At 40.8% G+C, this 72,089-nt stretch overlaps 1 protein-coding gene across 1 annotated transcript; it reads left to right on the top strand.

The window, feature by feature from the left end:
• The first annotated feature begins 28,793 nt into the window (after positions 1–28,793).
• Positions 28,794–50,208, top strand: lrrc3b (leucine rich repeat containing 3B). Its single transcript, XM_051670993.1, has 2 exons — positions 28,794–28,936; positions 46,061–50,208. The coding sequence occupies exon 2, from the start codon at positions 46,204–46,206 to the stop codon at positions 46,987–46,989; it is 786 nt and encodes a 261-aa protein (XP_051526953.1). The 5' UTR covers positions 28,794–28,936; positions 46,061–46,203; the 3' UTR covers positions 46,990–50,208.
• Positions 50,209–72,089: the final 21,881 nt, after the last annotated feature.

Here is a 72,089-nt window from a genome sequence, read left to right as displayed (position 1 = left end):
GGCCGATACGGGGCCACGAGGGTGAACTGCTCCTTGTCCTCCCTGACCTTGCACAGGGTCTGTGCAAGTAGGCTCACTGGGGGGATCGCATACTTGTGCAGCCCCCGGGGCCAGCTGTGTGCCAGCGTGTCTGGGCCGAGGGGAGGCCCGCGAAACAATCTTGATGCCGGACACACACCAAAATGTGCTTTGGCATCAGCATCTTGAACAGGAGTATGTGCAAGGTCCGGTTCAGAACTCGGAGGTCCAAGATTGGCTGCAACCCACCGCCTTTCTTCAGTACGATGAAGTAATGGCTGTAAAACTCTTTCTTCATCTCGGTTGGAGGGACAGGCTCTATCGCGCCCTTGTGCAGAAGGGTCGCAATCTCTTCACGCAATCTCCGTACGCAAGCTCCGGGCGAGGGGCACTAAGGGGACAATCACGTTTAACGTACCTGTGGGTGGGGCCTCATGGCGGGAGGGAGCAGGGGATGCCATGTCGAGGAGCCTCGCTTCATCTCAAACTCATGGCTGCACTGAGGGGACCCTCGAAGCACTTACCTTGCTCCATGTACCCAGCATCGTGGGGATCGGCGACAGGGGAGGAGGGACTTTTTGACCGTCCTCGTAGTCCGTCACAACCACCTGGCCGTGGGTGTGAGTGTGGTGCGACCGGACGCGTGAAGGCGGGGGGCCCGCGTTCATGGCGTCTATGTCGCAGGTGCTCAGTGCCCAGTTGCTGTGATAACAGCGGTCGTAAACACTGGCTATGTGACCCAGGGAGTGAGGAAACTGCTCTTTTATTGAGAATGTGGGTACCGCAGCCCGGCGAACATAAAAGAAAAGGAAACCAAGGATTTACCTCCCGGCCCTCCACCGGGGGGTGGAGTGGTCTGGATATCAGCTCCGGGTTTGCAGCAGAAATCTCGCTCCCTGGGTCGTCCGTCTCAGGGGCGCTTAGGAGCCTTACGTGTCCTCGTGCTGGCCCATTCCTGCGGGGGGCTCTACGATGGGGCCGAGAACTGGGCTCGGGCTGAGGCAGAGCCGCCGGGTCTTTCGCCGCCGCAGGGGGATGCCCTCGGCGAGCAGACGGGTTACGGGATCTTGAGCCATGCCGGGGCAAGATGTGTTGTATAGCCACCGTCTGCTTCCTCACCACCGAAAACGGCTGGATGAAGTTGTCGATGGTGTCGCCAAATAGGCCGATCTGGGAGATGTGGGCGTTGAGAAATCGAACCTTGTCTGCGTCCCTCATCTCGACCAGATTCAGCCACAGGTGGCATTCCTGGACCACGAGGGTGGACATCGCCCGCCCGAGTGCTCGCGCCTTGAGCTTCGTCGCCTGGAGGGTGAGGTCGGTCACCGAGTGCAGCTCCTGCATCACATCGGGATCAGGACTACCCACGTGCAGTTCCTTTAGTGCCTTGGCCTGGTGTACTTGCAGGAGGGACATGGCATGCAGGGCAGAGGCAGCCTGACCAGCGGTGCTGTAGGCTTTGGCCGTCAGAGGTGACGTTGTCCTACAGGCCTTGGAAGGGAGTGCTGGGCGATCCCGCCAGGTGGCTGCACTTTGCGGGCACAGGTGCACCGCAACCGCCTTATCCACCTGAGGGACCTCCGTATACTCATGGGCCACCCTGCCATTGAGGGTAGTGAGAGCAGACGAGCTGGGAGGTCAGTTTCAGGCAGAAAAAGGTGCCCTCTACAACCTCGTCAGCTCATCGTGCACTTCCGGGAAGAAAGGGACCGGGTGGGGGGCATGGCTGTGAGTGGTTCCCCGAACCCAGGAACCAATCATCTAGCCGTGAGGGCTCAGGGGAGGGTGTAAGGTTCCACTCCAACCTGACACAGGCGGCGGCCCAGGCAAGCATGGCAGTCATCTCACCTTCAGCCTCAGACTGGGTGGGCTGACCCGAAGGTGGCAGCCCAGTCGAGTCCTCGGCATCTGATATCGCCAGTACGCTCTCCGATGCAGTGATCGAGCACTCATGCTGCTCTGGAGCTCCGAAAGGAACACTAAGCTGGCCCTGGGGTGAGCTGGTCTCCTCTCGGAACTCACTGGGGGAAAACGAGCATGCTGGGGAATGGGAGGTCCACGGGGATTTACCCGGCGGTACCCATTGAAGTCCCCAAATCGCCTCCAGCGCTAACCGGGCCAGCCTCGTACCCGGAGGTAGAAGGCACGGCATGGGGGGCGGCTAGAGTGGCTTTCCCTCGGAAGAAGGAAAGCCGCAACCGCAAAGTTGCCATGGTCATATTCTCGCAACGAGAACATGAACCATCCACGAACGCTGCCTCAGTTTGATTACGACCCAGACACGTGAGGCAGCGCCCGTGGCCGTCAGAAGCGGAGAGATAGCGACCGCATCCAGGAATCACAGAAAGACGGAAAGGCATCTTGAAAAAGACGCGTCTTTAAAAAGACGTTCACATCAGTGTGTTTGCTCTAATAGAGAAAATATACTTTTTGCAGGAATATAAACTCTCTTAGCACTGTCAAAGCGCCCAGGGGCATAAAGGAGAGAAAAGCCGCTGGAATGCGTCGTATATCCAACAGCAAATGCTTCTTGGGAGGTGAATGGACCGGTAGTGGAAGACAGCTTGCTGACACATGACTGCTTGGCTCCGAAGAAAAAATCTGAATGAGTGGTTGCGAGCCAGCTCCTTTTATACCCGTATGTCCGGTGGAGTGGCATGCAAATTCCACTCGGCAATTCTCATTGGCCTTTTCTCAAAGATCTGAGATGTTTGGGGCTCCCAAGGGCGACCCCTAGTGTCACTACATCGACACAACTTCGAGTGAGCGACAGAAGGGTAACCATCATTAAAATTGTATGTGACTTGTGTCACAGTAGACCTTCTGTCGTTTCAGACTAGACAGGATAGCCTTCATTGCCCTTGTGCAGCGATGAGCCTTGGGTGCCCAACACCCTGTTGCCAGTTTGTGGTTTGTCCCTCCTCGGACCACTGATGGTAGGTACTCACCACTGCTGACCGGGAGCACCCCACAAGCCTTGCCATTTCAGAGATGCTCTGACCCAGTCATCTGGCCATAACAATTTGGCCCTTGTCAAAGTCGCTCAGGTCTTTACTCCTGCCCACTTCTCCTGCATTCAACATGTTGACTACGAGAACTGATTGTTCACTTACCATCTCATCTACCCAGACCTTGACATGTGGCCTTGTTAGGAGATGATCAACATTACTTGCATCACCTGTGAGTGGTCATAATGTTTTGGCTCATCAGTGTATGCCAATATATGTGAAGCACATACATACAAAAATGTATATGAATTTTGAATATGTAGATATTTGCTGAATTATATGAACTATAATTTTATGCTTATGTTCATATATGGCCATTTATTATATTTCTGCATGTACCCCTTGCCACTTGTTTTTATGAATTTCAATCAAAACAACCTGTTATTATTTCTTTTCACACAAATTATGTTGCTGCAGCAATATTCAATAAAAAGAAATGTATGTTTTAAATATTGATACACTCTGAGACCACAGAAAAGGCAAATTTCCCTTGGCTGTTTGCCCCATTGTTCCCTATATATAAGCCATCCTCCACCCTGTTCTATAGACATCTGTATTAGGATGGTCCAGTTCACCCCTGCTGGTAGACACTGTAACTACATCATTCTGTGGGCAAAAAGCATCTTTCTCCATTGACGGCCATTCAAAAGTAGACTTTTTATTTTTTTATTTTTTTTATTTTTTTTGTGTTTCATTATATTAATAGTATGTTTAATAATAGTAAGAGTTCTTAAAATAAGTGATTTATTTAATCATTTACACACAGTTTGAATTCATATTTTATCATATTTGTTTTTATGTACTGTCAACTATTTTCTCATCCAAGTTTAAACACCTCCTAGGAGAAAACCCAGATATGAAATATCATCTTTTTCATTCATTCACTCATTATTCATTGCTATGAATGTATTTTCATTGTCCGTTGATTCTACATGAATCAGAGGTCACACATTTAACTCAAATTTGCACTCTGGCAGCTCAGAGTGGCTGTAAAAAAGAGAATTATCCTACATACACATTGCAAGATTTATTCCTCTTGATACATCAGTATGGCATTGGAATGGTCTGATGTGTGATTCCTGACAGTCATAACTATCCTGCATTTTCATATTTCCCCCTATATATCCCTGCTTTCCAATTAGGAGATATCCAAGCTGAATTATGCTTACCATGGTTACAGAGTCAGCATGTATTCCCTTTGATATCATCCTGTCCCACAGGGTAGCAAGGTTTGTCACTGCACGCTAAAATTAGCACTTTGTGTCTGTCACTCCCTCTCTCTCTTTCACTCTCTCTCTTGCTCACACACACACACACACCTTTTCCCATCTTCAATTCCCATTCTGTGACTTGTCTAGTATGCTAGAGACCAGAAGACGACAAGCAGGTCATTGAGTGTGAATGCTTGTGGAACTCTGTTTCTCAAGCCCTCATTAAATATTTACAATAAAAGCAAATATACCTCCTAAACAGAGCACACGACTTCAGAAATGTCACCAGATACAAATAGAAACTAGACTTTTACTAGACTAGAGACTATTTAGCCTTAACGGTAAAAGAACCAATCACCTTTTAGATACAGACATCGTCAAATTACTGAAGAGCGTGCATGTGCATAATCTGGAACAGCCTGAAAAATAGCGCTTTGTTAGCATTATCTAAGCTAAATAATCACAAATTATGATCCAATTGTTGTCAGGTTTTACTTCTGATTTGAAATATGTTTTTAAATAGGTTTTAATAAATAACAAATAATATATTCAAAGTGTAAAAATATACTCATTTTCCCGCAGCAATAAAAACGTGCACTTTTGATGCCTCCTGACATCAGGATTCGAAGGTCAGAGCTCACAAACTTAAACTTTCGTTTGCGGCGGAAAGCAAAATTTCTTTGCGCGAGAATGCATTTCCGGTCACATGCATTCAGATGCGTTTGAATGGGAGTGAATGGAGCATGAAGTGTAGTGTGACCGCACTTTTATGCATTTTGATGCATTGACAAAATAGAAAGACTGCCTACTTACCTTACACATTGTTATTTTTTTGTGATTAACATTTTTTTATTGATTCATATATTAAACAAATAAAAGCAAAACATATGCAAACAGAATCAATACTTAACTCCCTCTATATATAATATTGATTCTGTTTGTATATGTTTTGCTTTTATTAGTTTAATATATGAATCAATAAAAATAATGTTAATCACAAAAAAATAACTGTGTAAGGTAAGTAGGCAGTCTTTCTATTATATATATATATATATATATATACTGTATATATATATAATAATCACACACAGAACAACTACTCCTCTCTCTCCACTGTCCCTCCCCGAGAGCCCTCTAAAAACGCCAGATATTTGCCCCAATTTCCCACAAACAAGTCCAAATTTCCCAGTCTTCTAGATGACCCTTCTTCAAAAGCTGCCACCCTCCCCATCTCTGAGCACCACATCTGAAATGGGGGCACTCCAGCTGACTTCCATCCCATTAAAACTATTTGGATCTTAACACACCACCAAAAAACATGGGTTATGTCTCCATCTTCTGATTGGCATCGCCAGCAGGTGGGTGTGTCTTTAAGACCAAGCCAATACAATCTAGAGGGTGTCCAATAGAATCGATGTAAAATCTTAAATTGTATAAGGTGCACCCTTGCATCTCTAGCTGCAGACTTGACTTTTTTTTTAAATCCTACCCCACACTTCCTCCTCCAATACCAAATTTAAATCTTTCTCCCATAATCTTTTGAAAGAAGTTAAAGCTCCAACCCCCAGACTCTGAATTAACAGGGAGTAATACACTGATGCCTCATGACCTTTTCCAACAGCAGTAATCACCTTTCCCAGAGTGTCTGCCACTTTAGGGGTGTGTGTGCTACTCCCAAAAATAGTACAGAGCAGGTGGCGCAGCTGTAAATACCTAAAAAACTGAGATCTGGGAATCCCAAAATGTTGAACCAAATTTCCAAAGGATCTCAACACTCCACTCTCATATAGGATACTGAGTGTAGTAACCCCCCTCACAATCCACTCTGACCAGCAGAAAGGGGACTTATCGATACATAATTTTGGGTTCAGCCATATGCTTGAGGCAACATTTAAATAAATGTCAGAATTAAACACTCTGGACACTTTTGTCCATACCGCGTGCAAATGCAAGATAACGGGGTGTAACTTAACTTCTCGATTAGTTTGATAGAAAGGCTTTGCAATGGCAGAACAGGGGCAAGAACTTCCTGTTTAATACAAAACCAGGGAGGGGCTCTCTCAGGTGGAAGTGACCAATGAGCCAAATGTCTGAGACCGAATGCATAATAATAAAACAAAATCTTGGGTAGGCCTAGCACACCTTTGTCAATCGGCCTATGCAGCTTACTGAAATGTAATCTGGGACGTTTACCATTCCAAATTAAGGACTTTGCTATGCTATCAAATTGTTTGAAATAAGAGAGGGGTACATCTATAGGGAGAGACTGTAGCAGGTAGTTGAATTTTGGAATACAATTCATTTTAATAACATTAACCTTCCCAATCATAGATAAATGTAATGAAGCCCACTTGCCCACATCACTCGAAAACCTTTTTATTAAAGGGTCAAAATTAACTCTAACTAAATCAGACACATTTTCTGGGAATAAAATACCCAAATGCTTAATGCCCTGTTTGGGCCACTGGAAGGCACCCAGCTGAAAATCCGTTACCAGGCAATACGCTGTCAGAGCCAAAGCTTCAGATTTAGACCAATTGACTCTGTGTCCTGAGAAGTTATTAAAGGAATTAATAATTCTGTGGAGGCAAGGCATAGATCTAGTAGGGCCTGGAGACGAATAATAAAATATCATCTGCGTAAAGCAAAAGCTTATGTGCCATACAGTACCTCCTGCCACAACCCCTGGAAAATCATCTTCCTTTCTTATCACGGCTGCTAATGGTTCCAGGGCAAGTGGATCGATCAGTTGACATTTGTGACCTTTAATTAGTGGCTAACTGTTCATCTTATAGTTCGAGGCTTCCGATGAAATGGTATTGACCTCTGGGATGTGTAACACTCCTTTATAAACTGTGAGGTTTGTAAACATGAACCAATAACTGTGACATCTATTGCTAACGGAAGCCAAACTCAATCTGATGCTAATGAAGTTCACCCTGAACTTAAAGAGCACTGAAAGAGAGAGAAAGAGAGGTGTGAGAAAATCTTCTCGCTGTATTTCTTAAGATCTGTCCGTTAAAGGTTTTTTCAAAGGGGTGACATCTCTAGAGCAGCATCTATCTATCCATCCATCTATCTATACATACATACATACAGTACATACATCCATCTATCTATCTTTCGTTCTATCCATCCATCCATCTATCCATCCATCATCCATCCATCTATCTTTTGTTCTATCATCCATCATCCATCCATCTATCTTTAATTCTACCTATCTATCATCCATCCATTCATCCATCCTTCTATCTATTTATCTTTTGTTCTATCATCCATCCATCATCCATTCCTCTATCTTTTGTCCTATCCATTCATCCATCCATCTTTCGTTCTATCTATCTATCTATCTATCTATCTATCTATCTTTTGTTCTATCCATCCATCCATCCATCATCCATCCATCTGTCTGTCAGCCTGTCTGTCTCACCCATCCATCCATCTTTCTGTCTGTCTATTTCTTTGAATGCATCTATATACAGTATTTGTCTGTTCAGCAGTTTCAGTCCATATGAAGCTCATTGAGAGTAATATGTCTACCATGGGAGTGAATAACCTTTTCCATTTCGACTTCTCTGATGTCCACATTGTGCGGAGATGATCTCTTCCACCAAAAGAATATTAATGACTATTTCTCAGACTTAAGTACAGATAAAGCTAATAGCCAGACATGACAGAAGTGCAGGCAGAGCCAGTTTTATTCTCCTCCACAGCTCACAGATAAAGTTAAAGCTACTCTGAGCATTTAATTTAATTAGTTAATTAATAAGTTAAACTGCTGTGTTTTATGACACTTCATATGGCCTCGCTCCATGCAGCGCTCACATTTTCTTTAGACTCAAGACTGTACTTCACTTAAACTTTCTTAGAAATGTCACAAAATCACATTTGGACTTTTGCTTCTTTCTGGTTAATGTGCACATTTCTGTGAATTACCACATTATTCATTTGGACACATATAAGTCTGCTGCCTTAAGTTTTTACACCCAGAGCTTTTTAAGTTTCAATTATTTGCTGTGGTTACTAGTCCAGATACTAAATGTGTACACAGAAAATGTTCTATTGATAGATGATATTAGCTTTCAGTTGTTCAAGGTTTCTTCACAGAACTACTGCTTTAAGTAGCTACTGTACATTAAGTTTATTGCTGTATGAAATAAAGTATTGAAGCCTGACATACTGTAGACTGAAATAGACAATTCAGTCTTGGAAGAATTTGATGAAAAATGTTTGAGTTCAGATTGAGATCTCTGACATTTGATTGCAGACTTTGGGATCTTGGCGACATCTGAGCACAGTTTGAGACATTGAGATTCTCTTCTGATCTTTACTGGAGTCTTTTTCTCAGTAGAAACATCTGAGAAGCATGAGAACTTCAGCAATAGACTCTATTTAATCTCATTGCTACCTTTGAAAAACAATTGAGAAATTAAAGGGATCTCATTTGCTATTTTTCTTTCCTGTGGGCTGGTGAAAAGAACCAGGTCAAAATTTGCCAGATTTAATTGCAGAACCATTCAAAGTTTCCTAAAGACCTTTTTATTTTCTAGATTTCGAAAACCATCTGTGTGCTGATGCTTTGAAGAACACAGAAACAAAAATACTGATCTGAAGAACATATAATGTAATATCAAGAATGTTAGTAATCTCTAAACAGCCATCTTTCAACTTTCCTTTCAAAACAATCTTCACGTCTCCCCTCGAAACTTAAATAAAGTGATCGTAAATGATTCACCACAGGGCTCGATTAAACTCCAGGACAAAGAGGAAGAGGAAATATTATTCTACAGATAAAAGAAGAGGCGTACTTCACTGTAATTACATAATAACCCTCCTCCGCAGAGCACGAGACCTTGTTTGCTCTTGGAAGTTCTCCTGAAATCTCTTTTATTTCATTTAACTCCTTGATTTTTGAAATCATTTATTATATTCAAATATCAGAACAGATTTAACTAATTAAACGCTCAAAGAAAGGCCTATTTCATAGATATTTGGAAGGAGATCACCTTCATGTGGATTGATAGATTATGTGTGAAACTCAATCGTCAGTAGATTTCATATTCATCCCTGAATCTTTCAACTGTGAATGTTTCAAATGTTCTATGAATGAGAAAACCGCAGGGACCATATCTGACTATAATGAAGCTTGCATGAAAATGTCCACAAACTATTCTATTCCCTTTTCATTTTCTTGTCTCATCTGATTTCTCCTCTTTTATAAAAACTTTATATTTTTCTTTTCTAAATACAAACCAGTCAAGGACCAGTTGTCAGCAAACCCTGCTAACACCCAGAACAAACATATAAATCAATAAAATCACACACACAATCACAGATGCACAATCTTTGGGTTTTAAAATCAGTTCTGCTTCTTATAATTATAATTGAGGGACGAGAGTGAAACTCTGAAGTAGTTGTGCGACCAGCTTTCGCAATGTCTCATTCCCTTCATCTCAGGGAACCGAGTTTACATGTGTAACTGGAGACGTTCCCTTTCGATTCAGTTCACTCATCACTGCTGTAAGTACTATGGGGAACGATATTCCATCACGCTGTGCTACGTGACATCACACTCCCAGAGTTATAACACTAAATAGAGATATTCATAAGGAGTCACAGTCAAAGTCACTGTCTGAGAATGAAGTCTCCATTCCCCTGGTAATGCTCCCTGGCATGACAACAGATCCACTCGGTTGATGTGCCACGCCCGTTTCGCACCTGTCCAGGTGCCGAAAGTCGGACATCCATCGCACACCGCGCCCCAACCTGTGTTGGATGCATCTGTGGTCACCACTTTTCTTCAGAAAATTTGACCCAGCATAACACCCTGTTGGTAGAAGGCTGACACTGTCCATTGTGCTGGAGCTGCCAGGCAGTGGCGAGTCACTGCGATGTGCCCGTGGTTCCAGGCGTGATGTGGAACATGTCGCTTAAGCCAGTACTAGAGAGGTCTCATGTGTAACAGATCTAATGGTATGATGGTGGATGCTGCCATCATAAAACCCATCATTCTCTGAAAAGACTTCAGTGGCAATGTTTTCCCCAGTTTGAACTGAGACAGACACCAAAAAATGTTCTGTACACACTCGTTCGTGAAGTGCGCGCACATGATCATGGAGGCAAGACGAACTCCTAAAAAGGAGATTTACTGGCTAGGGAAAAGTGTGTTTTTCACCCAGTTGACATTCAGGCCCAGATTTTTCAGATGGCAAAGCAGCAAGTCTCTGTGTTCGCTCAGTAGTGCCTCTGATTGGGCTAATAATAACCAATCATCGAGGTAATTCAAAACACACTGTTCACTTTTAATGGGGCGAGTGCCGCATCGATACATTTCATGAACGTGCGGGTAGCCAGAGGCAGACCGAAAGGAAGGACTTTGAATTGATACACAGTTCTCTTGAACGCGAATCTCAAAAACTGCCTGTGACACGGTGCAGTTGGTGCATGAAAGTACGCGTCCTTCAGATCTATTGACGTAAACTAGTCCCGGAGACGGATGTGTGATAAGATCTGTTTCTGAGTTAACATTTTGAATGGGCCTTTTGCGAGCATGCGAATCAAGCGTCTCAGATCTAGAATGGGCTGAAGCCCGCCGTCTTTCTTCGGAATGAGAAAATAATGTCTGTAAACCCCGCTGTGTGTGACATAGTCTGGGACAGTCTCTATGGCATTTTTTGCGAGGAGATTGTAAATCTCTGCGCGTAACATCTGAGCATCCTGTGGTCGGACCACAGATTGCAAAACGCCAGTGAAGTGAGGTGGCTGGCATACAAACTAAATCATATAACCATGCTTGATCGTTTTTAATGTCCAGTCTGACATGGCCGTGAGGTCTCACCATGCATTTGCGCAGTGGGCTTATTGATTTGCTCGCTAAAGAGATAGAGTGCCGCTCACCATAGGGAAGTGGTTGAGCATAATGTGTGGGGTATATGATATGTGAAGAGGAAATGGCCCTTTTTCTGAGAATGTGTGAGTGTCCCGTGTTTGTGCAGTGGGTGCTTTTTTCTCTTTTGTGAGAACAATCTTTATTTAAAAAATACACACAGAAGCAACATTTTGAACAATGTCCCATTCCTGATGAACAGTATTGGGAAGAGGAGAGAAACACTGTGTGCCTCGAATCGAGCCTTCTTTGGCTCTGGGCCATGAATATCGGCGAGCTCTGGGCTCCTCTTTACGGGGCTGGGCATGTCAGGAACGTTTCTGCTGCCCGGCTGGGGTTTTTCCATCGGAGCGTTTTTCGCGCTGAGACGGCGGGTGCTTACACTTGGGCCACAGTTTGCGTGGCTTCACAGATGGCTCAGTAGTAGCTATCAGCTGCTCTGGGGCAGCGAGAGATGGATTCTTTGCCCGGTGCTGACCGGAATTAGATCAGGAGCGTGCCGGGAAAAGGGAAGTGCTACTTTTCTTTGGTAGAAAGTGTTTCATCGCTTGAGACTGCTTTTGCACCGCGATGAAGCCCTCTGAAAAGCCTTCCATGGCGTTGCCAAAGAGACCATCGGGCGACACCGGGGTTTTGAGGAGAGTGGCTCTCATCTCCGTGATAGTTAGCCAAATATGCAGGTCTAGAACCACCAGGTTGCTCATCGCTTTGCTGATGGCCTCAGCGGTAGCTTTCGTGGCTCGCAGCACCAAATCTGTAGTGGTGCGGAGCTTTTTGAACAGCTCTGGATTGGGGCCTTGCTCATCCATTTGTTTTAGGAGCTTAGCTTGAAAAATCTGGAGCACCGACATGCTGTGGAGTGCTGAACCAGCTTGGCCCGCTGTTGTATAAGCTCTTCCAGCCAGTGCGGACATCAGTCGACATGGCTTGGAGGGATGGGCAGGGCAGGATTTCAATCCCATGGCAGTATTTGTGACTGAGTTTAAAGAAATGTTCTTCCAGTACCAATACTTTTGCTGTTTTGCTTGTTGATGTTTTTCTCATGAAAAAAAGAAAGAAATGAAAAATACAAAACACTGAAAGCTTAATGTTAACTACTGGTAGCTTTTCACATTTTATTAAGAAAATGTGAGTGGTGTTCGCCAGTGCAAAACAAGCCACCTGTATCCTCGCATGTTGTGGGTGGTTATCAGAGTGTTGCTATGTGGTTGCTAGGGAGCTGCTATGTGGTTCCTAGGGTGTTCTGAATGGTTACCGGGGTGTTGCTATGAGATTGCTATTGTGTTCTCAGTGGTTGCTAGGGCATTGCTATGTGGTTCTTTGGGTGTTTTGAGTGGTTGCCAGGGCGTTGCTATGTAGTTACTAGGGTGTTCTGGGTGGTTGGCAGGGAGTTGTTTTGTGGTTGCCATGGTGTTGGTAAGCAATTGCAAAGGTGTTCAGAATGGTTGACACGGTTTTGCAATGTGGTTATGAGGGTGTTGTTTGTGGTTGCTAGTGTGTTCTGGGTGGTTGCCAGGGTATTTCTATGTGGTTGCAAGGGAGTTGCTATATGGTTGCCACAGTGTTGCTTTGTGGTTGCTAAGGTGTTCTGGGTGGTTGCCAGAGAATTGCTATGTGGTTGCTAGGGTGTTCTGGTTGGTATCCAGAATTGCTATGAGGTTGCTAGGGTGTTCTGAATGGTTTACAGGGTGTTGCTATGTGGTCGCTAGGGTGTTCTGAGTGGTTGCCAGGGCATTGATATGTGGTTGGCTCAGTGTTGCTATGCAGTTGTTAAGTTGTTCTGGGTTGTTGCCACAGTTTTGCTATGTGGTTGTGAGGGTGTTCTTGTTGGTTGCCAGGGCGTTGCTGTATGGTTGCTAAAGTGTTCTGAGTGGTTGCCACGGTTTTGAAATATGGTTAAGTGGGTGTTCTGGGTGGTTGCCAGGGCATTGCTATGATGTTGCTTGGTTGTTCTGGGTGGTTGACAGAGCATTGCTATGTGGTTGCCAGGGTGTTCTGGGTGGTTTCCCTAGTGTTGTTTGTGGTTGTTAAGGTGTTCTGGGTGGTTGCCAGAGCATTGCTATGTGGTTTCTAAGGTGTTCTGGGTGGTTGCCAAGGTATTTCTATGTGGTTGCTAGAGAGTTGCTATGTGGTTGCCACAGTGTTGCTTTGTGGTTTCTAGGGTGTTCTGGGTGGTTGCCAGAATTGCTTTGTAGTTGCTAGGGTGTTCTAAGTGGTTGCCAGGGTGTTTCTGTGTGGTTGCTAGAGTGTTCTGGGTGATTTCCAGGGGGTTGCTATGTGGTTGAGAGGGTGTTCTTGGTGGTTGCCAGAGTGTTTCTATGTTGTTGCTAGGGTGTTCAGGGTGGTTACCAGAGTGTTGCTATGTGGTTGCTAGGGTGTTCTGGGTGGTTTGCATGGTGTTGCTTGCCATTGCTATGGTGTTCTGGGTTGTTGCCAGAGCATTGCTATGTGGTTGCTAAGGTGTTCTGGTTGCTACACTGTTGCTAGGGTGTTATGAATGGTTGCCAGGGCATTGCTATGCGCTTTGTAGGGTGATCTGGGTGGTTGCTGTACATTGCTATGTGGTTGCTAGACTGTTCTATGTGATTGCCAGGGCATTGCTAAGCGGTTGCTAGGTTGTTCTGGGTGGTTGCTAGGTGGTTGCTTTCTGGCCCAATTTAAAAGAGTCAACCCTCAAGCCTCTATGATATTCTCGTCTCTAGATATGAATTGGCTCCCTCCTTCAATGCAAGTCAACAGGATTTTTTCACTTTATCATCCACCAGGCGAAAATGGCAAGTCAGATCATTTAAAAAATTTATTGCGCACCTTTCTTCAACAAGCCACATGAGTTAAGGTATAATTCATCTCTGTAACACAAATGGTACAATTTACACACTGAAGTTTAATAAATAGGGTCAAGGATTTGTTAAATTGGCCTACAAAGAAATTATACTAATTATGCATGCCTTATATTTTAGGGATCTGCTTGCCCCTGTTACATTAAATTATTATTTTCGGACTGAACAGACTTTTATTCTTCATTTTTCTTTTCATTTTTCCTGTCTGTTTAGATCTAAGCTGATGTTTGCTTTGTTGTTTTACACTTTACGTGTCTCTCTGTACTTTCAGAAGTATGAACTGCACACAGAACTCAGTCTGTATTGAACACCTGGGGCTCCTGCGGGCCTTAAACACAATCCAGAATCTGTCTGAAGCGTCTGGCTGGCACACACTAGGGATGGAGGCTCAGCTGCGGCAGAAAACTCAAGGACAACTTTATCAATGCAGAGACCATAATTTACCATATTTGCATTGTAATAGTGGCATCAATAAGAGATCCCTGCTACAAAGACCAAATTAACCAGCATGCAGTTCCCATGCTGGTTTAGGCTGGTTTATGCTGGTTTGGTGCCGGACTAGCTGGTGGAACAGCACAGCCATGCTTATCACCAACAAAACACAGGTGGATCAGCACCCAAAACACAACATAAGCTGATGACCAGCAATGCCGGTCTTTTCAGCAGGGATTCCCCATCATGCCCCAGCGAAACAGATAAGAGCGCTCTTCCGCCTAGAGTTCACAGACTCTCTCTGCCTGCTTTTGGCTGTAACCTTATTAATCTGGATTTGTAGAGGACAGACTCTCTACAGCTGGTGCCAGGAGCCATTTTTATTGCTGTAACACACATTAGTGAAGAAATAACCCACCTGAGGCAAGACAGTTAATCTAAGTTTAATGGCAAAACAATTACTGAAATGCAGAAATGCAGAGTGACTTATCTATTCTATCAACACAGCATTTTGTAACAAAAGTACTGGGAACAGGCCACCCAAAAATGAAAATTCTGTAATCATTTACTCACCCTCATGTCATTCTAAACGCGTTTGACTTTCTTTCTTCCAAGGAACACAAAGGATCATTTGGAAAATGTTGATGAAAATGACGTAATTGTGGCGACATTTTTTTTAAATGATATTACGTGGTTCATTACATGTATCGCTGCAGTTCTGAAGTGAAATGTCCACTGTGTGGTGCTAAAAGCGAGTAAAATGTTCTCTCAAACAGATGAGGTTTTTAAGGTTAATGCTCTATCGAGTTTTAAATCAATAAAACCAACCTCCCTACTTTAAACCTAAACCTAACCGATAGTGTCATAAAAGACAAATGTGAGATGAAAAACACAACCACATCATTTTGTGGTGTCGACTTGCATTCTCTTCAAGACTCATACCCTTTACATCACGAGTGCAACGCTCTATCTATTGAGCTACCGCGCAATTTGATCGCACTTAAATAAGCTTGTAAATGTAGTTGATCATGTAATGCAAACGTTAAAATGAGTCATGCGTTATGGTACAAGTGTTTATATGTCAGTAAGATAGCATTGTGTGAGGAACCGTGTGAAAAGTAAGTGTTTACGAACTGTCGTTTCACTTGCGATTTGTGTGAAAGTGAATAAAAGTCATTGTTGTAGCGCCTCTAGTGCTCATTTCAGCAGGAAACAGCCGCGATACGTACAACAAGCTACGTAAAAATCAGTTTGCATGTATTGTGTAGTAACGTGATTCTATGAGACCAAGTTGCAAACTCGTCTTGTCGCAATCTGTTATTTGAGAACCAATAGCGGTTGTCCTCAATGACGTCACATTTTTTGATGCATTTTTTTTAAACTGAATACGACTGCAAATTTAATTTCTGAGGGGAAGAGTTTTAGTTAGTAGTGATGCAAATTTCAGTCTGTTCCTCATACAAAGCTATCGTATGACTTTGATTTGATATTTACAGTTTGTGCGACTTTTATAGGGCTTTTATGGGATATTTTGTTCCTTTTTGGAGCTCAAAAGACAAGATGTTTATACAGCATATGTACAGCATGGAAAAGAGCAGCAAGATTCTTCAAAAAATTTCTCTTTTGTTCTATGGAAAAACCAGTAGCAAACAGATTGGACTGGACTGGATTGATCAATCATGCTGGGAAACTTCATGATCAATAACTATAACATCATCCAGACCAGCGGCGTCATCATGTGTTTCTCCTGTACAACAGCCCTGATGTCCAATGCACAACTGGATGGAGGTGATTGAATTTAAACAGGGCTGGAAAATAATGCATCAGCCTCATTTATCCTCCATTGTTTTCTCTCTCCATTCACCTCCCCTAAACATTTGTACACTTACATTTATGCATTTGGCAGACGCTTTTATCCAAAGCGACTTACAGTGCACTTATTACAGGGACAATCCCCCCAGAGCAACCTGGAGTTAAGTGCCTTGCTCAAGGACACAATGGTGGTGGCTGTGGGGATTGAAACGGCAACCTTCTGATTACCAATTATGTGCTTTAGTCCACTACGCACCACTACTCCTATACTCCTATTTGTACCACGTACAAATGACAGAATACTCCGTATGACGAATGAAAACAAACATCAGATGCTGAATTCAAAGATTAAAGGCCAAAACAATACCATACTCTACGCAAGTGCAATTTTGTGCATTTTGCAATTCATAAAGCAATGCAAGTGTGCGTTGCATTCTCAACATTGCCACAAGGGGCGCTATAGTAGACGTTAGGGTGAACTGTCCATTTGTACGAAAGTGTTCTCTTTCAAGTCAACAGTTTCAAGACAAAATTGCTAAGCAAGTTAAAGTCAATATATTTATAGCAACATATATACAGTAAATAAAAACGCATTCAGTTTAATTGCACAGACTTTTGAAGGAAACTCTTGAGTACTGAGGTTTGTTCCCGCCACATTAGCTCAAAAATGCATGTCAAGCTGGTTCAACCTGACCGCACGTTGGCCTAGCGCTCTTGTGTAAAGTATGTTTCTGGCCAAACAGTGAATAATTTATCATTCTTGAGCCGCTGGGTGCGTTTGGAATGATGCGCTACCACACTTTTCACACTACTTTTGCGGTACGTACAGTAGTGTACTGCGCACAGTATGAAGGATGAACAAAAAACTGATTTGATCAGACTTTATTTCAAATAAAATTATTTCTTTTCTCTACACAAAATTGGATTCAAATTGCAAAATAACCATTTTTATTTTCAAGTTGATAACTGGATTGCACTGATCATGAGACAACCATGTAATACTACTGTTTGAAAGTTTACGGTTGCATACTGTTGTACACTGTTTCGCATACTATAAAATAGTGTGCAGCATATGGTATGTATTGTAGTACACTAGTATTCCATTTCGAACCTAGCCTCTGTGGCTTAATCTTTGATGGTGTCTTAAACATCTCGTTATGTGTTCTGAAGTTGAGACAAAAGCATTAATTATTTGCACTCTGAGTTCCATTTAAAGCACAGTGGCGGCGGAGGACAATAAGCCCATGAGAGCAAGTGGAGACTGGAGCTTCCTGTAACTTCCTGCATTTGACAGTAGTGTTAAATATTCCATAGTTCTCCAGCGCAGAGTGAGAGGCAATTAAACCATGATGTGAAAAAGATGTGTAATTGTGCTATCCAGCCATCTAATTGCCACATGGGCACCTGACTATTTTTTTGCTCTTTATAATGAAGCATCTGATTATTTCAACATCTTTTTTAACCATAAGAGCATATATTTTGTGTATATTTTTGGTGAAATAAATTTAGTATGTCATTTGGGTACTTTATGCCTTTAAACTTGTATACTGTGCACAGTATACATGCAGCAGAAATAGTATGAGTAGCAGTGTTGGGTTACTCTAAAAAAGTAATTAATTACTAACTTCTAATTACATCTTCTACAGTGTAATTAGATTACTGTACTAATTACTCTGTCTCAAAAGTAATTGCATTACTTTTTTTCTATTTATTCTTTTAATTTTTTCAAATAAATAATAAAATCAAATAAATTATTCATGAGCTGGCCAAAGAATTTAAGGGGGCAGCGTTAAATTCGAAAACATATATTTTAACATTAGACGTTAAATTTCGATTTTAAATTCACTATTGTTTTATATTGAATTGTTCTAGAGTCTATACAGTATTTAACGCAATTACATCAGAAGTAACTAATTAAATTACTGAAAAATTAAGAGTAATCCCTTACTTTACTTTTTTCAAAGAAAAAGTAATTTCATTACAGTAATTAATTACTTTGTAATGCATTACACCCAACACTGATGAGTAGTATGCTAGTATGCTTTTCCAATTAGACAATTAAGAAAGAGATGTTAAAAACCACAGTTTTTTGTTTGTCATTCATTCGTCACACTGTGCACAGTATGCATACTACTCACTGCGAAAGTAGTATGGAAAGTATGGTAGTGCATCGTTATATTTTACTAAATATAGAATTTACTAAAGACAAGGACAAACACTGGAGGTGCGTCCCAAACCGCACCCTTTTCACAATTATATGCCATTTTGTAGTGTTAGTAGTGCGAGTTGTACGTTTACACTGAAAATGCAGCAAAAAGAAGTATACTTTAAGTACCCGGATGATGCACTATTTCAACCATCAAAACGGAGTGTGGAATGTTGGACACTTTATGCACTCAGCACTCACAGATTGCTGTACATAGCAGAAGGGGTGGAGTTACCTGGCTGCGCTACTGGTCTGACAAAACAGTAAATAACGAAGAATGTAGCAGCTAGCAAAACTTCAGTGCAGACAGCACTTTACAAATGTGAGTTGAATGCTTTATCGTCACTACAAGCTGTGTGAATTTGTTCATTGTTTAAGATACAAGTGTTGAACTGAGGTTGGCTAACGTGCTAAAGCTAGCGGCAACAGATCACGTGCGCTAGAAACGTCACTTCCATCAGCTATTAAATGGCGAACGCTTCCGTGTAGTAAAAAAATGCTGTGTTCCATTTGAGACGATACTACACTTTTCATACACTACATGGCTGAGTGCATAATATATTTTATAAGTGCATAGTGTATAGTGTGTCGTTTGGGACACAGCTTTGGTCTGTTCCAAAACCTAGTGAGCTTCCTTTGGAGGCAGCATTTTAAGGGATCACAGGCGCACTCTCGATGGGAAGGCTGTTCTAAAAGTGGTATCTTAATTATTCTGCCTCATAAGATACCTTGTTCTGGCCAAATTCTATGGTAGCATCATTATGTATTTTTCCCTGGGTAGATGATCCCAGTATGCACCGTGTGGAAATCCATTCAATACTGAAAAGTATCATTAAAAAATTGTTTCATATCAATTCATGTGTGTACTAAGAGTATTTATGCTCATTAGAGGATTGCGTTGTTCCTCTCGCATCACCTCTATTGAAATCAGTTGCGAGTCTTGTCTCGCATGCGCTAAGCTGCCGTCTATGTAGACCGTTCCAAATCGGTCTCTTATGAGGTGTAGTTTTAGTAAGGATACTGCCACAGAAGACAGCTGCCTATGTAGGCAGGAGATAGCGAGGCAGCTCACAACGTTTTGGAACAGACCCAGTGATTCAGGCAAACTTTAAAAATACTCCATGAAGGGGTCCTGGGTAGCTCAGCAAGTATTGACGCTGACTACCACCCCTGGAGTCATGAGTCTGAATCCAGGGCGTGCTGAGTGACTCCATCCAGGTCTCCTAAGCAACCAATTTGGCCCGGTTGCTAGGGAGGGTAAAGTCACATGGGGTAACCTTCTCGTGGTCGCTATAATGTGGTTCTCGCTCTTGGTGGGGCGCGTGGTGAGTTGAGTGTGGATTCCGCGGAGAATAGCGTGAAGCCTACACACTCACTATGTCTCCGCGGTAACGCGCTCAACATGCCACATGATAAGATATGTGGATTGACGGTCTCAGACGCAGAGGCAACTGAGATTCGTCCTCCGCCACCCAGATTGAGGCGAGTCACTACACCACCACGAGGACTTAGAGCGCACTGGGAATTGGGCATGCCAAATTGGGGAGAAAAAAAAATACTCCATGACTTTCACTCTCATATAGACATGATACAGGCAGAAGTTCAAGCATCATGAAAAAATATGCTGCTCTGATGCAATGGATTTGACGTGCTACGTGACACTTTTCTACGAGTTTTCTGCCCTTATGTAGCTTGCATAGACAATTTGTTGGCCCTTTTTGTTGATAACGGCGGATCAAAATAGATACAATTCACAGGAAGAGCTCTACAACAGCATCCATTAGTGAGAGAGCTGTTTCCTGAGAGCACTTTAAGTCTTAAAGTTTCTTCAGATCACCCATGTGGGACAAAAAGGAGTTTTTTGGAGCAATGGTGTATCCTGTTCCATTAAGACGATCCCTGAACGTATAAAGACCATAATAAGACCATAATAAATAATACAGAATTGTATTATTCATAACAAACACAATCATAACAACCTGAAGCAAAGAGATCATCCAGGAAGAATTATTAATCAGAATGACCTGAATTTGAAGAGAACTAGATTGTTTTTTTTTTGTTGTTTTTTTTGTGAGTCAGTTTTGTTTATTTATTAGTTTATTGAAAACACTAGTGCATAGCTTACAATTGCTTATTTCAAGTCATATATTTTGTTTAGGTTTAGGTATGTTGCCATGCTACCATACTATTTTTAGTAGTAGTATAGTATGCAGTATGTACAGGCTACTGTTGCACTCCTCATTTGTCAGAAGCTTAAAGCCTCTCCGAGTTGGAAAATGTTTCTGAGGTGGAAATTAATTGAACGTCACTGAATTAAACATGCAGCTTTACAAAAGTGTCAACATAAAGATGTCATGAGATAACAATGTAGCATATTACTGTTATGTTGCATATTGTTTATCATATAATTTTTTTTAAAGTGCATGCATTATATACTGTATACTGTGCAGTATGCATTAAGCACACTATATTATTCCATTCCAAACACATTGAGCACTTCTCGTCTTCTTCAATGTTTCATGAATGGCTGATGGCAGACTAAGCAACACTTTTATCAGCAAATCTATAGATATATTCCTGGAGGTCAGATCTGTGACACCACTCATGTTCTGCATTGATCAGTGTGACCTTTAGCTGAGTTTAAAGGTCACATCAGAGCCACAGAGGATTATTGTAAATGATCAGAATAATTCAGGGGTCGATAGTGGGTCAGGCAAAATCTGAAACATTTAAATCACTTTACCAGATGAAAATGCTCCGTTGGGGAGGTTGCAGGCGTCATCTGAAAATGGAGATGTAATGTGCAGAGCTATCAAACTCATCATTTACCATATCCATCAGAGGTGAGTGCACACCATCGGAAGGACGAGAAGCATGTATTGTATCTCAAGAGAAATATAGTAATCAGAAATTCAGCCATTAAACACTCAGAGCAAAGACGCAAGTCTGAGACATCAGGATCAAGGCTTGATGCAAACAATTTGATCCAAGATATCAAATTCAGACTGTATCGAGCCTTTTCGGCTGACATCACCAATCCCACTTTATTTATTTTTCTCATACCTCCCTAAATGGGTTGCGAAAGGCAGTTCATGTTGACTGCAGTTCAGTGTGCGGTGTTATAAATATGGTTATTTTGTATTTTTTTTTTTTTTTTTTTGGTAAGTGTCTTATCTTTTGGTTAAAGGCCCCCAATATAAAATGCATGTTTGATTTTCAGCCTAAACACTACAGTAAATAGCAACAAAATCTACCACAGCACTTTCCTTAACACCTTTTTGTCATAATGCACTGCAAAATTGTCCTGATCCATGAGATCATAATGTGCAGTCAATTAACATTTAATAAAGTAAAAATGTTGCAAATTTACTAATAAGAATCGCTGAAATTTTTGGGGGGTGAGTGAATCAAAAACATTTCAATAACTTTCCAATAAGTGAAAGAATAGAATTTGAGGTAAAAAAGAAAAGAAAAAGCCCCCTTGTTGCGGGGGCTAAAGCTCCCCAAGTGAAATAAAACACATAGTTTTTCTTAAAGGTGAAGTATGCAATTTTTTATGTCATAATACTTCCATCCCAGTTTATTGTTCATTGACAACTATATGTAAGCCATTCGTGGGTTTACCTCCCCCAAAAGTATAAACACTGAGCCTTCCAGGCACTATCAATCAAAACATTGACGTTTGTATTTTCAGCTCCACCCATCCCTTTCTAGCTCAACCTATAGCATGAGTTTGGGGCATGGCTAATTGTATTGCTGTTTAGCCAGTGGTAATATGAACAATCATGGTAGACGTATACAGAGGAAAATAAATGGAGCTTCGCCTACAGATATTAAAGCCACAATTCGAAGACTTGCTAAAAGACACAGAGACAGAGAACGGAGTAAAACCAGTGTGAACACTGGCATCACATTTACAAGGTGGAGAACTCTGCCACGCTTTCTGTCCGGTGTGGTCTTGTTTATTACGATGTTAAGCGTTTATCACCTTTTATTTAGTATGGCCTATTTGTTTACAGGGAATCTGAAAGTGTGAAAGGCCGTGATGAGTCTAAGAGGTGTCTGCAAAGGGTGTTTAATAACATAGGTTTATTTTTGTAAATCCGTTTGGTGCCACTAGTAGCACAGAAATGACATACTACACCTTTAAGTGGGCATTCTTGAGATGTTATGAAATGCCAAATGTGATTGAAATGAACAGAAAACGGTGCACCCTTTTCAGAAGTGGTTATTTTGAATAAGCATTATCTAAACATCCCAGATGTGTATGACTCTCTTTCTTCTGCAGAACACAAAGTTTTTTAGAAGGATACAATGCAAGTGAATGGTGACCAGACCTTTCAAGTTTAAAAAAATCACATAAAGGCAGCATAAAATAATCCATACTCCAGTGGTTAAATCTGTGTCTTCTGAAGCAATGCAATCTCTTTGGGTGAGAAATAGATCAATATTTAATTCCTTTTTTTACTATAAATGTCCACTTTCACTTTCACTTTTAGAATGTGAAAGTGAAAGTGGAGATTTATTGTATAAAAAAAATTAAAAAAGAATATTGATCTGTTTCTCTCTATTATATCGCTTCTTACTTTTATTTAATCAAAACAACCTTCCGTTATTAATTCTTTTCACACAAATTATGTTGCTTTTTCAGTATTCAATAAAAGAAATGTATTTTTCAATGCAAAAAAATCTTTAATGGTACCCTATACTGTATATGTGATTGGTCTATCAGATATTCATGATGGTGTGTTTATATTACATTTAGCATTTAGGCTAATTTATGCTCATTGAAAGCCAATTACTGACATGGACTATATGCAGTCTCTGACCCAGTTTCACCGCTGATTGTATTTGAGTGGCGTTAAAGACTGATGACGGGCCGCCCCTTACACACACGCCTGTACAGTCCCATCACAAACCTGCAAAATAATTATCCACTTAGTATGCAAATGAGCATTACAAAGCATGACCTTTCAAAAGCAGGAATGCAAATGTCTTGTTCCAAATCATTCCCTTTGCAAATAAACCAAGGAGTTTGTTTGCAATTCTTTTGTTTTATTTCCATGTGTTTGTCAATCAGATGCAATGTATCAGTGCCACACAGAATGGAGGGAAAAATTTGAAATTGCATGCTACACAGGCAACATGCCAATTAGATTCTCGAAAATCTTATCAAGCCACAATACTGCAGCTGCAGTGCGAGAGTGTCATGGAAAACATGCTTACTGAGCTACAAAACAGACTGAAAGCGAGATGCTTTGACAAAGAGGTTTGAATGGCTACAAGGTCCATGAAGATGTCAATTATACAGTATCAGGAGCAATAAAAAAATATATACTGAATGTGACATTTTTGATGCATTGTGTTTTGCCTTTAATACAGAGCTCAAATTTGGCCCTGGTAGTCGGGACATCACTTCATTTGATGGTGGTGATGAATGTTTTGCTGTCATAATGCTGTTTGATTATCTTTAGAATGACTAATTGGCTACATAGAGTGATATTTTGGTGGAATGAATGTTTCTCCGGTCTAACAGATGAGCTGCCTTTATCAGTGACAGACAGTGTTTGTCAAGGAAGGCGCAGATAATTGCTAGTTTTCGATAGTGGGCTGATATTGAATGAATACTAAGACAGCTTGATGGGTATTAAACTCGCTGCTTGCTGGCATTTATAGTAAAACTATCAAAACAGTTACTGACCCATTAAGCTGGAGCAATGATTATTGATCATGAGTAGTTTCATTTGAATATGTCATTCAGCTGCACAGGACAGTATTATAGGGAAAGTCAATTTGGCATAAACTGGGGTTAAAAGAATACTTTAACTTAAAACAAAGTTCCTCAAACAAAGCCACCGTACGATGGCTTGGAATATAGTGCTATATTTGTATGGACTAACTGTATGATCCTTTTAGTCCCTTTAGGAGCTTGATAGCCACTGGTCACAATGGACTCTCATTGTAATAAGAAAAAAGCAGCCTGGACGTTGCTTTTGTGTTCCTTTTGGACTGCCCTGTTTGTGTCAAATTGATTAATTACCATAATTACCATGGAATTACTGGGTTCTTCTAAGGATACCATTGCACTGCCATTAGTGTCCAAAAACATAATATTACAATGTTTTTTTCCATTGGCTTCCAGGTTCAATACAAGTTAAGCCCATTCGACAGCATTTCTGGCATAATGACAAACACAAAAATAAATTTAGACTCGTCCATCCTTTTCTTTAAAAAAAGCACAAATCTGGGTTACGGTGAAGGACTTTCAATGGAAGTGAATTGGGCCAATCCGTAAACATTAAAATCAGGGACTAAAAATGGTACGAAAGGAACATTTTTAGCAGAACGTAATCAAAAACCAGAACAAAGTGATTTTCAGTTGTTCCGGAGTGAAAATATTACTTTGAAATGATGGTAACTGGTTATAACCGGTTAATTTCGTTCCGATCATTTTTTCTCATGAAACCAAAGGTCAGAGAATTTATCACAGTATATTTTTGGAACTACACCACTTCATGTTGCCTGAAAAAATTAACCGTGTACTTTGATCCTGAAGCAAACTGCTGCATCACACATTTCTTTGCCTAATTGCCCGTTGTGGATGTTGCATTCTGTGAATGAAGACCTTTTGTACTGTAATTACCACATATACTGTACATGCATGGCTAATTCAGATACAAGGAAAACATTATTAGAGGTAAAAAATACATTTCTCAGTTGTTTCCAAGTCCTCACTGAATTATTGTTAGATATGATGCATTAACACATATTTGACTGAGAAGCAGTTTTGTAATTAAAATTATACTTAACTGTTAATTAATTGTATGCTTGTTATGATTTCTATGCTGAAAAAGCAACAAAACAGCAAAACAATGTATTGCTAATTTTCACTTATTTTGGTGAGTCAAGTGGCTTATTTTGGGCTTGTTTCTCTAGCGAGATCTGGCAACACTGCAACTGGTATTTCACCCACCCCTTAATGCAGAGTACTGTCATTTTAAAAAGAACGTTATTCTGAGTGTCGCTCTCAGTGGGGCGCATGGTGAGTTGTGCTTGGATGCCGCGGAGAAATGCGCTCAACAAGCCACGTGATAAGATGCACGGGGTTGTCGGTCTCAGACGCGGAGGCAACTGAGATTCATCCTCCGCCACCCGGATTGAGGCGAGTCACTACACCACCACGAGGACTTAGAGCACATTGGGAATTGGGCATGCCAAATTGGAGAGAAAAGGGGAGAAAATCCGCCCCCCCCCCCAAAAAAAAAGAACGTTATTAACCATTCTTTTATTTTGTTCTAACCGGTAACCATTTGGAAAGGAGGCTGCGGAACTTTTGAACTGGAACGAAAAAATACAGTTTTTGCTCAGAACGAACCAAAATGAAAAACATTTAGTTTTTAGTCCCTGGTTAAAATTCTCACTGTATCAAAAGTATAGCCAAAAGACATAAACAGCCAACCCGATCTCATGAAATTTCATACATAATTTACGAGTTGGCTATTTTGTGTGGTCTCGCACGATGTTGTTCGCATAGACTCGTACGACTTCATCACGTGCAAATTCCCGGATGTGTAATGCAGAAGTAAGTGCGAGTTCCGCACACGAGGCGTTAAGGACATGCTTATTAATATTATGCCCTTATCCATACCCCTTATCTAAACTTAACCAATCAGTAGAGTGTGTAAACATGGTAGGAAGCTGTTGTGTGTGACAGAAGCAAGTAATGGTCTCGCGTATTAGATGGAAACGATGTCCAGCAATGTCATTGGCTGTAGCGAAAGTCATAGGAATTCAAACGAGTACAGTCGCACGATATCATATGAATTTGCACAATCGTTCATTTTTTAAGGTGTATTCCTAGAAGAGGGCGCTTGCCGGCCGAAAAAGCAGAATTGTTTATTGGGCTGCATTCAAAACTCATGACATTTTTTTTTTTTTACTTTTTGACAGGAAATATTTTGTACATGAAATTTTTTTCATTTTGCACATTGGTGAAGAGCATCAGAATTAGAAAATGATGTTTTGTCAATAAAATAAGGCATTTGTGATAATAAAAAAAAAGTCATTTATTGTAGGCCAAGCCTAAAGCCTACTTTGCTTAGGAGGCCTACTTTTTCAGATAAAAATGTAAGTACATAAAAATAAGCAATATGAGAAAAGATTATATGGGAGTGAGGGGAGTTGGAAAACAGAAAGTGGAGAAAAATGTTCCAATGACCCAATGATCCAACGTTCCAATGACCCAATGTTCCAATTATCCAATGTTCCAATGATCCAATGTTCCAATGACCCAATGATCCAATGTTCCAATGACCCAATGTTCCAATTATCCAATGTTCCAATTATCCAATGTTTCAATGATCCAATGTTCCAATGACCCAATGTTCCAATGATCCAATGTTCCAATGATCCAACGTTCCAATGACCCAATGTTCCAATGATCCAATGTTCCAATGATCCAATGTTCCAATGTTCCAATGGTCCAATGTTCCAATAACCTAATGTTCCAATGACCTAATGTTCCAATGATCCAATGATCCAATGTTCCAATGATCCAATGACCCAATGTTCCAATGACCTAATGTTCCAATGATCCAATGTTCCAATGATCCAGTGACCCAATGTTCCAATGACACAATGTTCCAATGATCCAATGTTCCAATGACCCAATGTTCTAATGATCCAATGTTCCAATGATCAAATGTTCCAATGATCAAATGTTCCAGTGTTCCATTCTCCCCATAATTTATCTTGTGATGTCATTTTGCACATGTAAAATTCTCATTTAGCCTACCCTTTTTCTAGATTTCCTTTTTTTATGCTTTTATAATACATTTTACAGAATGTCACTTTATGTCCCTTGGATATTATTTTCTTGAGGTAAATCTACTTGAAAAAGATAACATTTGATTTTGACCCATTAACCTTTGGTTTATCGCATCCCATATTGCTGCATATTATCCAGTATCACATTTTTCCTCCTAACCGTGCAGATGTCGGTTCTTAATTTGTTTATTCTTCATAAATTCTTAAACAAAAGGCTAATATCAGTGTTGAGTAAGTTACTCTTAAAAGTTTACTGTACTAATTACTATGTCTGAAAAATAGTTGCATTACTGTTCTTTGCATTCTTTCAAATAAATCATATAAAATCAAATAAATTATTCATAAGCTGGCCAAAGAATTTAAGGGGCCAGCGTTAAATTAGAAAACATACATTTTAACATTAGATGTTATAAATTCACTATTGTTTTATATAGAATTGTTCTATAGTCTATACAGTATTTAACACAATTACATCAGAAGTAACTGTAATTAAATTACTAGAGTAATCCCTTACTTTACTTTTTTCAACGAAAAAGTAATTTAATTACAGTATTAATTACTTAGTAATGCATTACACCCAACACTGGCTAATATTTAATATGGAGGGGCAGAGAAATACTAAGAAATTATACATTAAATATGTTCTATGAGGTAATAATATTATTTATATATATATAAATATGATCCTAGCTTTACAGTATGTCCCTACCAACTTTCAAACTAAACCTACGCCCTTGCTTTTAACCCTTCAAAAATTGGCCTCCATTCACTTCCATTGTAAGTGCCTCACTGTAATCTGGATTTTTTCTTTTTTTTTTTTTTTTTAAGAAAAACTGGGATTAGTTTAAACTATTTTTTCATGTTGCCTACTACGGTAGTAGGATATATACTTTGAAGTAATATGTAAATATCAAAGTACATGAATACCCTTTTTTATATGAACGGACTATGATATATTACCATCTGAGTCACTTGAGCACCTCTCTAAACGTGTTTCACGGTGGAGTTCCCCATGCAAATTGACGTGGAGTCCCTTGCAATGAATCATTCATTTTGACCGATTAAAGGCGTTAAATGAGAGAAAGAGGGCTGGTGTCACACCGGTAGCACACTCACCGAGCGGATAAACGCGCGCTACCGCCTCAATTTGGTGTGTCCGAATAATTTGAGAGAATCGGTTCTTTCGAACGGTTTGTTTCAATGAACCGGTTCAAATAACAGACTCGTCGATTCTTTTGAGTCATCGGTCGAAAGTGTTCTTAGAACTCTCCGCGCGTCATTTTACGATTCATTTTTGTAATAAAAATGCCGATAGGCTATATGATTGATATTTATGACAACGACCCGAATATTATTGTTAATCATATTATTATTAAATACGCTCAATAATGGAAAGACATTCGCTCCCGCTTTTTACATTTAAACAATGTTATATCGCTTACATCCGAGAGATTGACGTCGCTTAGCCTTTGCGAATCGGTTCGACCGAATCATTCAAAGGAATCGGTTCAACGAGCGATCCGAACTCACTACCGCGCCTCCCAGCCAGTCACTCCAGTAGCTCTGGCCAAGACAGCAGCCAACAGTCTCTAAATATGTGTGTGAAATGAGGAGTCAGCATCACATCATATGTTTGGATGATTCTCTGAGGATGTCAGCTTCACGGATGCGGCGATTGATGAGTGTTTCTGTCGCAGGTAAGAAATCGCCTGTTGCACACACACACGCGCGCGCGCATTAAACAAACATGATCGAGACTGGCATGCATTCATCTGTGTCGTGTGTGCAACAAATGCATGCTGTTTGCTGACATGATTTTCGTATATGTGCATGCAAAATTAAATAGGATTGATTTTACATGCGTCAGCCTGTGTGGTTGAATTATCGCGCCCATTTAATACGAAATTCACCTTTTGAATATCAATTAACATATACGTATTGTTTTTATTTTTGCAATCTGTTGGGTGGCATATGGCACGAAAAACTTGGTGGTAGTTATTGATTCATCTCTGAGAATGAAATCATAATAATCATATTTAGTGAATGCAGGCTGCGGTTCACATTCACTAGGGTGTGGAAAGCATGAACTGCAAACTGTAAGAGCAATCTTTATTGTTTTACAAGTATAACAAAAGTTATTTCCAATACGTAGGTACAGTTGTGCTCAAAAGTTTGCATACCCTGGCAGAAATTGTGAAATTTTGCCATTGATTTTGAAAATATGACTGATCGTGCAAAAAAAAAACTGTCTTTTATTTAAGGATAGTGATCATATGAAGCCATTTATTATCACATAGTTGTTTGGCTCCTTTTTAAATCATAATGATAACAGAAATCACCCAAATGGCCCTGATCAAAAGTTGACATACCCTTGAATGTTTGGCCTTGTTACAGACACACAAGGTGACACACACAGGTTTAAATGGCAATTAAAGGTTAATTTCCCACACCTGTGGCTTTTTAAATTGCAATTAGTGTCTGTGTATAAATAGTCAATGAGTTTGTTAGCTCTCACGTGGATGCACTGAGCAGGCTAGATACTGAGCCATGGCGAGCAGAAAAGAACTGTCAAAAGACCTGCGTAACAAGGTAATGGAACTTTATAAAGATGGAAAAGGATATAAAAAGATATCCAAAGCCTTGAAAATGCCAGTCAGTACTGTTCAGTCACTTATTAAGAAGTGGAAAATTCGGGGATCTCTTGATACCAAGCCAAGGTCAGGTAGACCAAGAAAGATTTCAGCCACAACTGCCAGAAGAATTGTTCGAGATACAAAGAAAACCCCACAGGTAACCTCAGGAGAAATACAGGCTGCTCTGGAAAAAGACGGTGTGGTTGTTTCAAGGAGCACAATACGACGATACTTGAACAAAAATGAGCTGCAAGTTGCCAGAAAGAAGCCTTTACTGCGCCAATGCCACAAAAAATCCCGGTTACAATATGCCCGACAACACCTTGACACGCCTCACAGCTTCTGGCACACTGTAATTTGGAGTGACGAAACCAAAATAGAGTTTTATGGTCACAACCATAAGCGCTATGTTTGGAGAGGGGTCAACAAGGCCTATAGTAAAAAGAATACCATCCCCACTGTGAAGCATGGTGGTGGCTCACTGATGTTTTGGGGGTGTGTGAGCTCTAAAGGCACGGGGAATCTTGTGAAAATTGATGGCAAGATGAATGCAGCATGTTATCAGAAAATACTGGCAGACAATTTGCATTCTTCTGCACAAAAGCTGCACATGGGACGCTCTTGGACTTTCCAGCATGACAATGACCCTAAGCACAAGGCCAAGTTGACCTTGCAGTGGTTACAGCAGAAAAAGGTGAAGGTTCTGGAGTGGCCATCACAGTCTCCTGACCTTAATATCATCGAGCCACTCTGGGGAGATCTCAAATGTGCGGTTCATGCAAGACGACCAAAGACTTTGCATGACCTGGAGGCATTTTGCCAAGACGAATGGGCAGCTATACCACCTGCAAGAATTTGGGGCCTCATAGACAACTATTACAAAAGACTGCACGCTGTCATTGATGCTAAAGGGGGCAATACACAGTATTAAGAACTAAGGGTATGCAGACTTTTGAACAGGGGTCATTTCATTTTTTTCTTTGTTGCCATGTTTTGTTTTATGATTGTGTCATTCTGTTATAAACTACAGTTGAATATGAATCCCATAAGAAATAAAAGAAATATGTTTTGCCTGCTCACTCATGTTTTCTTTAGAAACGGTACATATATTACCAATTCTCCAAGGGTATGCAAACTTTTGAGCACAACTGTATCTTATTCAGAAGCACCTAGAACTGGCTTTGAGTACATTGGATGCTGGAAGAAGGTGATGATGCCTTTGATCACACGAGTCAGAATACATGTTAGATCCAACAGGAATATAATCAGGGGTAATACATTAATATGCACTGCATATGTGATTGGACTATTGACATATTAAGCCTTAAAAGTCAGATACAAATATGCTGTTTGTACTGTGTCATGTTATTCCTTTAAACACCATATTTGACCCTTTACTCTTTGTTGTGACAATATCTCCCCTTTAAGGCTTCATATAAGAAATAAAATGCTTTTTTTTTTTTTTTTTTTTTTTTTACATGCATACATTAAATGCACATTAATTTTCTGGTGTTGAATGACAAAAATATCTGTGCAATGTACCCTCTTGAAGTAGGATAGTTTAGCTATCTTTGTTGATGGAATATTCAGCCACAACACCCAAACGTTATTTCCACACAGATTCAAAGATTATTGAATGAATGAATCATTGCAAAGTGCATAAAAGCTATTATGATTTCTTCCCCCAGCTTCATAATCATCATATTATTAATTTTAATGTGTTTTGATGGTTATGGAAATGATGATAAAAGCTTCATGATCTGTTTGGCTTTCTTAGAGCTGTGAGATCCACCTGATAGTCTGGACCGATGTGTTTTAATATTAAAGACAGGATGTCAACATTGCATTTATAATGAGTATAATGTGTTTATCATCACTTGTTTATCAGTGTCAATAGAATCTGTTACTATAGGGTAAAATAAAACCCTGTTCTCACTTTATTTGTCTTGTTTTAACAGTTAAAATATCAAAACATCACTGAAACAAAATAAATGTACCCAAGAAGGGAGTTTGTGTAAGATATCAAGGCTTGTTTACAGAGAATGTATCATGACTATAAGTATATTTTGTCTTGTTTTATTGAATTTTATTACCTGTTTTAAACATAAACCTCACAAAGTGAAGAAGATATTTAATTAGATATTTCTGCTGGAAAACAGGAAAACATATCTACTGATTAAGAATACACTATACAATTATAGTAATTTTGCATATATAGACAAAAAATACCTTACAATATACAGGTAAAAACGACATTATATTTAACAATGCATGTCATTTTCAAGTAAAATGGAGAAAAAAAATCACAAATGTTTTTTTTTGTTGTTTTTTTTTTGCAGTAGATGTATGAATTGCCTTTACCTTTATTGTAAAATGTACATTAATTTTTATTCATATTTTAACAACAACAGCAACAAAAATACAGTTTACAGGGTTTGTTTGCAAAAATTACACTGATTTACTAGCCTGGATATATGGTTTAGAATACTATGTTTAAATTTATTTTTTGGATATATTTCCATATAAGGTTCAAGGAAACCAGGAAAAAATACAGTATATACTTATTAAGAATACACTGTAAAATATATTTGTAATTTTAACAGATAAAGAATGAACATGCTACAGTAAAAAAAACTGCATTTACCTTTATTTTACAATCACTTAAATGCCTGAAATGTTGTCATTGTATTTTTTTGTGGGAATGTTCTGGCTGGCAGTTTTAAAAATGTACATTTAACATTCATTTTTATTTATATTTTAACAACAACAGCAACAAAAATACAGTTTAGACTGGTTTGCAAAAATGACACTGATTTACTGCATATCTTGAGATGGTTTAGAATACTATGTTTTAATTTATTTTTGGGGATTTATTTCCATATAAGGTTCAAGGAAAACAGAAAAAAGATTAAGAATACACTGTAAACATTTTTGTAATTTTAAATAAAAAAGGACGTACTTGTAAAAAAAAAAAAGCTATATTATATTTAGCAATTCATGTCATTTTCAAGTAAAATGGTAAAAATATATTTCCCTATCTGTCACTCATTCGACGTTGTGTCGATGTAGTGACACTAGGGGTCACTCTTGGGAGCCCAAGACACCTCTGGTCTTTGATAAAAAGACCCCAATGGGACCATCTCCGCCGGGTATCCCCCCACGGACCTCCCATTCCCCAGCACGCTCATCTGCCCCGATCGGGCTTCCGGATGAGTCAGCCGGCTCGTCTCAGGGCGAGTTCGACCTTTTTTTCGAAGCCCTCGAAGTTGATGAGCTCTCGAGCGCAGCATCAAAGAGTGGGCTCGTCCAGTCAGACGCAGAAGCCTCAGCTGGGCTCCCCCCCTCGGGTGCGGTTGCCCAGTCACAGGCTGATGCGGAAATGACGGACATGCTTTCCCGGGCAGCCGCGAGCGTCGGGCTAGAGTGGAACCCTCTGTTCTCCCCTGAACCCTCGCGGCTCGATGACTGGTTCCTGGGCTCGCGGCGCCGCTCAAAGCAGCCACGCCCCACTCCAGTCCCTTTCTTCCCAGAAGTGCATGAGGAGCTGACAAGATCGTGGGAGGCACCTTTTACTGCCAGGTCCCGATCCTTCAGCTCCCCCGCCCTCACTACCCTTGATGGCGGGGCAGCCAGGGGCTATTCGGCAATTCCCCCGTTGGATAAGGCGCTCGCGGTGCACCTATGCCCGCAGAGTGCCGCCACCTGGCGCGGACGCCCAAAGATCCCGTCCAAGGCCTGTAGGTTCACGTCGTCCCTGACGGCCAAAGCCTACAGTGCCGCTGGACAAGCCGCCTCCGCCCTGCATGCCATGGTTATCCTGCAAGTCCACCAAGCCAAGGCGCTAAAGGAACTGCACGAGGGTAGTTCTGCCCCAGATTTGATGCAGGAGCTGCCCTCGGCGACCGACCTCGCTCTCAGGGCAACGAAGGTCACGGCACGGTCTCCCGGGCGGGCGATGTCCACCTTAGTGGTCCTGGAGTGCCACCTTTGGCTCAACCTGGTCGAGATGGGTGGGGCCGACAAGGCATGGTTCCTTGCTGCCCCCATTTCGAGGACTTTACCCAGCAGTTCTCAACAGTGAAGCAGCAGATGGAGGCTATCCGGCACATCCTGCCCCGGCGCAGCTCAAGATCCCACACCCCGCCTGCTCATCGCCAAGGGTGTCCCCCTGCGGTGACTGCACTGGCTCCACCACAGCCCGCCCCTTCAGCCCGGCCCCGACGTGGAGCCCACCGCAGGAAGCAGATGCCACCCGTCTCATGGCCGGCCACCAAGAACCCACAGAAGGCTTCAAAGCGCCCCTGAGATGGGCGACCCAGGAATGACGAAACCCACTGCCTTGGAGCTGGTAAGCAGACCACTCCATCCCCCGGTGGAGGGCTGGGAGGAGAATCTTTTGTTGCTTTTTCATTTAATTTTGCCACATGCCCAAGTTGCTGCGGTACCCAACAGTTCAGCAAAAGAGCGGTTTCCTCGTTCCCTGGGTCACGTACCTGGTGTGCATGGCCGTCATCACGACCACCGTCCACCTTTCCATCCTTGCAGGTTTGGCGCTCTAGTGGTGGTCTTCCCGCCCCTGCGTGCCCAGCTGTGGCACAAATCCGCCCCCTATGTGACAGTCTCCACGGGTCACGAGGACAGGCCTCTTCCTCCCCCATCCCAGGCTGTTCTGGGGGTGGTCACAAGAAGCCAGGTAAGTGCTTCGATCCCTGAACTCAGCACGGCCACAACATGGCGTGGCATCTCGAGCTTCGCCCCACTGCGAGGCCCCACCTGCTGGTACGTCCGACAAGATTGTCCCCTTGGTCCTCCTCGCTCGGAGCTTGGATGCGTGGCTTGCGCTTTCCAACCCGTTGCGATGGCTGATCCGGACCATCCGACTCGGCTACGCGATTCAGTTCGCCAGGCGGCCGCCCAGGTTCAGCGGCATCTACTTCAGCTCGGTTAAGGGCGAGAATGCTGCTACCTTGCGCGCAGAGATCGCTACCCTCCTACGGAAGGATGCAATAGAGCCTGTCCCTCCGGCCGAGATGAAGAAGGGGTTTTACAGCCCCTACTTCATTGTACCGAAAAAAGGCGGTGGGTTGCGGCCAATCTTGGACCTGCGAGTACTGAACTGGGCTTTACACAGACTCCCGTTCAAGATGCTGATGCAAAAATGCATTCTGGCGAGCGTCCGGCATCAAGATTGGTTCGTGGCGGTAGACCTGAAGAACGCGTACTTCCACATCTCAATTCTACCTCAACACTGAAACTCTTTCAGAGGCTCCTGGGGCATATGGCATCCTCAGCAGTGGCCACTCCGCTCGGGTTGATGCATATGAGACCGCTTCACCACTGGCTTCAGACTCGAGTCCCAAGATGGGCATGGCGCCACGGGACACATTGAGTGGCTATCACGCCGATCTGTCACCGCCTCCTGGACTTCGCAAATATGTGTTTCCCCCAGTGAGCCTACTTGCACAGACCCTATGCAAGGTCAGTGAGGACGAGGAGCAGGTCGTCCTGGTAGCACCCTACTGGCCCACCCAGACGTGGTTCTTGGACCTCACGCTCCTCACGACAGCTCCCCCCGGCTAATTCCCCTGAGGAAGGACATTCTTTCTCAGGGATGGGGCACCATCTGGCACCCACAACCAGACCTCTGGAATTTCCATGTATGGCCCTTGGACGGGACGCAGAAGACCTAAGCATGATCATTTAGGCTAGGGCTCCCTCTACGAGGCACCTGTATGCCTTTAAGTGGCATCTGTTCGCTAAGTGGTGTTCTTCCCGACACGAAGACCCCCAGAGATGTGCAGTCGGATCGGTGCTTTCCTTCCTGCAAGAGAGGTTGGAAGGGCGGCTGTCCCCTTCCACCTTGAAGGTGTATGTAGCCGCAAGCGTTCTTTGTCAGCGAAATGTACCTGGAGTTCGGTGTGGGCTACTCTCATGTTATCCTGAGACCCCGACCGGACTATGTGCCCAAGGTTCCCACGACCCCTTTTAGGGACCAGGAGGTGAACCTGCAAGCGCTGCTGCAGGAGGAGGCAGACCCAGCCCTGACGTTGCTGTGTCCAGTGTGCACTTTACGCATCTATTTGGATCGCATGCAGATTTTTAGAGTCTCTGAGCAGCTCTTTGTCTGCTTTGGTGGATAGCGGAAAGCAAGCACTGTCTCCAAGCAGAGGATCGCCCACTGGCACATTGACGCCATAACTATGGCATATCACGCCCAGGACGTGCCGCCCCTGGTAGGGCTACGGGCCCATTCTACCAGGGGTGTAGCGGCCTCCTGGGCCTTGACCAGGGGCACCTCTTTAACAGACATTTGCAGAGCAGCGGGCTGGGCAACACCCAACACCTTTGCGAGGTTCTACAATCTCCAGGTGGAACCGGTTTCGTCCCGTGAAGTGGCACGCTCAAGCAGGTAAGTCCGGGATAGCCAGCCGGGTGTATCGCTTGCGCATAGCGCCTTTCACCTCCCCTGAGCTGAAGACATACGGCATTAACTCCCAGTAGTGTTCACAAACTGTGTTTCCTGGTTGATTTCTTCCAAGCCCTGTGGCAGACGAATTTGCAGAGAGACTCAGTACACCTGCTAACTAAGCCCTGTACTGGGGTAGGTGCTCCGCATTTGGTGGTTCCCCGTATGTAACCCCATGCCACGTATTTCTTCCGCTAATTCGTTTCCCTGTTGGCAAACCACATCTTCCCAATCACCATGCTTGTAGTAACTCCTCCCCCGTAGGGCAGGACCTACCTTGGGACTCCCCCACATGGTATATTTCCGACAAAGCTCGGCAAGACCATGTGACGTATTTCCACTTAAATACCGCCCCCCCCCCCCCTCCCCAGCGCAGGGGGTGGTCTCCGCTGTGTCTTCCCCTTGGGAGGGACACCCCCCGACTAGACCTGGTGGGCCCAGTCAGTTAATCCCCCTTTTTTTTAGGGAGTGGGGAAAAAAGGGGATAAGAGGCCACGACTGTGCTAGCCCGTCTCTATCTTTTGGGTAGTCGACTTGTCCCCAAAGGGCCGTTCGACACTCACAACTGTGTTGGGGGAGGTTACGTGTCGGCCTGGTGCACTGGCTACGAGGCACACAGTGGTCTGCCCGTCACACACCGCCAGTTCACGTAACACAGTTCAGCCAGTTGTGGCATTTCGTATAGGGACCCCTAGTGTCACTACATCGACACAACGTCGAGTGAGTGACAGATAGGGAACGTCATGGTTACTTGTGTAACCTCCGTTCCCTGATGGAGGGAACGAGACGTTGTGTCCCTCCTGCCACAACGCTGAACTACCCACTGAAATGGCCGGGACCTTGTCTCGGCTCCTCAGCATAAAACCTGAATGAGTGGTTGCATACCAGCTCCTTTTATACCTGAATGTCCGGGGGAGTGGCATGCAAATACCACTCGCCAATTTTCACTGGCCTTTTATCAAAGACCAGAGGTGTCTCGGGCTCCCAAGAGTGACCCCTAGTGTCACTACTTCGACACAACGTCTCGTTCCCTCCATCAGGGAACGGAGGTTACGCAAGTAACCAGGATGTTTTTTACAGTAAAGTTATGAACTACTTGTACCTTAACTCTAAAATATACAATCACTTAAATATCTCATAATGCCCAAAATGTTGTCATTGTATTTTTATGGTAAAGTTCTGGCTGTCATTTCTGAACATTAATTTTCTTTTATTCATAACTTAACCAAAAAGTACAGTTTAGGATTTGTTCCAGAATTGTTTTGCAAAAATGACACTGATTTACTACATATCTTGAGATGGTTTAGAATACTCTGTGTTTTATTTTATTTTTATATATATATTTACATTTGAGGTTCAAGGAAAACAGGAAAAAGATAATGATTAACAATATACTGTCAAATTATTTGTATGGATATGCTACAGTAAACACCTGTAAAAACTATATTATATTTAGCAATATATGTCATTTTTAAGTAAAATGGAAAAAATATTTTTTTTTTAACAGTAAAAGTATACGGGGGCCTGGGTAGCTCAGCGAGTAAAGACGCTGACTACAGTAAAACAGTAAAAGTATTAACAACTTTTGCCTTATCTGTAAAAAAAAATACAATAACTTAAATGTGCAAAATATTCGAAATGTCATTGTATTTTCTATGGAAAGTTTTTAATATTATTTTTTTCCATTCATATTTTAACCAAAAAGTACAGTTTAGGATTTGTGCAGTATTGTTTTGCAAAAATGTCAGATTTATTTATTACATATCTTGAGATGGTTTAGAATACTAGGTTTTAATATATTTTTGGATTTATTTACATATGTCGTTCATCCAGAATTCATCTCACCTGAATTTCAGGAAGTAGTTTAGTGTTGACAGTATATGTGTGCCGTCACCTACTTATTTTTCATTTCCTGTGATGGCCTGCCAGTTGTAATAGTCTGCACCAGACAGCTGGCAGTCACAGAACCGTGAGATTTGTGTGAACTGTCGTCATACATCCCATTCCCATGTGGCATAAGGACTAACATTACATCAGCTTGGCAGTCTCGATATGGGCCTGGGATTCAGTCCACACTCGTCCTAAAGTGCCTTAGGCGCGCACACACACACACACACACACACACACACACACACACACACAAATGGCAGTTCAGAGCTACTTGGTTCTAGTAAACAGCCACATAGTGTCTTAGTACGGTTGTCTCAGGTTTGGACTCGTGGGATATTTATTTTTACATTACTCTATTGATTTATTTTGTATCTGTCTTGCAGTCCCCGAATTATTAGCAACCTTTTTCAAATGGGTCATTCATGCTATGCAGTACATTTTCATTGTCCCGTTATACTTGATAAAATATGAATATCAAAACTGGTCAAAGATGGAAATCATATTGGCTTTCTTAATGATAACTAAATGGACATAGGGGTGAATTTTAAATAATTTAACTTTAATCTGCTACTATTATTACTTCTGAAATAAAAAACTGGCAATCTGTTAAAAGAATATTCTGTGTTCAATACAAGTTAAGCTCAATCGACAGCATTTCTGACATTACCACCAAAAACTATTTCAACTTGTCCCTCCTTTTCTTTAAAAAAAAAAAGGCGGCGGCAAAAATCGAGGTTACAGATGACCCTTTTCCACCAACATGACTCGGGTGCAGGTTCCTGGGCCGGTGCGAATACTCAAACTGTTCCGCGCATTTCCACCGCAGAAAAGGCCGTTCCGGGGTGGAAAAAATGGTTCCGAACCGGCCCCAAAAGCTTGCTGGTCCCTACACAGGAACCGATTATGTCAGGGGACGGAGGGCGTGATTATTAGTTTCATCACCAGGAAAGGTTTTCCAAAACAACAACAGTAGCTACCGTCTGCAGCAAGGAGTACTTTATTACTCTATAACATCAATAAAAACCCCACAAAATGTCAGACATCAAAAGCTTTGGGGAAACACGGACAAAACAAGCACTCGTGAAATCATTTTCTACGGATATCTGAGATAAATGAAGAGATCGCAAAGGAGAAGAGAAGAGTCTACGAGGAGATACAGAAATAAATGATGCACGCCGGTGTTTGGTGTCCTCTGCAGCTGATCTCAGTAAGTTATTAGAGTCGCCAATTTTGTTTGCTTCCCTTACACTCTTCTCATCTTATTTTTGTGCATTGTTTTGTTCAGTAAAGGGATTTTTTACCAGCTAGTCACTTATTTAGGAAGATTGTGGCTATCTGTTAAGTAAACCGGAGGGATTCTCAATCAAGACGTAAACATAATATTATATGCTATGGCAAAAATCCAAATATAACCATCTGCTACACCCATTTTAATAATGATTCCACTGTTACAGTTTATAGTACTTAGCAAGTTTAGCCCCATTAAGAAGTTCATACACAATAATGCAATTAAAGTTTCTGTATGTAAGATTCAGAAACCCTTGTTATTAATGACACCTGTGGCCGTTAAGTGAACTGCAGCCAGCTACCTGTTGCTCGTGCTCGCGCACACACTCCATAGGGACGCGAGCGAGCATCGACCAAAACAATGACATAATGTACAAAGAGACTGAACGTGATTCACTGACATCATGCTGACAGATGAGGTAGCATAATTAAAATTACACAGTTATGATTGTTTTACTACAAACTTTGAGAATGTATATTATATTTGACTCTCCAGTGCAGGAACAGGGCTAATGCGAGACTGTAGTTTGAAGTAATCACTTTTCTTTGCATGATACATTGACTGCATTTATACGATAGCCTATGTCGGCGTTAGCTAGCTAGCCAGCTTTATCAATAGTTGTTAGCTAAATTTGGTGGATGATGACAGTAGCTGTTTATAAAATAGACTGTACTTTATAAATATGTTGACACAATTCAGTATTGATGTGATTTCATCACAACTGTCATTTTGATATATCGATGTGCTATTGTTTTATAATATTAGATTGTATATATTTTCTGTATAACCAAGTTACGTTACACTAATGAATGGGTCTTTTTGCATTATCTTGAACATTGTCTAGCATTCATTTCATGTGTTATTGTAGTTTAGCTAAAATTACCAGAATAATCCTTATGGCACTATATTTCACATGCTTTGCAGTTATTTAAGTTTACCTGTCCAATAAGAAGAACGCCAATTCAGGGTCGGTTTCGATCCCCAAAACCGAACGAAGTTCCCACCAGGAATCAAATGCCCTGCCGATGTTCACACTAGTTTTCACTCGACCACGATCACGCTCCCGCTTAGCCAGACGGGATTCAGTAGATAAATGTTTTTGTTTTTTGGCTTACTCTGAGTTTATGTAGGAGTCGGTGTTGTGCTGGTAACCGGACGTTTGCTGGATTCCATCTCTAAGATAACGTTACCTAGTGTTGCAGATTGTTGTCGCTGCTGAATAGTGGAAGAGAAGCACTGAGGCTCTCGGGAGCATGCATAAATGTCACATCCTTTGGATTTTCCCGGCAAAAGCGACCCGTTCCCTTCGCATGAAAATCAGTCTACAGGCTTTAATAGGCAACCTAGGAAGTGCTCATTTTTTAAGTTGCTTTACAAGCCGTTCACACATTGGCAAAAAAAAAAGGCGAATATTACATGAACAATGTTACATACTGCACCTTTAAGTTACAGCATCGTCTCTGGCAGTCTTGTTGAGCAATGTAATATAGTTGGGTTGCATTTATCTTTGTTTAAATATGTCCACAAAAACAGAAGTAAAAACTGTACACAAACACTGTGGCATGCCATGTTTGTTTACGTTCAAAGTAGTCACGTAAAACTAGCACATAGCCACGTAACCCGTGATGTCACCGTTCGTATTTCAAGTCAGTGGAAAAGCGAGGATCAATTTATTTTTGTGATATTCAACATTACTGTGAGAAAGCTGCGTTCCTGTTTACATGCACTGTATAAGCGGCGTACTGTCTACTCCCGTATACATGCAGTTTGGTCAGTAAGCAGCTTTCTCACCCCCCACTTCCGAGAACTGGATGTGACACAAAAACTATTCGTCACATCACATGGGATACAATGTCATCTTTCCATGATGCGACACCAGTGTAAATAACAAACATGGCTTCTGAGGAAGACATTGTTTTTTTGTTCTCCATTGTTTCTCTGTATTTTTAGATGTCAACTATGGCAATCAATTTGATATTGCAAATGATTATTGGCAACAGGATGTGGTACAATGCTTTACATCAAAAGATCTGAGCGTACACAGATTATTTATATAGGTCAATTTCCCTCGGAAGCAACCCGTGTGTGCTGGATGCGTGTTCGAAGCAAGGACTGGTGGGAGAGAGTCATTTTGAAGGATCTTACAGACCATGAATGGAGAGAGAATGACACGGAGCTCATTTGTAAAGTTATGTAATAAACGTAAGTATGTGAAGAGTGGGTACCTGGGTAGCTCAGCGAGTATTGGCGCTGACTACCACCCCTGGAATCGCGAGTTCGAATCCAGGGCGTGCTGAGTGACTCCAGCCAGGTCTCCTAAGCAACCAAATTGTCCCGGTTGCTAGGAAGGGTAGAGTCACATGGGGTAACCTCTTCGTGGCCACCATAATGTGGTTCTCGCTTTCAATGGGGCGCATGGTAAGTTGTGTGTGTCTCGCAGAGAGTAGCATGAGCCTCCACATGCTGTGAGTCTCCGCGGTGTCATGCACAACGAGTCACGTGATAAGATGCGTGGATTGACGGTCTCAGAAGCGGAGGCAACTGAGACTTGTCCTCCGCCACCCGGATTGAGGTGAGTAACCGCGCCACCACGAGGACCTACTAAGTAGTGGGAATTGGGCATTCCAAATTGGGAGAAAAGGGGATAAAAAATTAAATAAAAAGTACGTGAAGAGCCCCAACGAAATTACCATGCCCGCTCCTCTGCCTTTGGAAATGAGAGTCGCAATTGCCATTCAGTTCGGCGTACACAAGTCAACCGGTAAAAAATTTGTGTACATGTTTTGTAAAGGCATTGTGTCTATAGTATGTTTCCTTGCTTTGTGGTACAGTAGTTTTAGCCCTTTCCATCTGCACCGTATCTGTTGAACCGTCCTGTCGAAACCTTCCGCACTTTTGAAAATGTTGGAATTGCGATGCTTTCGACCATCTACATACTGCATAACGTTTTCCTTGATCAAATTCAGCATGAGAACTGTCTCCTCATCTCCCCAGAAATGCTGACTTCTTTCCGCCACGCTGTTTGTTGATCTGTTGTAGTTACGTCTGGTGATGTGATTTATTTATGCAGCCTGTGCCGGCTTGCGCATGCGCACTCTTCAAAAACCTGTGAGAACGCCGTGTATGCGCTTACATAATCTGCATTCTCTGGGAGAAACCTAGGTGTGTTAAACCGCTTTCTCTTAACCCCTTAAGCGGTGTAAGGAAACCGGCGTTCTCGTTTACATGGCGTTTCAGAACGCCGCTTTCTGGAAAACCCTGCAATAAACAATTCTCTTAAGTGCATGTAAACGCACTCATTGTCACACATGCTGTCAATTGATCTTAACTTGTATTGAACCCAAAATATTCCTTAAAGATATTCCAGGTGTTTCCTCACTTTAAACATGTTTCTAGGGGAATATTGTTTTAATTGATAATGAATTTATAGATTTTTTTATATGTCCTTAATATCATTTTACATCCTGTTAGTCTTAGCAACCAAAGCCAGGTTCTGAGTGACATCATCTTTCAAGAAGTGACATCATTTCCTAAACATCAATAAGTATTAGTAATGGATCCATCGAGTTCTGTGATGTTTTGTGTTATTAGTTAGTTTGTCTCTCTTCAAAACTTTCCATTCCAAAAAACAAAAGATTGCTAAAAGGTACCAGAATTAACTTGTTTGACTTTTTTGTCACCCTCATTCAAGATATCTGTCAATCTGATAAACCCTAGCAAACATGCTGTTCATGTTGTGCCATTGTGTAAATAATCAAGTGAATTTGAATACAGCATATTCCTGATACTCTGGTAAACCCTTTTATAAAAATACTTACAAAACAATATTCATTTTTTTAAAGGTTACTGAATTGAAAAGGTACTGCATTTCAGTAGTGACCCAGGTAATGAAAACAAAGGTCTGGATGTATTTCTGTAAATTAACCAGTTTTGGTTCAGCTTAATCAGTCTGGTGATATTTCCATAACGACTGTGTGTTAAATGGAGCTTTTATGTCTCACCTCTCTCTTCAGTTGTTTACATCAAGCTATTATTGGTGTTACCACGTATGTATGAGAGAGGCATGTGCTACGTGTTAATGTGTGTTAATTATAGCTCTTACCCCCCACAGCCTCACCGGCCCCCTGCCTGAAATATTCCAGGTCTGTGTTACAGTAGGTGACTTTAACTGTGTGTTTCTATATTCAGCATTGGGGAACTACTTTGAAACTGTGCTTTCTCGAGCTAAAAAGCTACTCATAATTTAAAGTAGTTGCTAATGTATCGGAGCAGTATTTATCTGGTACAAAAACAATTACGATCTTAATTAGGGTGACAGCAATCTATTAAACAAATAATGTTCCTCTAAAGAACTAATACAACTCGAGTCGAAAACATAGTGACAAACAGCAGCATTTAACTACATATTCCCCTACTAAAAATAAAAGACTCAAAAGAATCATTGAATCGTTGATTTGAACCAAACCAATGAATCTTAGATGAACCAATTCTCACTAAAATAAAAATGATGTTATTGACACCCTTATGTTGTGTGAGCTATCCTTTTAAAGGTGCTGTAATATTGTTTTTTAAGATATCACTTAAATAGGTCTCAATAAATCTCTGTGACAGCACTATGCTCTGTAAACAGTAATAAAGAATATGAGTACAACCTGTGATTTTCTGGCCAGTCAAAAAACTAGGCAGTGAAAAATGCTGTCTGCCTGTGAATTATTTTGCTTACATCAGGTTTGTCAAAATGCAAGCTATTGTTTGGTAAAAGTTGAAGTTGGTGATACTTTTAGTTACTCTCTTCCCTACACCGTTTTCATGCATACACTACAAGTGGGCACATTTTTTTGTTACAGTTTACCTAGCGACCCTTACAAAAAATCTAGACTAGCCGCAAATTTGCAGCTCGTTATTTTCACATGCAAAGGAGCTTTTGATTCACTAAAAATGTTTGCCAGGAGTTTGCAGCTCTTCACCGGTAGTGGTAACAATGGGCAATTTGCTGCAAGTTTGCCACAAAGTTCATTTGCACGTGAAAATTATCAGTGGCGAATTTGCCATGAACTCTCGATTTTTAATAAGGGGATATATAACATCACAATTTAAACTGTAATGAAAATTTTTTTTGGTGAATGCAACATTTTGTGTAACTCGATACATCTAAATAGTATTTAAAATGTCATAGTGTAACAATGAGTTAAATTAGTATTTAAAAACTTAATAAACAATAGTTCAAAAATGAACATTCTGTTACCATTTACTTACTCTCATATGATTTTCTTTGTGAACTGAAAAAAAAGAGATGTTAAGCAGAATAATAACCTCAGTTAGGGCTGCACGATTGACAAATAAATCATAATAATTGATTATTTTTCTTTATGTTGGAATTGTGATTAATTCCAAATAAATGCAATTTATATTACAGCTGTAATATGTCATTTCCATGACACTAGCGCCACCGAACATTTTCAAAACAGCTTTCCGAATACATCCCTCATCTACTGTTGTTCAAACAGTCAGATAGTCCCACAGATAGTCCTGCCCCAAACTCACACCATTGGTTTTGTAATGTTATTGGGTTGGGGTCTAAGCAGGTCACTCAAAACAAACACAGAAATGTTATACCGCCACAGAGACAATGTTTACATTTTTGAGAAAATTCATCTAAGAATGGCTTACATATAATTGTCTCTGCATATGAAGCGGGATAGGAGAAAGTATTTTAACAATGAAAAAGTTGCATACTTCAGCTTTAAATGCATATTTTGTCTTGGGCATATGCATGCCAAATTCTTTATGTAGGCTACATATTCAAAAGATGAAAGCTATTTTATACATCAGTAAATCAAGACTGTACATAAACGATCAAGTTCACATTGGGACTCTTCGCAGCATGAAAACAAAATTATAAAAATTTTGACAACAAAATAGACAGAAATCGGGTGACGGACATTTTGGTGATTGCTTAATTCTCCACTGCTGCAAAAAAAACATTTGTAAATAGAATTATTTGCATAACAGGAGTAGAGGTCGACCGATATTTTTGCCGATAACCGATAGTTTCAAAAAAGAATCTATCGGCACCGATTAATCGGTAAAAACGATATATCGGTCTACCTCTAAACAGGAGTAGACCTTAATTAAATGTTTTCATTAAAACATTCCACAATTAATTCATTGTGTCAGCTTTAAATGAAATCAAGATTATTTATTTGATTAAAAGTGCAGCTCTTACATCAGTCACCATACAATGAAAGTGAATAGAGACTGAGGATAACATTCTGCCTAACATCTCCTTTTGTGTTCCACAGAAGAGGGAAAGTCATACGAGTTTTTAATGTCATAGAACTATGATGACAGAATTGCAATTTTTGTGTGAACTACCCCTTTATGTTTTTGGCATGGCACCCAAATAAACATGGTCTGCATGTTCCCTGTCTTTCAGTTGCACATTTGCTTCTTCATTATCTGAGCTAATGATGAAAAGGAGGTGTTATTTCAGCCCATAAATTAGCGTTTTGACTTGCGATCACTCTGTGTTCTTACTCTACAGACTCAAACAGACGATGAGAGTTGACAGTTGCTTCTCTCCAGAGATCCATGGCTCTTGGTGATGATTCTTCCTGCTATGGGGCACTCATGAACAACCCAGGCGTCTGCTCGCTGCGGGCGGGAGTATGTTGACTGCCTGTCAGCATGACGCCGTTGGACCTGTGGCTGTCTCGCTCCATCCCCATGTGTCTGCTCCTACAGAGCTTGGTGCTCATGGTCCTGTGCTTTCCATCTGCAAGCACCTGCCCCAAGGGCTGCACCTGCCAGCGTTCCGAAAGCCCCCCTCACGGGCTCAACGTCACTTGTAGTCTATCACGCTTGAAGGAGATCCCACCTGATGTCCCGTCAGAAACTCAACTATTGCAACTGGACCGGAATCATATATCGCTGGTGCCCGATCGCATCTTCCATGGCTTAAGGATGCTCCGGAGGCTTAATCTATCACATAACGCCGTGGAGACGCTTGGAGAGGGGGCGTTTATCGGTTTGGAGGGATCTCTTGAAGTGTTGGACCTGTCCCACAACCGCATTACTAGCGTGCACAAGGATGCATTTGCGCGGTTGAAGGCACGTGTGATTGTGGACAATAACCCTTGGCACTGTGACTGCGCCCTTCAGCAGGCACTTGGCGGCATGTCGCACAATCATGAAGCCGCAACGCGTGTGCTGTGCCGTAGTTCAGAGCTTAGGGACCAGGAGGGCCAGCCGTTTCTTGCCGTGGATGCGGACTTGTGTAACCTTGCGAAGCGGACCACCGACTATGCCATGTTGGTGACCATGTTCGGCTGGTTTGCGATGGTTATTTCGTACGTTGTTTACTATGTACGGCAGAACCAGGAGGATGCAAGACGACACCTTGAGTACCTGAAATCACTTCCGAGCAAACCCAAGAAACCGGACGAACCAGAGGACATTAGCACGGTCGTGTGACACTGCAAAGCAAGAGGACTGTCAAACGACTCCATCGCAAATCCAGAGACTAATCCCAGGATGTTGATAAATTGACGCAAATGGTAAATGTCGTCTAACGTACTACACCTGTCTTCACTTTTTCCAATATGCTTTCCTGTTTCTGAGTGTGTATTTAGAACACTTTGTGATACACTTCCAACCCTGTGTCCGTTTGGGAAAGTATTTTACTTCTAGTTGGCATTGAAATAATCCTGTAACAGGGTAATGTAGGCAAGGAGGAGACGGGAACTGGCTGAACAGTCAAAGTAATATTTAATTTAAACAAAAAGACACAAAGATAAACACACACGGCAGCTGCATGTGGCTCTCTCTCTCCCGAACTGCCGCATTCTGCTGCACTTATCCCTCTCCTCGGCTGATTAGCCCGATTACCTCCTCGTCACAAATCCCTTAAAAATGGTCAGAACCCACCATTCGAGTGAGAAGCTTTCTTCAGGCATATCGAGTCATTTTCTACTGTAACTGATAAGTTGAAACTGTTAACTATCAAGCAAGACACATCATAAAAAGAGCGCCAATAGCGTTAATGACCAGTACAGGTATTTTGAGAAATTACATCTCAGGTGCAAATGTTGGTAGACTCCAATGATTTGTAAAAACCCTACAAATGTTTTGATGCTAAGTTTTGTAAGACAAACGATAATCACGGCATGTCAAAAATGCATATTAGCTACGCGTGCCAATCATTTTACGACCTTTAAAAAACGTAACTTACCCTTTATTAGCAAAATGACGTAAAATGCATTGTTTCTTCCAACATTCGGAAACTATTAATGTGATCCTGTGCATTTTTATATGATTTCCGAAATCTTTGTTAAATTGTGATTGTTGAAATGTAGAGCACAACAGTGCTGGTGTGGTGCGTGTTACGTGATTCTCGGAACAATAGTCGAGGAATGTAGTCAATACCTCTACCCGATTGCTGTGAGGCTCTTTGTCAATGTTGTAAGTCACCGTGCGTAAAAAGGCTCGTGAGCCCCGTGCTAGTCATTTATCGTGTAATCTATGAGATGGTTTCAATGACTAATGTGTTTTCGTGACAGAAATTAACCTTACGTAAAATTCCACCCCTGAAACCAAACTCGTTCAACCTTTGACGTCCGCAATACCTCTCGAATTAAGAGGTAAATTATGTAATTAAACTAGTTGAGGGGCGTTGGCTTCCCCTGCCACTCTGAGCAACCGTGGCAGGGCTGCCAGCACTCAGTGATATTATTGTGTGTGTAGAGTAATGTACCAGGCCAGCTATGAGCAGAAAATTACAGCTGTCACTCTGTCACTGCCCTCAATCTTATGGCTGGCAGCCAATCCAGCAAAGCGAAGCCCCAGGAGGACCAGAAGAGAGATGTTAGGAGAAAAGAGAGGAAATGAAAAACAGGATGTCGGTTTTGCTCATTCTGCATGGAAAGGAAATCAGGGCCCTTATAAAAAAGAAGTGTGGTGGTAGCATGGTATAGAAATAGTTTCAGATGGCAATACCATGGTACTGAATGATCATGCTTTTCGTATATAATGGTATTTACATGGAACTCCAATTTAACTTATCACCATGGTACAAAATACTGAATGACTATGATTTTCATATACAGTACCAAGGCATTGATAAGGTACCCCAAGGTGTTTAAAGTAATACCATGGTACATGTTCAAAAACATGGTATTACCATGGTAAATGCACCAAATGCCATGGTACCATTTCTAAAATACATGGTAATGGTATTGAATGATTCCGATTTTCATATAGGTATTCACAAGGTACTCCAAGCTGCTTTAATTCTACAAATTAATACCATGGTACATGTCCAATGGCTTGTTGTTTGCATAGGAAGGTACCTGAAATCCCTTTAAAGAATCGTGTTTGTTTGTTTTTGAATGTACTAATATAGACTTGTTTTGTCTAACTGTGTTTGTTCACACTTTATTGTGCTGCGGACGAAAGAGTCATTTTCAATGCTGTGTCTCCATCGAGAAGCACGCTGTAGCCAAGGACACGGGGAGAGATTTTCTAAGTGCCTGAAATACTCGTATATCAGTCTCTCATTCTTCCAGCTACCAATAATTTGCTTTGAAATGTTCCGATCAGTTTTGCATCAGTAAACTCAAGTTTACCGGCCCAGAAACGGCTTTATTGCACAAAGATAAAGGAAACTAATGAAGTTGGTAATGGAACAATCGTTGTTTTGGTGTTTAAAGTGACACTGATAAGTGAGGTTGTTATTGCTCTTTCACATGAGTCGCGTCAAGGCTTTAATGTACACCTCGACACAAGCGTCAAGCACAGCTTTGACCTCCACATCAGGTGTCACAGAAGGGCAGTTGTACTAGGTTTCTTGGTAAAAAGAAAATATGAAGTTTACTTATTTAACAGTGAAAATAGTAAAAGCAAATGAAAGTAACACATTTAGCCAAGAACAGAAAAAGAAAGTCCTATCCATTGTTTCGATATATCACAGAAAGACATAAAAATGTTTCGATACGTTTTCGGAAAACTTAAGATATGCAAAAGATCAGCCTTTTTTCCGTCTTGTTTTCTTTTTACGTCAAAACCATCCACATAAAGTTACATCATACTAATTGTTCGAAAGCTTGTAAAGCCATGGCAAAAGGGGTTGCAACATGGCACCAGAGGTAACTAACCAGGCACACCACAATTGAGCAACAGGCAAGATCTATTCCATGTAACTCATTGTTTTTACCCTAAAAAAAAAACTGCATCTAGCAACAGGACATTTTGTCGATTGCTTGGTTTCTATTTCTATTGCGTCGCTCTGGGTAGCCCCGTCCATATTGCTTCACTGTATTGATTGGATGCAATTATGTCAGTTTAAAATTAACTAGCTAGAAACTTAGATCTTATAACATTTCAGATTGGCGCTTCGCTCTATACAGTTCAGAGCATTGGGAAACATTGACGCAAATCATGTGAAAGGGCCTTTCTGGAAAGAAAATATAGAGCAGAGTTGTGGCATGTGTTTCTTCCCATGTTATATATGTTTGTTTGTTTTTTAAGGTAATTTCTTGATGTAAGTGTGTAATTGTTTTTTATGCTTGGAATACATGAAACTGTCAAAAAAGTTACTTATCATGAAGACGTAAAACTGGAGAGTAACCAGTGGTACATCACATTGTAAACGCATGATGTAGAGAAAACGAAATAAAAGATTCATTCACACTGTTCCTGATATGAATGACTCTAGTATATTTTTTGGCTCTGTTCCAAAACCTATTGTGGAATATAAAAATGTGGATTATAAATATCAATCGAGAATTCCCCTTGTCAGTAAAAGTATCACTAAAATCTAATTATGTTGACTTGACAAAGCCAGCATACTGTTATTCTACAAAGGTGGTTTAGTTTGTTTTTTTAAAATCCCTGAATAGAAACTAACATTTCTAACACTAACTGCTCCAAGAACTTTCAAGCTATAGTGCTGCATCCACCAAACTTGGTACAGTCCTTCTGGCTGTTCTGACTTGTTGTGCTTATGCCTTTTATTACAGATTGGATTTAAGGGTTTCGCACAGCATATAATCAGTAATCTGAATAATCTCATAAACTGCGTCCGAAATCACGTACGGTCCCAGTATGTACTGTATTTGATGAAGGACACACTTATCTGCCAAAAAAACAGCACTTGCTTTTAGGTATGCATTCGAGTAGTATGAATAGATTTTGGATATACTTCATCCGGGGATGTGGCCATTGTCTCGTGACGCAAATATATGACGTAAGAACAACAACCACAAAAAATTATCTGCTCTGGTTTTATTAAACAAGCACCATTTAAGCACTGGGAACAATTATCTTGGTGAATATAGCATATATAGCCATCCCCTTCACGATTCACCGCCGTTCCTTTAAATCCAATGTTTTGAACATGACGACGCCTCAGCTCCCGAGGGATTATAAGTGTCCTGTCGATCCGCACTGCAAAATCTCGCCGGAAATAGTAGGTCATCCGGGTATTTCTTGGACATACTACTCCACTTTCATACTGTTGTTGGCATATATAGTAGAGATGTATGGATAATCGGACGCAGCGATATTGATGGAATGTTCAAACAGGCCAACGGAATGTTCATGAATTCAAACTCCAAGTGTAAAAAAATTCAAATGTAAACAAACCCACAAAAGGCCTTTAAACTGCTCCAAGTCTCTCTCTCTCTCTCTCTCTCTATGTAATTGAAAAAATAACGAATCGTTGGCATGTATGAAAATAAGTAGTTTCTATTTACACCTTGTCCTAACCAGACGCAACGCGATAAGATTCCAGCGACAAGCAATCTGTCTGTCCACACCAGATGTGACGCATCACCGCGATATTCATACACTAAAATGAGGATCATTGACCATAAAATTTAGAAAACAGAGCAATCACAGATGGAACAGTATGTTTATTGAACGCAACTAATTTGCTCCATAATGCTTTCTACAGCAAGCCTCGACAGGATAAACACACAATCACACACATCCTTGAATCGCTTCGCATCCTTCTTCAGTCTGTTACGATTGTTTATGTTCACGCGGTACTCCTGTTGTCATTTCGCCGATCTCCACATAACAGGGAAGCGGAGAGAAAGTTGGAATGAGGCGCTATCTCTCCCTACTGCCATTCTGAACCGGTGTGTGTGTGACAGAGCTCCGACTGAAGAAAGCGAGACCTCAAGCACAACATTCGGTAGGTGTGTGACACCCTCAGCCAAAGTCAAGTTGTTCTGAACCGGCTAGTGAAATGCCAGCTTTAATATATTGTAAAAAATTATAATTTTAGACGCATTTGTTGACTGCGCTACCTAGCGTGACGTCGCAGAAATAGAAACCATTCCAAAAATAGAAAGCCCTGTTGCTGTCGCTCGTCGTGTGTCACGGCTGGTTAGGACAAAAACTCTTATTAACATGAAAAAGATACCTTTTATCGCGTGTCGCGGCATCATGTCTGGTTAGGATACGGTATTAGAAACATACATATTTATAATATTTTTTGCTTAACTTATTTTGCATTAATGTGTTCATTAACACAAAATATCAGTTATAAGGTGAACTTAGAGTGATGCATAAAGTTATTGAATAATTGTGAAGTTTCTTGAACTTCTTTGTCTTAAAAATCCGTAAAATTAAGATTTCAAGTACTACTAACTCAAACGATCAAGTACAGAACTGAGGTTGTGGAGAATACCCATAATACCTTGCGCTGGAATAATTAAAACACGTTTGTTTGGCCAGTAGTAGTTATTAAGAGTTCATAGAGATTCTTGCTCTTTTTAGTATTAGTGATGTTATTTTAATGTAATTAGTTGTTTCGTGAAAAATAACCATTAGGGTGATTCGTGTTCCCTTTTGTGAAGTTGGATCCTGTTCGATCCATGTAATTTTTCCTTGCGCTTGTGAATGTGCACAGCTAAAGTTTAGCTTTATCTGCACTTCTTTGGGGAATCAAGTTTAATGACTGACATCAGTCATTATTTTGAGCCAAGTAAATTAAGTAGAAACATTAATGTAAATGTTCATTTGAAACAACGTGCTATTAGTTGGTGAATCTTAAACATGACACCTTTTAAGTAAATGAACTTGAATGAACTGATATGTTTGTGTACATATAATAGTGGTAGACCGATATATCGGTTTTACCGATCAGTGCCGATAGTTGCTTTTTTTTTCTTTTTCGTTTTTGCCGATAACGATAGTTTAAAAAAAGCAACTATCGGCACTGATTAATCGGTAAAACCGATATATCGGTCTACCACTATTATATATATACAAACGTATCAGTTCATTCAAGTTCATTGTAGAGTTCCTCTACAGTTAGAACGGCTTGATTCTACAGTATAACAGCAGCATCACTGATGTCTCATGGGGATTTGCTGTGTTTAAATCTTAATATAATAAAAACAAGATATATATATAAAAAATATTTCAATATTCAATGCATTTTTTTTTATTATTAAACAATTAAGTGTTCTAAATGAGATTAAGTGAGGGCTTGCAACAAAAAAAAGTTATGATATGGAAACTTGCCCCATCAGCACATGCATCATTTTTCAACTTGAATGATCAATTAAAAAAAAAATATATATATATATGGTTTATATATACAGCTCTGGAAAAAACAAAGAGACCACTGCAAAATTATCGGTTTCTCTGGATTTACTATTTATAGGTATGTGTTTGAGTAAAAGGAACATTTTTGTTTTATTCTATAAAGTACTGATGACATTTCTCCCAAATTCCCAAAAAAATATTGTTATTTAGAGCATTTATTTGCAGAAAATGACAACTGGTCAAAATAACAAAAGATGCAGTGTTTTCAGACCTTGAATAATGCAAAGAAAACAAGTTCATATTCATTTATAAACAACACAATACTAATGTTTTAACTTAGGAAGTGTTCAGAAACCAATATTTGCTGGAATAATCCTGATTTTCAGTCACAGCTGTCATGTGTCTTGGCATGATCTCTACCAGTCTTTCACATTGCTGTTGGACGACTTTATGCCACTCCTGGTGCAAAAATTCAAGCATCTCGGCTTTGTTTGATGTCTTGTATCCATCCATCTTCCTCTTGATCACATTCCAGAGGTTTTCAATGGGGTTCAGATCTGGAGATTGGGCTGGCCATGACAGGGTCTTGATCTGGTGGTCCTCCATCCACACCTTGATTGACCTGTCTGTGTGGCATGGAGCATTGTCCTGCTGGAAAAACCAATCCTCAGAGTTGGGGAACATTGTCAGAGCAGAAGGAAGCAAGTTTTCTTCCAGGATAACCTTGTACGTGGCCCCAGATCATCACCGATCCTCCACCAAATTTCACAGTAGGTGCGAGACACTGTGGCTTGAAGGCCTCTCCAGGTCTGCATTATTTGAGGTCTGAAAACACTACATCTTTTTTGTTATTTTGACCAGTTGTCATTTTCTGCAAATAAATGCTCTAAATGACAAAGTTGTTTAAATTGTAATTTTAGGGTGTTAGGGTTTGTTGACATTACATCATCATGGTAATGAAGTTGTAAAATTGGCTATAACTTTACACAGAAAAGGTTAGTAAGCATTTTATCACACTAAAATCATGTTAACACACATATTGTTTACATCTTGTGGCAATACTTTTGAAACAGTGAGTATTTTAACGTTTACAGATTGGCCCCATTGACTTCCATTGCAGGTGCCTCAATGTAACCCAGATTTTTGATTTTTTTAAAGGAATGTAGGGATGAGTCGAAATAAATTTTTGTGGTAATCAATTTTATGCCACCATCACTGTCGATTGAGCTTAACTTGTATTGAACCCAGAATATTCCTTTAATTTTGTAAATACATACACTAAATATAGAAAATTGTAATGGAGCCAAGTCTCCATAATTTTAAAATAGGAGTCTCTGGTGAATTTTGGGCTTGTTTATAGTTACCAGTTATGTACCACATCATAATTTTTCTGATAGTAAGGAAAAACATAAAGAAAAAAGAAAGAATATATATTTTTAAAAGATTCTATAAATCGATTGTAAAAACGTATCGGCCGATTAATCGGTTATCGGCCTTTTCCACCACCATAGTTATCGCTATCGGCAAAATCCACTATCAGTCGACCTATAATATCTAACAAAGGTTTTCGAGTTATGCTGACATAAAATGACCATAAGCTGAATTCACGCAATAAGCGTAATGCAAAAATGGTACTTATATATTTTAAATAAATCCAACACATAATTTTTTCAGTGATCTGACAGCTTATCTGACTATAGCCGCTTTTTTACCGTCGGGCTGAATGGTTCTCATAATGAAATTGTATTGATCCGGGGCAGTTGCCACGGTTATGGTTTCTTTTTCCACTGTGTCTGCTTGAATGTACGTAACAAATATGTCCATTGTCGATGGCATGAGAGGTAAATATTGGAAGGAGTGCGCTATGGAGGATGATTGCATATTGCAGTTTTTAGGACTGGTAAAAGGTAAAAGTTCGCAAACTAGCTAAAAACGACATTGACAAAATATTATACAAGTAATATACAGTATAATGATACATGATTACAGGGTCCGAGAACGGTTTGTAATTGTGCCGTACCATGCTAAAGTGGAAATGTTACTGGAATCGTTACTCACCGTGCTCAGAATCTTTCGTCCCAATGGTGGAAAAGTGGCTTATGTGACAGTTGAGTTTCAGTCTGTGTAAAGTGTTTCAAATCAGTCACTAATAGATATCTGTTTATCGCAAGGTTGCTTTCATGTCCATCTGTTAATGTTGCATGTTTTTGTTCCAATATTAAACTTTCATCAAACATTTAATTAAATATTTAACCAACATCAAGAGATGGCAGGGTCATCAAAACCAGAAAACAGTGGGGCCTGGGTAGCTCAGCGAGTATTGGCGCAGACTACCACCCCTGGAGTCGCGAGTTCGAATCCAGAGTGTGCTGAGTGACTCCAGCCAGGTCTCCTAAGCAACCAAATTTGCCTGGTTGCTAGGGAGGGGAGAGTCACATGGGTAACCTCTTCGTGGTCGTGATTAGTGGTTCTCGCTCTCAATGGGGCACATGGTAAGTTGTGCGTGGATCCCGGAGAATAGCATGAGCCTCCACATGCTGTGAGTCTCTGCAGTGTCATGCACAACGAACCACGTGATAAGATGCACGGATTGATGGATAGACTTGTCCTCCACCACCCGGATTGAGGTGAGTAACCACGCCATCATGAAGACCTACTAAGTTGTGGGAATTGGGCATTCCAAATTGGGAGAAAAAGGGGATAAAAAAAAAATTATTTCTCTTGTAGCTAAAGAATGTAGCTAGATAATGTCAAATTTAAATCCAGTGGCAATTCTCTGGCACTGAGATGCAAAGTAGAGAGTCATGAATAACACAAGGGCCGAATTTTGACAAGAGGCCAAAACTAAAGTGATTGAAATGAAAACAAAAGCATTTTTGAAGGGAGACGAGATGAGGTTTGTCGTGTTTTCAGCAACATCACCATCAAATGTCTGGCACTCACATCTGTTGTTCTTATTCAGCTGAAGTGTGGACACCTATTATCAGTTTGCCGGGTCTAAAAGAGGACCATAAATTGGATCTATTTTTAAGACGGGTTTAAGCTGTGACAAGTCATGCCTTATGGTCAGCTGCTAAAATGCTTCAGATTTGTGACAGACAGCATGGAATACTACACTGTATACTGCCTACTATTTTCTCAACAATATATTAAGTGAAACAGTGGGCATTATTCCATAATAAACATTGCAAACAGTAATATGCAGCACTGTTGTCACATGAACACATCATGTTGCACGTTTAATGAACTTAGTGACATCCAGTTGTTTTTTTAAATCCAATTTTCATCTAGACATGGTTTTCAAATGTTCTACTTTGTACCAGATCTTTTTGAAAAGAATCCAAACACATTTTATTCAAATGCACAATGTAACAGTACAATAAACAATGCAACGTTCATTATTCATGGTATTATAGGCCACATCTTCACAATCGTTTGATTTTCCAGAGAAAATTGGGAAAGTTAATAGAACGACTGTGCTCAGGTGTCTGATTTTAGAGTTGGCTCGTTCATACATAATATTTCATTTCTAAATCACGATGAATTTTATGAGAATAATCATTAAAAGCTCTTCAGGTGCTGAGCTGTTCTGTTCCAAAAAGTGTTTGTGTTGAGTTCATATCTCCAAATGAAATGGCAAATCAAACAGCATCTAATTTAAGATAAACTCAAAATACTGATAACTCCCAAGGGCAAATAATTCAGACTGTGAGAAACAAAAGCGCTGAGAAACTTCAAACTCGAGTTAAAATTAAATGTACCGTGAAACCTTGGAAACAGTTCAGTATACCCTTGTGGTGACAAATAAATCCACAAGCATACAGTCATTACAAAGAGTGGCACATAAGTATTCCAAGAGAGAGTCAGTTTAGTTTAAACTGATGAAAATTTTGTGCATTTAGCATCTGTCGCCTCTACTATGACTTGAATCAATCTATATTTAGAAATTTATTAATCTCTTAGTATTATAATTGGCACATTTTACCCCATTTTACTGTAGTATTTGTAAAATATGTTTGAAACTATCCAAATATGCAGGACAGATATTTCAAAACAAATGTTGTAAGATATTATATGACTTGGCTCATTGAAAAACTCATTCTATATTTTTTGCAAAACCCGATGTTTTCTTTCTTCCTTACACAAAATGTATTTAGTTTAGATAGTTTTAGGGATTGGGTAACGAGTTAGACTTTATGGTTAGGAGTTAAACTTCATCATAAGAAAAATCTTAATAAAACTCTTTGGTTCATTTACTTTTCTCTATGGGAATGATTTTGCAATCTCGTACTACTATTCTGACTTGTCATGAGGCGAGGTTGTTTCTAGAGGTAGACCGATATATTGGTTTTACTAATTAATTGGTGCCGATAGTTGCATTTTGGAACTATCGGTGATCTGCAAAAAATTAATAAATGATTCCTCCATGTTTCTCTTTGGTCTGCACTGGAGGAGTCTACAGTTAGAATGGCTTGATTGTTGAATTGATTCATTACAATTCTAAAAATCAATAAAAAAAAAAATCTTCCGGCCAATTAATCGGTTATCGTATCAGTAAAACAAAATATTGGTCAACCTTGGTTCGTTTACTTTTCTCTGTGGGAGTAATTTGTATGTTTTTGTATGAGCCAATTTGTTTGATTTTTTACGATTTTGCCATCTCGTACTATTATTCTGTCTTGTCATGAGGCGAGGTTGTTTCTAGAAGTAGACCGATATATTGGTTTTACTAATTAATTGGTGCCGATAGTTGCATTTTGGAACTATCGGTTATCTGCAAAAAATAAATAAATGATTCCTCCATGTTTCTCTTTGGTCTGCACTGGAGGAGTATACAGTTAGAACGGCTTGATTGTTGAATTGATTCATTAAAATTATAAAAATCGATTTAAAAAAAACGATCAGCCAATTAATCGGTTATCGGCCTTTTGCACCACCTTCGTTATCGTATCGGCAAAACCAAATATCGATCAATCCTTGGTTCATTTACTTTTCTCTATGGGAGTAATTTATATGTTATTTTACGAGACAATTCGGTCGATCTCTTACGATTTTGCAGTCTCGTACTATTATTCTGACTTGTCATAATGCGAGGTTGTTTCTAGAGGTAGACCAATATATCGGTTTTACCAATTAATCGGTGCCGATAGTTGCATTTTGGAACTATCGGTTATCTGCAAAAAATAAATAAATGATTCCTCCATGTTTCTCTTTGGTCTGCACTGGAGGAGTCTACAGTTAAAACAGCTTGATTGGTGAATTGATTCATTAACATTCTAAAAATCGCAAAAAAAAACAACAACATTCGGCCAATTAATCGGTTATCGTATCGGTAAAACCAAATATCGGTCGACCCTTGGTTCGTTTACTTTTCTCTGTGGGAGTAATTTGTATGTTTTTGTATGAGCCAATTAGTTTGATTTTTTACGATTTTGCCATCTCGTACTATTATTACAACTTGTCATGAGGCCAGGTTGTTTCTAAAAGTAGACCGATATATCGGATTTACCAATTGACCGGTGCCGATAGTTGCATTTTGGGACTATCGGCAATCGGCAAAACAAAAAATAAAATTATTCCTATATGTTTCTCTGAGGCCTGCACTGGAGGAGTATACAGTTAGAACAGCTTGATTGTTGAATTGATTCATTAACATTCTAAAAATCGATTTAAAAAACAATCGGATGATTAATTGGTTATCAGCCTTTTGCACCACCTTCGTTATCAGTAGCGGCAAAACCAAATATCGACCACTTTAAGTGTTAACTTTAACTGAACAATTCATACTAATATGTTCAGGGCATTTATTATGATATATATTTTAATATCTTATGGATGCCTGGGGAGAAAAATAAGACTATCTGGTTTGCCTGTGCTGCATCATCAGTCGTTTGTATTGTGAGCAGGCCTGGACACGTTCACATTTAATTATTTTTATCTGGAGTCTGAAAGCACAGACGTGCCTTTGAACGCTCCAAAGACAGAGTCCCTGTGGATTTTGGAATTATGTTTGCTGGTTCTATAAATATTAAAATAGGCAGAGAGACAGCAGTTGCACAGATGATCGGTGGTTGTTTCCTCCCACCAAAGAACTTTAACATTGACAGTGTGTTTCTGGACACAGATTATGTTATTTACATTTATGCATTTGGCAGATGCTTTTATCCAAAGCGATTTACAGTGCACTTATTACAGGGACAGTCCCCCTGGAGCAATCTGGAGTAAAGTGCCTTGCTCAAGGACATAATGGTGATGGCTCTTGGGATTGAACCAGCAACCTTCTGATTACCAGATATGTGCTTTAGCCCACTATGCCACCACCACTCCATGTTATGTGGTTAGATTATCTACAGTACACAATATATAGTCATATTACTGCTCCTGACTGGTGACAAGCAATAAAAACACCAATACAATAATCCCTCCTATAGAGAAATCTAGTGAATGATGTGTAAGGCCAGTATTTTCCTGAGGTCTCAGGAATTATAATATTGTTGAGGTCATAAGGCATTCTCTCACAAACAGCGGAAACATTCAACATAGTCACATGACAACTCATACGAGATGGCAAAATTGTAAGATATCTAATGACTTTTATTCCAAAGACTCTCAGAAAAAAGGTACCATTTAAGATACAATGGCCACCACTGGGATTGTGCACTCAAGGGGACCTTATTTGTATTTATTTTGTATCTTTAAGGTACATTTATATGTTAAAAACATACGTTTTTTTGTCTCTTTAAGGGTACCACCTCAGTGGCGGCTTTGTACCTTAAATGGTACTTTTATTTTCTGAGAATGTAGAGACCAAACAATCAACAAACAGGATTTTAAATGAATCCAATACAGGCATCAAATGCCTCCAAACTCATTTCATATTTATTTATGCAATACAAATGACTAATGCATGTCAATAACATGAAATACGCTTCCCTCGATTTCTTTCTTCTGTGGGACACTAGGGATTTTAAGAACCTTAAAGTATCATAAAAGTATGGTGCTATAAAATTGATTTTGATATTTGATCTTTGAAAAATTCGATGTTGTTCAAATCTCTTTTGATTGCAGGAGATTTAAGCAAAAGTCTCTATTTGCTCTCTATTTCATATCACTGATGTCTAGGAGAAATATTGAGATAATAAAGAGTTTTGTTTTTCTTTTCTTCATATGGGTTGGAATGAAGCCGAATGCCTCTTAAATTTGTCTTCCATGGCTTTGCTTGGCCTACGATTTTTACCAGAATCCCTTGCTGTGAACCGAGATGCCGTGAGATTAAGTATGAGACTTCGCCGTGTGGTTGAAAAGAGTTTGAATAAAACAACAGGATTAATTTTGAGGCTTGTCTGACTCATGCCAACACATTGACAATAGAGAGCAATCTTAATACGCACTGCTGCGACGACACAGTTTGTCAGTGTCGCTGTCCCGTCTGTTTGTCTGTTCGGTATATTTGTAAGTTGATGTGAGTCTCTTGTCGTCTGTGCTATGGAGCTCTCTTCCATTTTTTACTCCATCTTCTTGGAATCATACAGGACAGCCTCAATACCTACCCTCTGGAAAATAGTACATAAGAACCCTCGCTACTCGGGACCCAACCACTTCTGACAAGTTGCACTAACACCAATAATCATGAAATGCATGGAGAAACTGTTCCTACATTTCATTCTGCTAGCTGATAGACCACAGCTGGACCTGCATCAGTTTGCCTACAGAGCCAAACGAGGAACAGAGGATGCTGTGGCATGCCTCCTACACTCCCTCCTTCAACATTTGGAATCACCAGGCAACTTTGCATCAGTCCTCTTTGTTGATTTTAGTTCTACCTTTAATACAATACAGCGCCACCTATTGTTTATGAAACTCCACCACCTTAATGTTCCTCCACTTCAGCAACGGACCACAGGCTGTAAAAGTAGGCACTGTGTCATCAACCATCATCACCAATACTGGTGCCCCTCAGGGCTGTGTGCTCAGTCCCTTTCTGTACACCCGCTACACAAATGACTGCATTAGCCAGTCACCTATCACCACATACTACAAATACTCTGATGACACTGCCATACTGGGACTACTCAACAACGAGAACTCTGTTACAGCCTATCAACACTCATCTCTCACAAAGTGGTGCTCTGACAACTACCTCCAACTGAATATGGATAAAACAAAAGAACTGGTCATTCACGCATCAAACACATCCCACCCTGGACTAAACTACACCTTTATCCACGGACAGCCAGTTGAACAGATCAGCAGTTTCAAATATCTTGGACTCATCATAGATAAAAAACTAAGTTTCAATGAACATATCACTGCCATCCAAAAACGTTCACAGTAACGACTCTACGTAATACGCAAACTCAGAGCTCTGTCTGTTGCCCCCCACCTTCTGCTCCTGTTTTATAAAAGCAGAATTCAATCCATCTTGTTGCACTGCTCCCCTTGTTTCTTCACAATGTTAACCATTTCCAACAAAACCAAACTCACTAACATAACACATATTGCCTCCAAAATCATCAGCCTCCCTGCTCCCAGCCTTTCAGATATGAATGACAGAGCCACCGCACGTCTTGCAAAAGTAATAGCAAATTACACTGATCACCCCTGAATACATTTTTTACACTGCTACCCTCCGTTCACAGATACAGGACTTTAAGATGGAAACAAGCTCGCTTTGGCAGAAGTTTTGTCCCATCAGCCATTGCTGCTCTGAACAAATTAACTCGATAGCACTGATCATTTGTATGCATGTACACGGGTTGGGGCAGGGGAATTTATGTTATATGTCATGTGATGTAATGTGGGTATCTGTATGTTTTGTGTTTGGTGTGGCAGACTGGTGACAAACAAATTTCCCTCTGGGACAATAAAGACCATCTATCTAAAGACCATCTATCTAAAAGCTCCTATCGATCATGCTGAGAGGCGAGGATTTACTATCTTATTAAACCATTTATCTAATGACTGAGAAAGCACGGCACCTCACTCAAGCAATGATTGCCTGTGTATTCTATCAAGAGTGTGTGTATTCTAATAAAGCAATTGCATGAACCAGATGCCTCATTTTCATGCAATGCATACAGAATGTTCAACTAACGAGTAAACTCTTTCCAATTAAAGTCTGTAAGTCTGTAACAAGTTCAATTTGTCTGCAAGAACTTTCAGTGCTATAAACATTGTAATGCTGGGTGATATATTGGCATATTCACAATGATTTTGCTGCCAAAAATAGGTTACATGCACAATTTTACACTGAATATGCTTAAAATGTGTAGTCATGTAAAAGCTGTAAACTGCTTTCCTTTATCGATGTAAGGTCATAAATGATTCGAGCATAAACCGTCATGGTTACTTGTGTAACCTCCGTTCCCTGATGGAGGGAACGAGACGTTGTGTTCCTAGTGTCACTACATCGACACAACATCGAGTGAGTGACAGATAGGGAACGAAAGACACAGCTAGATTTTTGCACATTACCCAGCTTTCACGTGCATGTAAACACCTTTACCAGCATTCTCACCGGCTCATCCAACGTGTGCAAGTGCTCACATCAAAAGCAAAGAATAACCCGATGATTTAAAAACTCAAGCATATTTTTCTTTCCATGTTGGATTTTATTTTATTGATTTTTTATCCCCTTTTCTCCCAATTTGGAATGCCCAATTCCCACTACTTAATAGGTCCTCATGGTGGCACGGTTACTCACCTCAATCCGGGTGGCAGAGGACAAGTCTCAGTTGCCTCCGCTTCTGAGACCGTCAATCCATGCATCTTATCATGTGACTCGTTGTGCATGACACCGCGGAGACTCACAGCATGTGGAGGCTCATGCTACTCTCTGTGATCCACACACAACTTACCACACACCCCATTGAGAGCGAGAACCACTAATCGCGACCACAAGGAGGTTACCCCATGTGACTCTACCCTCCCTAGCAACCAGGCCAATTTGGTTGCTTAGGAGACCTAGCTGGAGTCACTCAGCACACTGTGGATTTGAACTCGTGACTCCAGGGGTGTTAGTCAGCGTCAATACTCGCTGAGCTACCCAGGCCACCCTCCTTGTTGGATTTTTTTTTTTAAGATTTACACATTTAAATTTCATTACAAACGTAAGAGTAATCTTTAATCAAATAAAAAATAAAACCAAAATATTTTTAGTTTTAATCATTTAATTTTGTTAAACATCACAATTTAATTTGATGGAATTTTGTCACAAAATTTAAATGAGTAAATCTTAAAAATAGGCTAAAATATTTTTTAGGACCTAAACAGGCCTAAACATTGTGATAGGCTAGGCGATTTATCGAATATTCACAATATATTTGCAATGAGTTTGCTGGTGATATCAAATTAAGCAACATTGCGCTTTTTATTTTAGCGATTAAGCGTCCTAAATAGCGAGTTGTGGACTGAGACAGATATTAAGATGTTTTACTGACATCTGTGATTTTCAGTAGTATATACGGTTTTGGAAAGTTCGAGTAATTTCAATGAATCAGTTCAAACTGTCTGTTTTAATGAACTGATTATAAACTAGAGGTCGACCGATAGTGGATTTTGCCGATACCGATAACTAATGTGGTGGAAAGGGTAGATTTTTAAATCGATTTATAGAAAGTTAAGCACATTTCTATGAAGGGCACAGATATAGAGGCTACTACAATCCAAAATGAAGAAAATCATAGATGTAGTTTATAGTTAAACCATTTTTCTTTGCATGTTTAGTACAATTGATGATCTATTCAAAATAACAAAATGAAGTGAGGATAAAAATATAATGTTGTCAATGATGAAAGATTTAGATACAGCAAATCCCCATGTGATTGTTTTTATTTCACATCTAGAGGCCGCTGTTATACTGTTGAACCAAGCCGTTCTCATTGTAGACCTGTCCAGCATTGGCCACAGAGGAACACGGAGGAATAAAAAGTTATCGTCATAGATTTTTGCTGATAACCGATAGTTTCAAAAAGCATCTATCGGCACCGATTAATCGGTAAAAACGATATATCGGTCTACCTCTATACAAAGCCCTTACTCTGAAGTGTTCTTTGAATTCCCGGTGTGGCATTTTTCATTTTTAGTAAGCATTGATGTTAATTACTATATATAAAAGTCAACTTAAACCATCCTAGGTTCTTTGCTGGTTTTAGTTGGCCTTCAGGCTTTTCTAGTTTATGGTTTTAGATGAATTTAAGCCACTTTTTGGGCTGGTCAGGCTGGGCAACCGGTAAACCACCGTAAAGGGATATTTCACCCAAAAATGAAAATTCTCTCATCATTTACTCACCCTCGTGCCATCCCAGATGTGTGTGACTTTCTTTCTTCAGCAGAACACATCTGAAGAAAAACATAAAACTATCTCAGCTCAGTAGACATCCTTAAAATGCAAGTGGATGTTGATCCGACCTTTGAAGCTCCGAAAAGTACAGACAGTCAGCATGAATGTAATTAATACGACTCCACCGGTTAAATTAATGTCTTCTAAAGCAAAACGATCAATTATGCTGCGAAAAAGATCAATCTTTAAGTACTTTTTACCTCTAAATCATTGCTTCCGGTCAGCAGCAGTACACGTGTGTGATGTAATGGCATTGGCACCCTCACGAGAGAACTGACGCACGTGCAACACACCCGGAAGAGCAGCGCTGTTTACAACTGAGTAGGAGGAAAGCTGTACAGAAGCTTCGTTGGTTTGTGTGCTCATCCCGGATGTCTCAACCGAGAGAAAATGTGAGATTACATCCATAACATGCCAACGCGAATAGCATGAGCTCCGCCCTCTCGTGAATCTGCATACTGCTGCTGACCGGAAGCAATGATTTATAGTTCAAAAGTACTTAAAGTTGGATCTTTTTTGCAGAAAAAGCGATCGGTACGCTTTAGAAAACATTAATTTGGGGGCCTGGGTAGCTCAGTGGTAAAATACACTGGCTACCACCCCTGGAGTTCGCTAGTTCAAATCCCAGGGTGTGCTGAGTGATTCCAGCCAGGTCTCCTAAGCAACCAAATTGGCCCGGTTGCTAGGGAGGGTAGAGTCACATGGGGTAACCTCCTCGTGGTCGCTATAATGTGGTTCGTTCTTGGTGGGGCACATGGTGAGTTGAGCGTGGTTGCCACGGTGGATGGCGTGAAGCCTCCACACGCGCTATGTCTCCATGGCAATGCGCTCAACAAGCCACGTGATAAGATGCACGGGTTGATGGTCTCAGATGGGGAGGCAACTGAGAGTCATCCTCCACCACCCGGACTGGGGCAAATCACTATGCGACCACAAGGACTTAAAAGCATATTGGGAATTGGGCATTCCAAATTGGAAGAAAGAAAGGAAAAAAAAAAAAAAACATTGATTTAACCAGTGGAGTTGTATGGATGACATTTATGCTCTCTGATTTTTTGAGCTTCAAAGATTGGATCAACATCCACTTGCATTTTAAGGACCTACTGAGCTGAAATATTTTTCTTCCAATGTGTTCTGCTAAAGAAAGAAAGTCATACACATCTGGGATGGCATGAGGTTGAGTAAATGATGAGAGAGTTTTCATTATTGGGTGAACTGTCCCTTTAAGCCTGTTTTTGCTGAATTTTATTTTGTACTTGACTCTTTTACTTTTGAATTTTTAACCTTGTTGGCTACAGAGCAAACATATAAATATTTAGATATATTGAATATCGTGTAGTGACAGTGTTGCCCATCGCTTGGTAAAGTTACACAAAGTGAATCTGGCAGTGATGTCCTTCCACTCTGTGTTACGCAAGATCTGTACCGCTCACCTTTCAGTGGGAGGAAGTTTAAATTCACACACCGGAATTGAGTTTTACACACCTACATCCACCTTCCTCCTCCTTTCGGAGTTACCCAGATAAAACGATGTCCAACGTGAGGATTAATCCATACACGTGGCATGTTGCATTTTACATACTGTGTGTATCTCCAATCTCAACAACAACAGAATTTCGAGTAGGAACATTGTACAGAAGAGAGTGAATTTTGACCATTCTTTCATTGGAAAGAAAATAACAAAAGAGATATTTTTCATACCTTAATCACTTCTCTCCTAGACAGCAATGAGAAGAAATGGAGAGCAAATAGAGAAGATTTCTCCTGAGAAAAAAAATCGTGTCATTTGTGTGTTTTTATTTCCCTAAAGGAATTGCACTGAGACAAAGTATGATGCTTAAAATGTCAGTAAATAAAATGTTCCTCTGGGCTGTGACAATTAGAAAAATTACTGGTAATTTACCCTGTTACTCTCTCTCTCTCTCTCTCTCTCTCTCTCTCTCAATAATTGGATCTATTTTTGTTTCACAATTGAAACCAATTTCTTTCATCCTGTTAGTTTCGAAAAATAGTTGGTACATTAAAATGTCAGAATAATGAAGCCATCGATAATGCACATGTAGTTGTTGGTGAGTGTAATGTATTTTTAACATTGGAACAGCTAAATACAAAACAGAGGTCTTCCATGGCAACACACTGGTGTTCTGCAGAACTGTGTTTTTTTTTAACACCGCGAGAAACTGTGAAACAAGTCGCTAAAAAGGACTTAAAAATCTATTGTGCTCTCTGAATGCTAAAACGCTCTGTCTCACAATTCTGAAGTGATTTCTGCAATTAGTGATCTTGAGAAGCTCGACAGGCTGTAAAATCTCAGGGAACGTTTGAAGCATATTGATGGAGCTGCTGAAGTGTGTAGACAGACCAGACACACACAATACACACATTGGAGAACCCAGCAAACACAGAGCATTCCACTAATGCTAGCATGATTTTTTTTTTTGTAAACCAATTCTTAATTTTTTTAGAAATGTTCTCTTTAGGTTTTATGTCCATTTATAACCATAAACGAATGTTCCCAGAACATTGCAGGGAGGTTTTTGTGTGAAAGCCTAATAAGAACTTCTCTGTTTTGTTTTTTTGTTTGTTTGTTTGGCATTCACATTTTTCATTATTTTTCATAATCATATACAGTGGCAAGAAAAAGTATGTGAACCCTTTGTTATTAGCAGATCTCAACTTCATCAAAATCACAAGTATAGATAAACACAATGTGCTTAAGCTAACAACACACAAACAATTATAATCTTTCATGCCTTTATTGAACACATCCCATTAAACATTCACAGTGCTGTGGAAAAAGTAAGTGAACCCTTGGATTAAATAACTGGTCAATCCTCCTTTGGCAGCAATAACCTCAACCAAGTGTTTCCAGTAGCTGTGGGTTAGATCTGCACAACGTTCAGAAGGAATTTTGGATCATTCCTCCTTACAGAACTGCTTCAGCTCAGACATATTCTTAGGATGTCTGGTGTGAACGGCTCTCTTGAGGTCATTCCACAGCATCTATATTGGGTTAAGATCTGGGCTCTGACTGGGACACTCCAAAAGGTGGATTTCTGCAGTGGATTTATTCGATGTTTAAGGTCATTGTCCTGCTGCATCACCCAACTTCTACTGAGCTTCAGCTGGTGCACAGCCAACCTGACATTATCTTGTATGATTGTAGAGCCGAGGAGGGCGGGGCCAGGCTGGAATGAGACACACCCGGTCCCCAATCAGCCTGATGGGGCGCGCGAGGGATAAAGGCGGCCGGGGACGACAGTTCGAGAGAGAGAGAATTGCAGGCAGCTGTACTGTGTGTTTTTAGTTGTGTGTTTTGGTTGTGGTTTTTTTGGTTAAAAATTGTTATTTAAGTTGTTAAGCCGGTTCTCGCCTCCTCCTTTCCACTGAACCCCCTTACACTGGTGCCGAAACCCGGGAAGGAGGATGGATTCCCGTCGCAGGATCCTCGACAGTGCCGTCCACCCAGGGGAGCGCCGCTGCCATCCGACGGGGGACGGAGTAGCCCGACCACCCGGACGCGGGGAACGACCGCCGTCCGCGAGGCGAGTGGGGACGGGACTCCCCGACCGCCTGGAGCGAGGGAGCCGCTGCCGGGGACGGAGGAGTGCCCTGCCATCCCCCGGGAACGCGGAGGGGTCGAGAGAAGACCGCCGTCCGCGGGGGGAGGAGGGAAGCGACTCCCCGACCGCCTGGAGTGGTAGGGCCGCTGCCAGGGGCGGAGGAGAGTCCCCATGGGACGCCGGGAACGCGGAGGGGCGTTCTGTCCGCTGGGGGTCGGAGGTCTGACTCCGGTCCGCCCGGGGAGGAGCAGCTGCAGCCCGCCTGAGAGGGTGGAGTAGTGATCGGGGACCACGCGATGGCGCATCAGAGAACCGGTGAGTTTCTTTTTTCTCTCCTCTCTCTCTCTCTGTCGCTCCGTGTTGGCCTTTCCCTCGCCATTTTGTGTTGTTGTTTTTTCCCCTCCTGTTTCCTCCCAGGTCGAGGAAGGCGGGGAGGACCCGCCGGCAGTCGGGGCATAAGGCACGCCCCCCCCCCCCAGAGAGGAAGGGTGGGGGGGATGTACGTCATGCCGGGGGCTCCCCAGCCTGAGGCAACGCCAGGAGGAGTGTAGAGCCGAGGAGGGCGGGGCCGGGCTGGAATGAGACACACCCGGTCCCCAATCAGCCTGATGGGGCGCGCGAGGGATAAAGGCGGCCGGGGACGACAGTTCGAGAGAGAGAGAGAATTGCAGGCAGCTGTACTGTGAGTTTTTAGTTGTGTGTTTTGGTTGTGGTTTTTTTGGTTAATAAATTATTTAAGTTGTTAAGCCGGTTCTCGCCGCCTCCTTTCCACTGAACCCCCTTACAATGATATCTTGATAAACTTGAGAATTCATTTTTCCCTCGATGATGGCAAGCGTTTATGTTGGACTTCCTTCGTGGTGTCCTGCCATGGACACTGTGGCTGTTTAATGTTTTTCATATAGTAGACTCATGAAGATGTTAACCAGTTCCAATGATTCTTTCAAGTCAATAGCTGTCACTCTAGGGCTCCCTTTTATCTCATTGAACATTCTGCGGTGTGCCCTTTGAGTCATCTAGGCTGGACGGCCACTTCTAGGAAGAGTACCCATAGTACTAAATCATCACCATTTATAGACAGTTTGTCTAACTGTGGACAGATGAATATCTAAGCTCTTCGCGATAACTCTGTAACCCTTTCCAGCTTCATGCATAGCAACAGTTCTTGATCGTACATCTTCTGAGATTTATTTTTGCAAGGCATGATCCACGTCAGAAGATGCTTCTTGTGAATAACAAGCTCAAAATGTTTGAGTGCTTTTTATAAGTCAAAGTAGCTCTAACCCACACTTCCAATCTTGTTTTCTTTAACTGGATACCAGGTATTCCAACTCCTGATTCGAATTAGGTTTTATTGATGTCATTAGTCTAGGGGTTCACTTACTTTTTCCACAGCACAGTGAATGTTTAATGGAATGTGTTCAATAAAGGCATGAAAGATTATAATTGTTTGTGTGTTGTTATCTTAAGCACATTGTTTTTGTCTATACTTGTGACTTTGATGAAGGTAAGATCATAATATATGACCAATTAATGCAGAAAACAAGCTAATACCAAAGGGTTCACATACTTTTTCTTGCCACTCTATTTGATTATTCTTTATTAGACATTAGAGAGGTTATTAGACATCAATTGCTGACATTAGTGCAATGGATAACATTTTCCGAAAGTAAATATCCCATTTATTTTCTCCATATAGGAATTGATTTTTTAATGATAACATATATACCATTAAAGACAAACCTACAGTGAGCCCCAAGGTTGTTCATCAGTGGTATATGCTTCTGCTGAAGCCATCAGTACATGTTATTTAAACTTCATAGTTTAAAAATCCACCAATCAGAGACTCACAGTGAACAAAGTGCAGCAAGTGACCGCCCACTACTATGATGCACTGTGAATGACACAATCGAGTCACTCTTCCTAAACTCTGAAACTACTCATATATTTGTACATATCTGAATATTTTGCAATCAAATTAAAATATAGTGTTCCTATACTTAAATTAACAACTTTAAATCAAGAGTTTTACATTTTTCCATAGTTTTTTATTTGATTACATCAATCGCAACGCTTCATGTGATTGTTGTTAATTTTTCTCATTAAAGACGTTAAGTACACAGTCTTGTATTTTTGTCTTTTTGTCTGATTTTCAAACTTTTTTTTGCTTCAAATCAAAGTTTGTAATGTTGTTATTCACCTCGGAGCTGGCTGGTTTGATTCATGGCTTACAACTCTTTTATGAAGGATTTTATGAAATCCCTATGGTGAATATGAATGGGAAAAATACTTCTGGAACCAAGATGCCTGAAAAAGTTGCGCTGCATTCCAAATATAACCTATTTTTTCAGTGAGGTTAAAGTCTGCCAGTCCATTTGTGTAATCAAATGAATTGTGTTTGACCTCTTTAAGCAGTTCAGCTCCTTCAGTGAATGTGTCTAATTCCTCTCTGCTCTCAATGGGAGTGTTGGTGTGATGGAAAGCATTTGGTGTCCTCATGTTTACTCAAACCCAGCATGCCTCAATGTGTCTGTTTATAGCATGCAAACATGCCATTTGGCACATTCTGCCTGATTTCTGCCATCCTCTCCCCATTTCCTGTTTCTCTCCCTCAATCTCTCTCTCTCTCTCTCTCTCTCACTTTCTCACTCTCTGTTTCTCATTTACAGTCTTCCTGCTTGTAGAGAAATTCAGGTGTGAATGCTCAAGTGAGAAAACTCTTCCTGTTTCTTCACGCATGTCTGTGCAAGTGTTTCCAAAATGTGACAAAGTCTACCTATAGTTTCCGCCTGATCTCACGCAATTATGTGACTACTATGTGGCGAATGATATTACGTGGTTCGTTGCTCGTATTGCGCCAATTCCGAGGTGAAATGTCCACTGTGTGGCGCTAAAAGCGAGTCAAATGTTTTCCAAACAGATGAGATTGTAAAGGTTAACAAAACCGACCCACCTACCGTAACCTTAGACCTAAACCTAACCGATAGTGTCAGAAAAAGCAAATGTGAGATGAAAAACACAACCACATCATTTTGTGGTGCTTCTATGACACTTTCGGCTCAGGTATGGACTCGCATGCTCTTCAAGACTCATACCCCGCTCCTTTACATCACAAGTGCAACGCTCTATCAGTCGAGCTACCGCGCAATTTGATCACACTCGAACAAGCTTGTAAATATAGTTGATTATGTAATGCAAACGTTAACACGAGTCATGCACAATAGTAAAAGTGTTTAGATGTCATAAGATATCAGACTAGAGCACTCTAGAGTTTCACAAGAGATCTCAACAGTGTCTCAAACTGAACTCACATCATCCAAAATACCAAAGTATGCAATCAGAAGTCAGAAGTCTGAAATATTTCTCATCAAATCCCCCAAGAGCAAATGATCTGAGCTATGCTATCCACATATTTTATAGCTCTATATTTTTACAGTATGTCAACTACTGACTCATTTGTGTCTATTTTTGTTTTTCCTCAGAATTTAAAGAGACACATCTGAGACAAAGTTGATTCTTCAGTAAATTAGGGGAATCATTTAGAGTTTGATTAAGCTCCTAAACAAGTGGAAGAGCAATCAAATTTTCCAAAACAGCTTTTTGGCTAGTAACTGTAGGTATCAAGAAAGTAAATAGCGTCAGTTTTGATTTCATGTTGAATTCAAATGACGGTAAAACTTTTTTCCCCAGAGGGCCAGCACTGTTTTTTTCTGGAAGGTGAGCCACATTAACTGCAAAAAGTCCACCGAAGTCTTACATGCAACACCAGAATCTCAAACTTGTTGTGACAGTGTCTCGACCAATGCACGGTTGCATCATTTTGCTTCTGGATGAAATATCCTTTTATTTTTTGAGGTTTTCCTTCATCATAAGACGTGAAGCAGACTTTGGGGTCCATTAAGGAAATGGATATATGTAAATGACGTGGTTGTAGTTCATGGAACAATCCTCTTGTTTTCTTTCATGTGGGATCTAGGCAGCTTGTTAGCGAGAGGCTTTCACAGTTTTGCAGTCACGCGAGCTGGCAGCCTGGCACCGAGCACACTGATGGCTCTGGCACGCCGGTGATGTGATGTGTGCAAAACACAGAAATATCATCCAGCTCACAGCGATTC

This window comes from Myxocyprinus asiaticus, chromosome 34, assembly GCF_019703515.2.
Source record: "Myxocyprinus asiaticus isolate MX2 ecotype Aquarium Trade chromosome 34, UBuf_Myxa_2, whole genome shotgun sequence".
NCBI classification, from domain to species: domain Eukaryota; kingdom Metazoa; phylum Chordata; class Actinopteri; order Cypriniformes; family Catostomidae; genus Myxocyprinus; species Myxocyprinus asiaticus.
This window is presented reverse-complemented; position numbering and strand designations above follow the sequence as displayed.

Coding starts and splice junctions, on each gene's coding strand:
- lrrc3b (XM_051670993.1), top strand. CDS start 46,204: ATGACGCCGTTGGACCTGTGGCTGTCTCGCTCCATCCCCATGTGTCTG.